At 40.6% G+C, this 72,089-nt stretch overlaps 1 protein-coding gene and 1 long non-coding RNA gene across 2 annotated transcripts; one reads left to right on the forward strand and one right to left on the reverse strand.

Annotated features, from left to right (window-relative positions):
• Positions 1-6,632: 6,632 nt before the first annotated feature.
• On the forward strand, positions 6,633-37,440 carry LOC127788625 (ricin B-like lectin EULS3). The gene is made up of 4 exons (XM_052317121.1): positions 6,633-7,404; positions 7,498-7,620; positions 36,528-36,756; positions 37,036-37,440. Coding segments are annotated over exons 1-4 (996 nt in total). The 5' UTR covers positions 6,633-6,762; the 3' UTR covers positions 37,038-37,440.
• A 23,656-nt stretch (positions 37,441-61,096) lies between these two features.
• On the reverse strand, positions 61,097-62,388 carry LOC127789148 (uncharacterized). The gene is made up of 3 exons (XR_008020507.1): positions 62,240-62,388; positions 61,969-62,053; positions 61,097-61,659 (listed from the first exon to the last, which is right to left on the reverse strand). It is a non-coding gene; the product is annotated as an uncharacterized LOC127789148 (long non-coding RNA).
• Positions 62,389-72,089: the final 9,701 nt, after the last annotated feature.

Here is a 72,089-nt window from a genome sequence, read left to right on the forward strand (position 1 = left end):
TATATCATTTGTAATTATGTGTGGGTAAGTTTATAAACAATTACCCCCAGATGTGTAACATTTATTAATATGTGTGAGTAATATAATCCAAAATAAATGCCACATCAGCTAAAATTTTATTGAAAAATATCTCATAACCCCTAAAAATGGAGGGAATTTTTTTCGCCAAAATAAGCGTGGGTATATCAATTTATCCACACATAACAAATGTGGATAATGTAACGAGTTTGTCTAATTTAATTACCCACACATATTGCCATTATGTGTGGGTAATTATCCACGTCTAATATGTGTGGGTAATTTATGTGTGGGTAAAACTCCCAAATTCTTGTAGTGTGAAGTCTTACTTCAGAATAAAACCTATTTGGGTTTTCGATTTCCATGTACTATAATCCCTCCATCAGTTATTATCCCGATCGAATGAAAGTTATAGACTGATCAAACTCACTAACTCAACAACTATGCCAAAATCAGTGTGGTGAGATTGAGATGACACATCAGAACTCTTTTCGACATTGGAACACTTTCCAATCAAATGTACCCTGGTAAGGGTTTCTACAATCAAGACCACCACTGATCGGATAGGATGTTCACCTCACGCTAAAGGTCGATGGATCCCATTAGGAATCACCTACCTCCATATGCTACTACACAGGGACCACACAGTGCATCTCCCACTCAGTAACCGGATGATTCTCAACAACGACAAATCTTTGGCACCGACACAGGAGACAACTGTATTGCCTTCAGTCAAAGGATCAGTAACACAATCAAAACATGAGATAGACCATAGATCCTTAGCCATGTGATCTATCACGTGCGTCGCATTTAGTAAATGGTCCACTAACACCTACCAATATGTATACTATATTCATCTAATGAATTATGGCATGCGACTCACCATCATTTATCATTAGCATCTCATACTAATCAAATGTAGTATCTTATGTGTTAGTTTGTACTCGACTAATCATAGTCCCCATTTGAGAAGTCTAAGAACTGTGAATTATCATTAAGATATCCTTATTACAAGTCTGTACTCGACTAATCATAGTCCCCATTTGAGAAGTCTAAGAACTGTGAATTATCATTAAGATATCCTTATTACAAAGGTCAATTGTCACATATTCTTAAACACTTAAGAATAAGACCTTCAATAGAAAATTTAAGAACTCATTCATATATAATGATTGGAAAGTTATGAATAAAGACATGACCTCAAAATATGAAAACACATTTTGTCATATATATATTGCAAGAAGTACATCATTAGTCACATAATTATAAATACCAGATGCCATCTAAATCTAGCATTAGGGCACCAACACTAACACCAGCTCCTCGGAAATGGTGGGCTCCCCAGGACTAGGGACCGAAACCTTGGTAGCAACAACAATAGGAAGGGGTTATACGATAGAAGAAGCCAACATTGGCATGGCTGGGGCCTTCCCAACTGCCTTATCAACTAGCACAGAGCCAGACGCAGTTTCATTCTCCTCATCGCGAAGTACCTTCAACTTTTTCTTAAGCTCTTTCTTACAAAACGTTAGCGTCATTTCTCCTACAGAAAAGGAATACACATGCATGAGAGCGAGCAAGGCGATAAGCTGTCCTCATGCTTGGAAAAAATCCCTATAGTGCCCCAACACAAGTCCACAGTAACAAAAAATGACCTAGACTCCAGGAATTACCAGGCCAAAATCATGGGCAAAAGAATGACGCAAATAGGAAGCTGTAATACTCTGCATTGCATGGTATTGAAAAATTAATAAATTTTGATTATTTTGAAAAGACCTTGGGTGGTCTGGAAAGCCTAATGGTCGATTTCGAGAATTTAATTAATAAAATTTGTTGAATCGACGACATGGAATGCCCTGGGACTTGGATGTCTAGGGAAAAGGGCATGAGATTGGTGAGCGTCTCGGTATGAGGTTAATGAAGCTAGAAGTAGTCCCATATGGAATAATTTTCGCAATAAATTCTGTATAATCTCGAATGAGTGCCAGTACCGAATGGTCGTAGGGGACCTCCGCGAAAGTGAAGGGACCCTAGGGGTGGTCCGATTTTATGAGGAAGGCAACCTTGAAGCGATTTCAAGAGAAATAAAGGTCTCGTGCAGGCGTAGGGATGAAATCGATATTCCTGAGTAAATATTGGTAATTAATTTTTCAAAAATCAAGATTTCAAGTGGTTTGATGATAATTAAAGTAAGTTTTGGGTGGTCCAAGAGCAAGTAACAAAAATTTTCAAGTGCAATTATTAAATTCCTCTAGTGGAATTAATGAGAGTTTGGAGGGTAAATGTGTAAATTATATATATATATATAAGTGTGTGTGTAAGCTTGCTGCCCAAGCTTGTAATAGTGGCCGCTTTAATTTGAATCTAAAAATGGAAGGAAGAGAGAGCTCATGAGGCAGGGAGCTTGGCCGAGAGAAGGCTCGGGAGAGAGCAAGGCAAGGTGAGCGATCGAGAGAGAAAGTCAATCAGCGGAGGTAGCGGCCGGTGGCAGCAGCCATGGCCGACGATGTGTGCTAGAGCAGAGGCGTCGATTGAGCAACAACGGCAATCGAGCAACGACTCTTGGTGGTTCTAGAGCCGCAGATGCAGTTGGAGTCGGTGGCGAATGACGGCAGAAGGCTGTTTTGGGCCGATAATGGGGCTGGTTGCAGTGATGGCAGGGGCGACGACTAGTTGCTCGAGGAGGCCGATTGTGGCTTCTCGTGGTTGAGGCTGCCGGTGGCGGTTGTTGCGAAGCTATTGGCGATGGCCGATGGTGGTGGAGCAGATAGCGGGGGTGGCCGGCAGAGGCTGATGCTGGTGTGCGCATATGGTATGTTGTGGTAGGGGTGTTCATGGTGCGGTTTGGCCGGTTTGAACCATTTTCAGCAAGCCAAACCGCTAGTGCGATTTTGTGATCAAACCAGACCGCGGTCTGGTTTGGTGTGGTTTACCGCAGTTTGAAAATAACTATTAACAACATATAATATAGTATAAAAATATTGGAAAGAATAATTATATATTATTATAAACTATTATAATCTGTTGGCAATTATAATAGTTATATATTATTATAAACTTGTTATATATTATTATAAAATTTTTATAATAATAAGGGTTGTAGGGGTTGTTGGGGTGATTTTTATAATAATATATTTTTTATATATTTTTTTTATATTTTCTTGGGCGGTTTGGTTTTAAACCAAACCGCCAACCATACAAACCGCAAACCGTGCGGTTTGTATAACCACCAAACCGTTTTGGACCGCAAAAAAAAGAAACCGACCGGTTCGGTTTGGTTTGGTTTGGTTTGGCCGGTTTCCGCAGTGCACCGATTTTTTTGAACACCCCTATGCTGTGGAGAAAAAGAAGTCGCGGTGAAGAAGAGTAGAGGAAGAAGAAGTGGAGAAGGAGAAGAATAAAAGAACAAAAATAGAAAAGAAAAGGGAAAAAAAGAAAAATCTAGAAAAATAGAAGAAAGTGTTGGAAAATTTTAGAAAAATTGGGGAAAGCTCTGGAAATCGATTTGGACCTTGAGAAACATGCCATAGGCTCGAAATTAGGATTTGGGGCATGAGATGACAGTCAAGGAGGCAACGCTGATATGGGCGATTGGCCAATTTTCTTTTCCAGATTGACTAGGGTAAATTATAATTTCTTTTCAAGTTATTTGCATTATGTGAGATGTTGTGGAATAGTGTAATGTGAAGTGATGGTTGGATTATGCTCGTGGTTGGGGTTGGTTGGGTGATTTTTACAGTGTGTGGTAAAAATATAAGCCCTGAATTAATGTTTGATGTGATTGGTTGTGTGGTTGCATCTAGGTTTGACTAGGGAGGTAGTGATCCTAGAAGAGTTCAGAGTTCAGCCAAGTATTCTCACCCGTGGCAGAGATAAAGCTTTGAGCCAAGTAAGGGATAACCCCAAGGGTGGTGGTCTTACATGCATTTGTAAGTGTTTTTCTTATGAATTGCACGTAGTGGTTAATACTTGCATGATATGAGTTCTAGTGTACTTATGACCATATAGAGAACTAGTGTTGTAGGAAGGGTTAGTTGATGCCTTAACCTATGGAGGTTATAAGGGAATGGAAGAATACCCATTTTGCATTGCATTTTGCATTATATGCTATCTCATGCTTCATTTACTTATGCATTGCACCCTTACTGAGTCTTTATGACTCATGAGGTTTTACCTCGTGATGTAGATGTGCAAGACTAGATGCTAGCAGGGATGGTGTCAGGAGGTTGATGTGGTGACTAGCGTTGTTGCCCGATTTTGTATGTGGTATCTCTTATATGTAATCATGTGGTGGTATGTGTATATATCATTGAGTGTAAATGTTGTCGAGCGCTAGTTGTATCTAGTTGTTGTAATCACCATAGTGTGATGGGTGATTGTGAGATGGTTTGATGTATATGGCCTTAGTTGGTGGAGTCAAGTTCGAATCAGGTAAAGATCGAAAATGTATGTTCCCATAAATCCCAATACTCAATGGATGTTTGATACGCTAGTTTTTGTGCTTGGGTCACCTTTGGCTTGTTGTGAGGCGAGCTGAAGAAAGGTGAAACTCACTCGGCTTTCGAGTCCCGTTTCGCTGTGTTTCCTTGTCTGTATTTGGGATCGATTTCTCGAGTGGAGTGAAGGGAATGACGAAACTTAGTCCCACATAGGGAGTTTCCTGTTGAAACATAGTCAAATCCTTTAGTTGTAGTTTTGTCGTGTGAGTAATTCGGTCGATTATTCACGAGTAGTGCCTCGTAAGTGGGAGCGGGTCGTTACAGAAGCAAAATCTCGACCAAAGGCCTCGAAGACACCAAGAGCTTGCAAAATCGTAGGAATTCGAAGATTGGAGGAAACAAGGAGTAGAAACTTTGGCTTGAAAAGGATCTTTATAAGGGTCGCTGAACAGCGCATCTGACGGTTGAGAGCCATCCGTCACTAATCCACTGCTATAAAGCCACCATTTGTCACATATCTAAGGGGCCGTCAGTTACCTACCTGCATCGTCCCACCTCCCAGACGTAGCGCCTTGAATCTCAAAATCATGCGTGCCATGAACCAGAGCGTGAAAAAGAGTTGCCTCGCTGTAGGAACCAAGCCGACTTTAAGTATCCTTAAGAACTACATCTGTCAAGGTAAAGTCGCATGTCAACTCGCCCATCTATCCCAGGCGGGTGCTAACGACAACCAGCTCTCAAAATTGGCTAAAACAGCGAAATTCATCTAGATTTCCCCCTCTTTAACTTGAATGCTCGCTTTTCGAGCATTTGACCTGGGGGGTTGTGGATTGTACCGGCCCAATCCGACTTATGGCCCACGACCCAATCTCGTCCATCGGCCTAATCTAACCTATGGCCCAAAACTTAGTCTTGTCTCTCGACCTAATCTCGGCCCTTAGCGCTTGGGCTGATCATGATCTCGATCTCGATCGCAGCCCTAGGCCTACGCGCTAGATCTTGGCTCTACATTAGCCTACAGTAACATCATCACAGTCGCATACTGGGTATTCTCACGCTCGCTCAAGATCCCATCTTCATTAATGACAGATCCCATCCTTATTAAATCCACATTAATGAGGGTCTCGTCGGCACCATACCACCCCTAGGGAGTCTCGATGGCGCCAGATATCCAGTCCTATCACCTGCAAACGCATAATGCATGCATATAAGAGGACCTCTCCTCCTCTTATATAAACTAATTTTCTTCAAAACCAAGGTATATTCTTCTTCTAACCTACTGATATTTTGCCATTTCATTCTCTTACTCACTTGAGTGTCGGAGTGCCTGTAGATGCCAATCACCCCTCGACGAATCGATCGCCAAAACTCGTCCCTTGTCACTGCAGGCTTGCCTCTGACCATTCCTTTGGTCATGAAAAAATAATATATATATATGTATATCTATCAAAGTAAAGAATAAGTGGACCTTCTTGTTATTACTAGCACTATAGGGATGCCTCACTTGTATATTGTTGGAATTAATTAATTTAAATGCCTTACTTACACATTCCTAATGAATTTTTAATCATATTTTTCATATCTAAACATTTTTCATAAAAAAAATGTAAACTAAAACACAAAAAAAAAAAAAAGTTACTAAGATACATGTTGCTATCACTCTCGACGTTGCTGGTGCATATATATCGCTACTAGGGCATATGTTGCTCTCTCTTAATTAAACTTGCCAGGTAGAGGGCTTATCATATCATTTTTAGTAGGATTATTCTCTCTCATAACCCCTCTAATTGCATCGGTAGTGTTAATTTTAATTTTCAATAAAACTATTTTAATTTATAATAATTTATTATTATATTATATAAATAACTTTCCAAATCAATGCTAATGACGGATTGACTTACTAAGCAACTTTACACAATCATCTTGAATTTGTAAAAAAAAAAAATATTATTGATCTATTATGGCATATATCTTGGACTACATAATAATGTTCTAATATTTAAAATGTCCTAAGCGTTGAGGTGCAATGAGGTACACTAAAATAATGAATATTTATGTTATTTATGTGTATTGTATAATTTAAAATATATATAAATAGCATGATTTTTAAAAACAAAAAAAAAATCTAGACTATGGATGACAACCAACGGAAGAGGGCCGCCGCGTCGTTAAAGGATGCGACGGGAAGGAGAGAAGACTTACTTTTTGAGTGTTGGCGTTTGGTTTGGTTTGGTTTGGGTTAGGAGAATTTCGTAGGGGAGTGCAGCCGTTGCAGAAAGAAACCTAATATTCAGTCAGATCAAAAATGGAATTCCCGTTCGGGCATCACGCTCACACGCGCCACCACAAGAGGGAGGAAGGGAGTGACTACCCGCCACCGAGCTTCGGAGATGGAAGCCCTCTTTATCCACCGCCATCAAGCGAACCGCCACCGCCGCCTCCTCCCTTCGGAGATGGAAGCCCTCTTTATCCACCGCCATCAAGCGAACCGCCACCGCCGCCTCCTCCCTTCGGAGCTGGGAACCTTCCTCCTCATCCACCGCAATCCTATTCATATTATGGTGCTAACAGCGAAGCGCCACTAGGTGGAGGAGGAGGAGGAGGAACTCATGTGCGTCATAGCTCCCATCACGTAGGGGGAGGAATCTTGGATCATCATTCGATGCATCCTCAACCGCCACCATCCCACAACTTCGATTTTCCAGAGCATCACGTTCACGGAGGAGGATATTCTCCCCCTCAACCACAACCACAACCACAACCGGCTGATTCTTATCACTATTCACCCCATCTGCCCTCTATCCACCACCACCACCGCCCCCACGGCTCTGAATTGGACGAAAAACCCACTGTTAGGGTCTTCACTAAGGCCCGGACTGATTACTCCCTCACCATCCGCGACGGAAAGGTCCTTCTTGCGCCTTCCGACCCATCCGATCCATTTCAGGTATGTCGGCTTTATTTCGTCCTGTCTTGGGCCTATTATTCCTTAATATGATGATGATAATAATGGTATGTGTTTTGGGCATTCCTATGTTAGCACTGGATCAAAGATGAAAAGTATAGCACCAGAGTCAAGGACGAAGAGGGCTTTCCTAGCTTTGCTCTGGTCAATAAAGCCACTGCTCAGGCCATCAAGCACTCCATAGGCGCCACTCATCCTGTATGTTCTTCCTCTTCCTTTTGTCACGTACCTAGACTGATCTATTGTAATAAGGGTGATATTGTAAGGATACTTTGGTAACAAGGAGGGTAGTTATGACTGTATCAACTTGTGACTCAGGGGTGCAATGTACACACGGGAATAACCGCTTTTGGTGCTGACTCCCTAGCTGTGGACCAATTTAAAAGCATGGCCCCAGCTCAATTGAAGGCATTGAATATCATTTGAATTGCCTATTCTCTCTGAATTTTCCTCTAATTTCTCTCTCTTCTCCCCCTCAATTCTCAATTTCCCTCCTCCTTCGACAATTCTTGCCTAATTCTCCTCTAAATAGACAAGAATTACCCCAAGTCAGATCCGTGGTTTGACAAATTGGTATCAGAGCACGCTCTTGGCTGACGGTTTACCAGTGATCCAATCGCGATGGTAGATGAAACACGCATGAAATAGATGGAGATGCAATTGCAGCAAGTGAGAGCCACAGTGATGGAGGTATAGAATAGAGCAGGCTCTATGTAAGAGGCGATCGGGGTGGTGGTTGACAAGAAACTAGAAGATGTTTTGGATCGATTGAGAGGGGACATGCGCAATCAATTCCGAGAGGAGATGTGAGATGATAGTAATATGGTACAAGACCAGATACATCAATTTATGCTAATATTCTGAATTCTCAAGTTAGGCTCAAGTAAGACTATCTCCTGACTTTTCCCCACGAGAGAGATCGGATTTGATACTCCTGGGTATTGGCACTAGTTAGAGGGTGGTCGGATCATTGAAATTGGGGGTTGATCTGATGACGATGGGTGATGATATAGTTGAAATGAGGCCTGAAGTCCTGGTGACTTCCAACCATTCGGGTTTCCCCGTGCCAAAGCTCGATTTACCAGTGTTTGATGAGATGAAACCTTGGTGGTGGATCCAGAGGTGCGAGAAGTTGTTTAACATACATTAGGTGGCGGATGATCAGAGAGTTACTCTGGTAGCTGCATATCTAAACCATGTGGGAGATGTATGGTACCAAGGGTGGTTAAGAATGAGAGGTAGCTGTAATTGGGAGGAATTCGCTGGAGGCTTGTGTGAAAGGTTTGGAAGAACGGAGGACTATAGATGTAGTAGAGGAGTTTAACAAATTAAGGCAGAGTGGGACTGTGCATGAGTATCAACTCAATTTTGAAGAGCTGAACTCACTGATGCTCATTTGAAACCCCTAAATGACCGAGGAGTACTTCGTGTCAAGTTTCATCAGTGGGCTGAGTGATGATCTTAGGCCCATGGTGAAGATGATGAGGCCTAGAACTAAGAGGCAGCGGAGGATGCCCTGCTGTAGGAGCTAATAGTGGAAGCATTGATGAGAAAACAAAGGATCCAAGGAAGGGGAGGCTACGACCTAATTTCATCAGGAGGAAGGGTGCAAGGGAAGGAGTTGAGTAGAACCGAGACAAGGCCCAAATATCAGGCAAATTCATTGCTCGTTCCATCAGTACAACATGGGGGGAGACTCATGGAGCACAGGAGGCAGGTAGGTTTGTGCTATCGGTGTGGGGAAAAATATTTCCCGGGACACTAATGCAAGAGACAACTACTCTTGCTGGAAGGGGGTGAGATGGAAGAAAATGTTGGGGAAGAGACAGTGGCTCTGGTGAATGAATTGGATGAAGAAGACAATGGTGCCATTTCGTTACATGCTATCAAAGGGGTGACCAACACTAAGATCATTAAGGTGGAAGTGACAGTTAACACTCTCATGGTGCTAATTGACAGTGGGAGCACCCACAATTTCATTGATAAAGGGATGGCTGAGAGGATGAATTGTGAGTTAGCCAATACTCAACCTCTATTAGTAACGGTAGCCAATGGAAGTAAGGTGTTGAGCCAATTAGCTTGTTTGGGGTTTTGTTGGATGATGCACGTCATGACCCTAGGAGCAATAGAAGGGCATTATTGTAATAGGGTATAATAGTTTATTAGGGATATTTTGCAATTTGGTAGGAGCACATGGGTGCTGTTAGAAACCAGTTAAGCAGTTAGCTTTGCCTATGAAAAGGCTAATTGGAAGAGGATGGATATCATGTGTAATGAAATGAAAATTCTATCTTCCAAATTCTCTCTATTCCTCTCTCGTTTCTTCTCTAACTCTCCCTCTCTTTTTTGCTAATTTCTCCCCTTCCTTCAATTCTAATTTCTTTGCCAATTCCTATCACAACCCTAACTAACCCTAGAGTTGTGACAAATGGTATCAGAACAGTCAATCCTTAGCTGTGGGTTTGATTCCAGTTAAAGGTCGGTGAATTCAACAGAGTAGGTGAATCGTAGGAAGCTACATTGTAGGAGCCAACGACTGCAATATAACTGACGATTAGTGGTCGCGATCAGATCTGGAGGTTGCTGATCTATAGTGACGGGCAACGATTTTTATGATCAGGTGGGAATTTTGGATCGCTGATGCAAAAGAAGTTATCAAGGTAGCCAGGTTGTAATCGAGAGAGCAAAGCAATTCTCGGTTTCAAATTAAGAGGCAAAGCATAGTAGGTAATTAATTTGACTCCGAATCGAAGACGTAGCGGAAGTGTAGTGGGATTCTTATGATCGTTGACCATCAGTTGTGTCTTGGCAAATTCAATCAGGTGAGCTTCGCTGTTATTCCGAGAAGAGTACAATGAAGCCGGTGGACCATTGGACGGTGACTGGAGTGGGTGACGCGGTTTAGTCGGATGACTGGAGTGGGTGACCAGAGGTTGATGTGAATGGCTAGGAGGTTGCGATCGGTGCAGGAGTTCCAAGTGATTGCGGTTGTGTGGCGGGTTTCTAGCGATCGTGGTTTGGTCGGGCAAGGAAGTGGGTGTTGCGGCCAAGTCACTTGCAGTAGGTTTCTGGCGATTGTGCAGCAGGTTCCTCATGGTGGTGCAGTGGGTGTTGTGGCTGTTGTCAAATTACGGTCGATGATTAGGTAGAACCAGGGGAAGGAAGCTTTGATGCGTCACTGGTTGGGCTATCATTGGCAAGAGGTTTGCGACTGGTAGTGATCGTGACTGGAGCGGACAGACAGTGAAGCTTTTGACCGGTGCGTTGTAGGTGCTGCGACTGACTTGCCATAAGTTGAAGCGGATTTGAGGCCAGGCGATTGTGAACTGGAAGGCGTAGTAGGTGAGTGACCCTCGACTAATAATTTCGGTAATTATTATTTGGAATTGAAGGGAGAAGCAGGGTTTGGTGATTTCTGATCACCTCATGCTCTGAATCGGAAGGAGTCACAGTGAGGTTATCCTCGTGGCTGTAACGGATCAGTGATAAGAATTTCCCTCTTAAATTTTGGAGGCGAGTAGGCCGGCGTTTTCGACAGTGATTCCAGCAAGTATTAGGTATTCTTGCAGCAAGCAAGACAGGATATTCGGTAGCCCTTAGGTGACTCTTGAAGGCCTATCAAAGTTGTTGTAACGTGCAATTTATTTTGGTCTTAAAATAGGATCGACTCCAAAGCATAATAGTGCCTACAATTTGCCACTTCTTGGATCAGTTCAGAGGTGATTGTTGTGAAGCAGATACAGAAAGGAAGTGTTGGATTAAGGATGTAGAGAGCTCCTGTTTATTGGTCTTCGGCTTATACTGCTCGTGAGAAGTCTGCCATGGGGAGCAGTGCACTCACGAGACCATTGGAGTCTCAATTGTAGTCAAAGGATGGTGCATTTTTAGTGGGATGTCCTGCTCATGAAGCCTTGGGAAGTAGTGTGCACATGAGATAGTCGGAGCCTCAATGGTCGCAAAAGAAGGCTGCATTTTCAGCTGGAAACAACAAGAATCATGAGCAGTTTAGCTAGAAAAATTAGGCATGGGGAAAGTTGGATAATGAGTCCAGTCAAGTTGACAAGGAGACAAGCAGTGGGATACATGGAGTGTGCAAGGAATTTGGTCGTATGTTGCACGAGCAGTTGTAGGAATTCGCAATGATAATGATTAAGAAGTATCACTATAGCTTTTCCGCTGAATTTTTTGATAATTATTGCGGAAGTCTTAACAAAGATGACTTCCTTAAAATGGAGCAGCCGAAAAAGGAGTACCCTGATTTAGGCAGTAGAATTGACAAGAAAGGTGGTTGTAACGACAATGCTAGCAGCAACAACAACAATTACGGGGGTTTGGTCTAGGGTGAGTGGGCAAAAGGAGAATTAAAGGAACACACCGATTCCTTTGGAAAATAAGTTCTTGATGGTGATGTTTTTGGGGTTTTGCAACAAGATTAGTCCAACTTTGAGGAAGAAGGAGAAGAGGAAGAAGAGTAGGTGGAAGAAGAGATTGAGGAAGAGGAATTGGAGGACGGTATTCAATCAGTTGACAGTCTCTCAAGCACTCCCATTGGTGCTGAGACTTTTGATGCTATTGATCTACGAAAACAACAGAGGAAGGAGTCCGAAAAGCCACTTTACCAAGTACTTGAGGAGAAGGACAAAAGGAGCAACCAGGCACCTTGCTTGGAACATCCCATACGGATGTTATTGGCTCGAGCACACAAGACAAGACAGTAGCTGCCAAAAACGTTGATTTGCTTAAAGAGAAGTTTGAATTTCTTCCTATAACTGGAAATGATATGGTTGCACGACTAACAACTCAATTGGAACCATTTTCAATGGCAATAGGGAAGAAGTGGATGGCTGGACTTGGTGTTGCAGCAAGTTAGAGTACTCTTACTGTTGAGGAAAAAGAAAAGAGAGAGCAAAAGAAGAGAGAAATACGAGATAAGAACGAGAAAAAGCGAAGAAGAAACTAGTTGGTGAAGATGGGTATTAGAATAGCTTGGTTGTAATAAGTTTCTTGGGGATAAGAAACCTTTCAAGGTGGGGAAATTGTCATGATCCTAGGAGCAATAGAGGGGCATTATTGTAATGGGGTATAATAGTTTGTTAGAGATATTTTGCAATTTGTTAAGAGCACATGGGTGCTGTTAGAAATCAGTTAAGCAGTTAGCTTTGCCTATAAAAAGGCCAACTGGAAGAGGATGGATATCATGTGTAATGAAATGAAAATTCTATCTTCCAAATTCTCTCTATTCCTCTCTCGTTTCTTCTCTAACTCTCCCTCCCTTTTTTGCTGATTTCTCCCCTTCATTTATTCAATTCTGATTTCTTCCCTATTTCCTGTCGCAACCCTAACTAACCCTAGAGTTGTGACAATGCAGGGGGAAGCCTTTGAGGCTGATTTGAGGTTTTTGAAACTTGGGGGATGTCAACTAGTTTTGGGAGTCGATTGGATCAAGGGGGTGAGCCCAATTAGCTTTGACTTTAACAAGATGGAGGTGAACCTGGAGAAGGAAGGGAGGAGGGTGACCCTCTAAGGAAATGTGGACATTGGGATTTGCAAGATGATTAGCAGAAAATGATTGCAGAAGCTGTTTAAATGCAAGTTGTCTCAAGTGGCTCAATTGTTTTCAATTGAGGCAAGGGAAGAGATGGAAGACCAAGAAGGGCAATGCATGATGATTGCCAGTAACTAGGCACCCTCTCTGTGGTAGGTACACGAATTGACTTTGTTAGATACATTGTTGAATGAATTCCAGGACTTGTTTGCAGACCCTATGGACTTACCACCCAAAAGACCCTTTGATCATTCCATACCCCTTTATTCCTAACTCAGAACTAGTGAACATCTGGTCCTATCAGTGTTCTAAAAGGCGCTAGGCGCTAGTCGGGCGCCAGGCTAGGGCCTAGCGCCTAGGGCGCCTAGGCGGAGCCTAGAAAATTTTGATTTTTTTTTAATCGAAGAAATTTGCAATAGAAACCTATATATATATAACCAATAATTTCACTTAATCTTCAAAATAACAATAACATATCATGCCATAACTGCAAAATAACTACAAAATAATCAAATTAAAACAATAAAAGAGCAAAATAATTTTGTTTTCATAACTTTTGTTTTATAATATAATGAAAACAAAATTATTTTGTGCAAAATAACCAATAGCCTCATATAATTTTTTGTTTTCAATCTTCTTCATCATGTAAAAACACATATATTATATATAATTAATAATAATTAAAACTAAATATATATCTAATATGTTAAGAATTGTCTAGAGTTAGTGATAGGTTAAATATGCAGTCTTGTATGTGGTTATGATTAGTTGATAGGCTGGGGGCTTTCTTGTAATAATTAGTTATTAATGAAGGGAAAAACTGGTAATATCATGTCTAGCCCTAAAAAATATCACCCTATTCTCTATAAATAGGGCAGGGGGGTTGAGGGATAGATCACCGCATGTTCTCTTCTGATTTCACGAGAGCTTTGAGAGTGAGAAAGCTGTGAGTTATAGTTTTGTACTCTTTTGGGAGGCTTGTATCGTGAGAGAGGGAAGAGATAAGTCTTGTACTGTTTTCATCAATAAAGAAGGCTGTGCTCGGTGGTGGTTTGAAGGCTGGATGTAGTGCCAATTCAATTGGCATGAACCAGGATAAATTCTGTCTTCTTATATGGTTTGAATATTTTCTTTCTTGTTTTGTTCTTGCACTTAAATTCTATTCTTTTATAGGCTGTTGTGTTGGTTGTGTGTTGTCGGCGAGTTAGGAGTGTTTGGAGGGTTGTTTGATCGGTTTCTTGGAGGGTTTAAAGGCTGCCAGTACTCCCAATTTATAACATAATATATAAATAGAACAGCAAAATAAAATAAAATAAAAAATGAAAAACAGAAACAATGTAACGGAGAGAAATAGAAACCAATAACCAGAGATTCAGAGAGAGAGAGAGAGAGAAAGAGGTTACGAAGGATATGGAGCTCGCTGGCGGCAGAGATGGAGCTTGATGGCGAGGATGTGGTGGTGGCGGTGACGTTTAGGCAGCGAGGAGGACGCGAATGGCATAGGCAGTGTTGATGAAGCTTGACGGCGATGATGGAGCTGGAGGCAGTGATGGCGGTGAGTACCAGCGAGTTGACGACGTTGAGACGACAACGTTGAGGCAGCGGCGACCTTGGGGTGAGAGGGGGAGAGGCTGAGAGACGAGATTAAGAAATAAAATACCCTAAAATTGGCTGATATATAAAGCAAAAAATTGGGCGGCCCAGGCGGTGCGGGTCGCCTAGGCGCTGCTTGGGGCGCTTAGGTGCCGCTGCGGCCGATTAATCGGGCTGGTGCCTAGGAGGCCCGACTAGGGCATACTCGGGGCGGCCAGTGGTCACCTAGAGCGATTTTTAGAACACTGGGTCGTATAGATACCCACCAAAACTCAAGTCAAAGATTGAGAAATTGGTGAGAGACATGTTAAATCACTCTATCATCCAACCTAGCAGAAGTCCCTTTGCCTCACCTGTCTTGTTAGTTAAAAAGAAGGATGGAACCTGGTGCTTTTGCATTAATTATTGCCAGCTTAACACCCTAACTATAAAAGACAAATTCCCCATTCTTATCATTGAGGACCTACTGGACGAACTAAAACATGCTATAGTGTTCTCCAAACTTGACCTAAGGTCCGGATATCATTAGATTCGGATGAACCCAGTTGATATACCAAAAACTGCTTTCAAAATCCACCATGGACATTACAAATTTATAGTAATGCCATTTGGATTAACCAATGACCCAACTACATTTCAAGGCCTAATGAACCATATCTTTGAACCCTTACCTCAGAAAATTTGTGTTGGCATTTTTTGATGATATCTTAATCTATAATCCTACATTTTCCTAACACATAGACCACCTTAGGACTTCATTTCAAGTTCTTAGATTCAATTAACTGTATATCAAGAAGTCCAAGTGTGCATTTTCCTAAAAGCAGGTGGAGTACTTGGGGCACATTATCTAGCTTGCTGGAGTTAGCACCGACCCCAAGAAGATAGCTGCCATGACTGCCTGGCCTAGACCTACCATTATTAGGGCTTTGAGAGGGTTTTTGGGCCTAACATGGTATTATAGACGCTTTGTTAAAAACTATGGGGTAATTAGCAAGCCCCTAACATAATTGCTCAAGAAAGATGGGTTTAAATGGGATGAGAGGGTTGAGGGGGCATTTGAACAGTTAAAGATGGCCATGAGCGAGATTCTTTTACTGGGGTTGCCTGACTTTAACAAGCCATTCACCTTAGAAACAAATGCCGGTAACACCGGAGTAGGGGTTGTCCTAACTTAAGATGGCCGGCCTTTGGCTTTCCTTAGTTAGGCCTTGGCACCAAGGACTTAGCATCTACGATAAGGAGCTCCTAACTGTACTTATGGTAGTGGATAAATGGAGGCATTACCTAGAGAGGGGGTAGTTTGTAATCAAAATTGATCATGAGAGTCTTAAGTTCCTCCTACAACAAAGGCTACACACCCATCTGTAGAGAAAGGGCATGGCAAAACTCATGGGGCTCAATTATGTGATTCAGTATAGAAAGGGGAAGGAGAATGTGGCAGTTGATGCCTTATCCTGATGCCATGAAGAGGGATCAAGTGCAGCCATTACTGCGTTGGTGCCTGATTGGTGCCAAGAAGTGGTAGTTAGTTATGAGAAGGGGGAATGGACAAGGGACCTATTGGAGCAATTGAGTAAATATGAAAATAGTAGGTCAGGGTATACTATACTTAATGGCTTACTGAGGTATCAAGGCCGATTAGTGGTTGGGGACTCTGAAAACCTAAAGGAGAAGATACTCCTAACATTGCACGAGTCCCCCATCGGTGGGCATACTGGAATTCAAAACACTTACATGAAGGTTAAGCAAGTGTTTTACTGGCCTAACTTGAAGAAGTTAGTGATAGAATTTGTCTTTAATTGTGATACATGCAAGCAATGCAAGCATGAATCAGTTGTAAGACTAGGCCTTTTACAGCCCTTGGGCATCCTAGATTAGGCATGGGCCAATATTACCATGGACTTCGTAGAAGGACTACCTAGATTAGAAGGGAGAAATTGTACATTAGTGGTGATGGACTGGCTTACAAAATTCAGTCATTTCTTGGGCTTGTCCTACCCATTCACTACTCAAGAAGTGGCCATTTTTTATGGATAATGTGGTCAAGTTATATGTGGTCCCTCAAACGATTCTCTGATAGAGACAAGGTGTTAACAAGTCTTTTTTGGCAAGAGTTACTGAGGTCTCTAGGATCTAAGCTATACATGTTTACAACATACCATCCAGAGACGGATGACCAATCTGAACAAGTAAACAATGCTTAGAGACATACTTGAGGTGTTTCTGCTTCCTACAGCCTAAAGGATGGGACAAGTGGCTAGCACCCTTGCCTGGTGTTTCTTTTAGATAGCATACTATCTTTCTTACTGCCTGCATATGTTCCTTGGTTGGGTTGTGCATAAACTCACTTACTAGGCTGATAGTAAAAGCAATGTCAGGTCTAGCATGTGAGAGATAAATCAATCGTCCAACTAATCTCTAGTACCTTCCCTTATCCACTGGTTGGCTACTAGGGCTTTCCCTTAATTTGATATTAGGCTTTACTTGTAATATCCAAAACTTTGGGTTACTTTTGAAATAAGTGTATGAGAAGAAATATGAAGTTTCAAAGGAATTGGTAGAAAATGACCGAATCAGTCAGAGGCAATACCCAAGAGCTTAGATACCTAAGGAAATAGGTATGACCCTAACAAACACCTTGAGATATGATTTATGACATTAAAATAAATCGGATTAGAAGCGGTTTTCAGTACAGCTTTGGATCAGGCTAAAAAATTGAATTGTCATAAGAGGCTTCCGAAAAGACAACGGAACCTTCAAAGAAGTCAAATAGTACATAAGGAACAATCCTTAAGTGATCTCGGAATGAAACAAGAGGGTTTCACAATCAAAGCGTAATTCCAGGCCAAAGTATAATTTTTGAAAATTCCTGTGGGAGGTCGAAACGACATTATTTCTAAAACTTCGGTGGTCAAATGAGAAGTTTAGAACATGAGGGTCTCAATAGAAGTTTTGGAAAACTCAGGGGTCTTGTGGAAAGGGTCAAAATGCATTTCAAAAGTTGAGAGGGGTGAAAGTGCAATTTCAGAAAAAGTTGGGCAACTATGGCCGATCAAGCTTTCGGCCACCCATTCCATCATTGCTTTTGGCCACGGGAAACTTGAGGAAAAGGGTTAAGGGACCTCTGGGCTTGGCCTAGATCGATCCATGGCTAACAAAACGGATCGAAATGGTCGGAATTTCGGCCAAAAGTGGCCGAAAGTTAGCCACTGTGATCGAGGTTTTGGGCCATTTTTCGGTGGGTTTGGATTGATCTAAGGCAAGAGAAGACATCAATGGCCTCGGATGAAGTAAGATTTGTCGTTTATAGGCTCGATTTTAAGTATAAAAAGAGATTGAAATGGTTGAAAATTTTCAAAGTTGGAGCTTGAAATTGAGCACGTTAGAAGGCAAATCGAGTATCAAGGATAAGGGGCTTTTGTTCTTGGGTTGGTGAGGATCAATTTTGGAAGAAATGGAGAGTTTTTGTGTAAGCTTAGTGAGGTTTCGAGGGGTCGTTGAAAACTGAGGCGGGTGGGTTCGGCTGAGGCTATAAACCCCCGATTGGGGTATCTCTAGGCATCCTTTCAAGTAGCCAAGCCAGCTATCGTGATTGACTAAGGGAGGAGATCAAGCTTGAAGCCAAATCTAGATTTTCCGATGTGCTGGGGTCGGAGAAGACAATCGGCGCATGAAGCTCACGCGCCAGTCATCACGAGTAGCCACTCACCTTGGCGTGTGCGGGCGTGTGGCCTATTAGGTAATTTTGAATTTTTTTTAATATTTTTCTAATTTTATTTTAGGAATTATTGTGGAAAAATATTTGGGAAAATATTTAAGTAGGTATTTATTTTGGAATATTAGTGAAGAAAAATGGAAATAAATTGAGGAAAAATAGGGTTTAATAGTTATTTGAATAAATATGATGAATAGGGTGCTTTGTGGCTCAAAATTGAGTGATTGCGCGACTTTTGAGGCTTAGCACGCAAATCGAGGTAGGGCACGCTTTTCGAGGTGTCTTGAACCTTAAGGTGAGTGATTTTTCCCAAAACCTTGTATATGATATGATTGCTTATATTATGCATAATACTCATGAAAGTTATGATCATTTTGTTATATTTGCTCATATACTATTGCATGGAATGTCGTAATTTTCACATGGCACGATATTATTGATATATTGATACTCGTGCATGGGATTGGGATGTCGCCCTGATAGTGTAGCTGTAATTCCCCAAGGGCAATTGAGGGAATAACGTTAGGATTATCTTGAAAGCATGTCGGGATTTTGCTTAGGGTTTCGTGTTGGACTGGTGGGCCAGGGAAGTTACACTAGGGTATATGTTCATTCACGTACTATATCATGCATTTATGTAACTGTCATTTTAACCCTCACTTAGAAGATTTATCTTCTAATGTTGGACGCATACATTCATGTAACTGTCATTTTAACCCTCACTTAGAAGATTCATCTTCTAATATTTGACGTATGTCCTTGGAATATTCCACATTCTAAGCGAGACGAGCAGCCGGAAGGGCAAAGGTGTGGTTGAAGCGTGATCGTGATAGAAGTTTTTGTGGGCCCTATGCAGGGCTAAGTACCAGTCATTTCAGTCATTTATGTTATGTGGTTTTAATGGTCATTGTAATGACGTGACGGGCAAATGACATGTATGAACCCGTGTATGTTATGGTTTTTAAGGTTCTGATCTCATTTCCACTAATGATTATGTATTTCATTTCCTTAGTCTAATTTTGGGAATGTTATTGCTATATGAATGTGTTGAGGATTTTAGCTTGATTCACATATAAAAAAAAAAAAAAATCCTAGCATATAATACAATGCCTTGAAGAGGCTGGGGCGTTACACTACTGGTATGCTTGCTCCTTTTCCTCCTAACAAACCTATTTCAGTTAACAAATCCAAGATATACTTGCATTGGGATAGAAAAATTCCTGCCTTAAGATTAACTTCTATTTCCAAAAAATATTTGAGAGCACCAAGGTCTTTAATCTTGAATTTTCGAGCCAAATTTTCCTTGACAACTTCTTGTTCTTCGCCATCATTCCCAGTAACAATTATGTCATCCATATACGCTAGGAAGGCAATCACCTTCTCTTCACTTGAGTGCTTAATAAATAGGGTATGATCATCTCTGCTTTGGTAATATCTCATAAATCTCATGGCCTTAGAAAGTCTGCCAAGCCAAGCTCATGGGGACTGCTTGAGGCCATAGAGGGCCTTCTTAAGCCCGCATGCCTTCCCTGAATCTTCTTTCTAGAATCCTGAAGGTAATTCCATGAATACTTCCTCCTCTAAATCTCCATATAGGAAGGCATTCTTCACATCTAGCTATTGTAATTGCCACCCAAATCAGGCTGCTAGTGATAGGAGTATTCTCACTATTGTCATTTTTGCCATAGGAGCAATGGTCTCAAGGTAGTCTACTTCATAGGATTGAATATAGCCCTTAGCCATCAGCCTAGTTTTATACCCTCCAAGGTTCCATCTGCATTGTATTTCAGGTTAAAAATCCACCTACAACCTACTAGAATGACCCCCTTTGGTCTAGGTACCAGCTCCCATGTTTGATTTTTATTTAACGCTCTCATCTCCTCCAACATAGCTTGCTTCTAGTTCTAATCTTTTAGAGTCTCATCTACTAACATAGGAATAACAATAGTATCCAAGGATGTTAGGAAGCTTTTGTGCTTTTGGGATAGATAGTGGTAAGAGATAAAATTAGCCAATGGATGTTGAGTACAACTTCTAACCATTTTTCTAACAACAATAAGGAGATCCAAATCATTAGGAATATAGGGTTAGATGAAACTGGAATTGAGGGTTGAATGAATTCGGTACCTAGAGTGAGGTATGATGTTAATGCAAGCTAAGGATCCAGAATGGGCTGAGGTCTTCTTTTGAATGCATAAGGAGAGCCCTTAAACCTGACTAGGATGGCAGTTACGGGGCTGCTTGATTAGATATGTCATTTTCATTGAAGGTTGGTGAGTGTAGTGAGGGAGTAGATGTGATAGGCTGATCAATCTCTGATAGCTTACTAGAGGTTGTTGGAACTGATTTTAGGTTAGGAAGAACATCACCAACACTTTGGTCACCATACTCTATATTTTGCCCCCGGGGACCAACACTAGAGGAGCCAAAGAAGGGTTTAGATTCAACAAAAGTGCTGGAATTGTGCTGATCTAGCCTTGATCCTAGAATATTCTAGGATCAGTGTTCTATGTAAATATCATGTAAATATAGAAAGATAATAATGGTAGGATGCTTACAATTATTTCTTTCCTTCTTTGCTAGTAATCCTCTCCTTAAAAGAGGATGTTGTACACAATTATTTTGTGTTAATGAAGAGATTTCTGGGTCTGATTTCTAAGTTGGTATCAGAGCCATAATCAAATCACAGCCATACACTCTGAAAAAAAACCCTAGGCTGCTCGGTCAGTCATCTGGAATCAAGCCGCCAGCGCCTCTCCGGTAGCAACCCTTAGTTGCCGCCAATCTCAGATCTGTCGGCCTCTCTCCATTGGCAACTCTCAGTCGCCATCCCCAAACAGCTCCAACGCCACCGACCGTGTTCCTAGATGCTGCTGGCCGCTCGCGATCCCTATGCTGTTGTTCGCGATCCCTGCTCACGATCCCTGCTCGCGATCCCTGTGCTCGTGATCCCTATGTCGCTGCCTCCCAGAGTCGCTGCTGCCTTGTCCCAGTGTCGTTGCCTCCCAGAGTTGCTGCTATCTCAACCTCCCATCACTACTGTCGCTGCCTTCCAAAAGTAGCAGCTGGCCTTACACCAGTGGCTTCTTTCCTGATCATATCAAGTAGTTTTAATCCTTCTCAGCCATGTTCGAAGTTACCTCTGAAATCTCTACCGTTGCTGTCCCAACAAAAATGCCAGCAACCCAACCAACCCATTCTGTCCAAACCCATTCTGAAATCTCTACCGTTGGTCTCAATCAGTCCGGATGTATACTCGTGGGCAAGGGAAAATTGGCTATCTTACCGGGGACAAGAAGGAACCTGCAACGGATGACCCATCCCATTTTATTTGGGATGTTGAAAACTCCATGGTAATGACATGGCTAGTCAATTCCATGGATGAAGATATCAGTTCCAATTATATATGCTATCCTATTGCAAAGGAATTGTGGGACAATGTCAATCAGATGTACTCTGACTTGGGGAATCAATCTCAGGTTTTTGAATTAACTCTGAAACTGGGAGAGATCCGACAAGGAGATAATTCTGTCACTAAGTACTTCCATTCTTTGAAGCGGTTGTGGCAAGATCTTGATCTCTTCAACACGTATGAGTGGAAATCTACAGATGATTGCAACCACCATAAGAAACTAGTTGAAGATAGACGCATTTACAAGTTTCTGGCTGGCCTTAATATCGAGTTTGATGAAGTGCGAGGAAGGATCATTGGCCGGTCTCCTCTTCCGCCTATTGGTGACGTATTTGCCGAAGTTAAAAGAGAGGAAAGTTGAAGGAGTGTCATGCTAGGAAAAAAGGCCACTGGTGAGTCACTTGAAAATTCTGCCCTAATTGCTGATTCTACTGTCTACAAGGCTGCAAATTACCAGTGCCAAAGCAATGAGCGACCTCGGGTCTGGTGTGACCATTGTAACAAGCCACGCCATACTCGTGAAACTTGTTGGAAAATTCATGGCAAACCTGCTAATTGGAAGAGCAGTAAGCAAGGAGACAAGAGCCAACGTGGGGTCCCTACTGCTAATGTGGTCAATACCAGTCCCTTCAACAAAGAGCAAATTGATCAACTTTTGTAGCTGTTAAAATCCAATTCTTCATCTGGTATTCCCAGTGTTTCCTTGGCACACACAGGTAGAAAACCTAACGTCATTTCTTGTCTTCATTTCTCTCCATGGGTTATAGATTCCGGAGCCTTTGATCATATGACTAGTTCTTCTCATTTTTTTAATACCTATACTCCTTGCTCTGGAAATGAAAAAATCAGAATTGCCGATGGTAGTTTTTCACCTATTGCTGGCAAAGGACTTATTAAACTAACTGCGAATATTCATCTCACTTCTGTCCTTTATGTTCCTAACTTAGCCTGCAATCTTTTGTCAGTTAGTAAACTATGTAAAGATTCTAATTGTCGTGCTACTTTCTTTGACTCTCATTGTGAATTTCAGGACCAGAGTTTGGGGACAATGATTGGGCGTGCTAGGATGATTGATGGTCTTTACTACTTTGATGAAATCTCTGTTGGTAATAAAAAAGCTCAGGGCTTTAGTTGTATTAGTTCAATTCTTGTTCTAGATACAATTATGCTATGGCATCTTAGACTAGGCCATCATAGTTTTGCCTATTTGAAACGTTTATTTCCTGAATTGTTTAAAGGAATGGATTATTCTCTTTTTCAATGTGAGTTGCATCTTGACAAAAAATCATCGTTCTACATATTTACCAAAACCCTACCAAGCATCCAAACCTTTTTATATAATTCATAGTGATGTTTGGGGTCCATCTAAAATTTCTACTCTCTCTGAAAAATGGTGATATGTTACCTTTATTGATGATCATACACGTCTGTGTTGGGTTTATTTGATGCACAAAAAATCTGAAGTGGAATACTTATTAAAAATTTTTTACACTATGGTTGAAAATCAATTTCAAACCAAAATTAGTATTTTACACTCTGATAATGGCACCGAGTATTTTAATGAGCACTTGGGGGATTTTTTGAAAGCTAAAGGTATTCACCATACATCTACTTGTTGAAATACTCCTCAATAGAATGGCATTGCTGAACGTAAAAATAGGCATTTACTTGAAGTCGCACGTGTCAAAATGTTTTCTATGCATATTCCAAAATATTTGTGAGGTGAAGCTGTTTTGATGGCCTCCTATTTGATAAACAGAATGCCCCACTAAAGTGTTAAAAGTACAAAACCCCTCTAGAGTGCCTAAAAGAAGTTTTTCCCAACACTCGGTTACATTCGGATCTTCCTATCAAAGTTTTTGGGTGTACTGTGTATGTTCATATCCCTAATCAATTTCGTTCCAAACTTGACCCTAGCGCTATCAAATGTGCTTTTTTGGGTTATGCCTCTCATAAAAAAGGCTATAAGTGTTATGATCCTAATACCAAAAAAATCCATATCAGTATGGATGTTTCGTTTTTCGAAAAACAACCCTATTTTACCCAAAATTCTCTTCAGGGGGAGACACATGAAGTTGACGATAATTTTTGCAATGTTTCTATCCCACTTCCAAATGCAATTTGCCCAACTCAAGAACCACATGTTTCTAATGATGGTCACTTAGGAGATTCTAGTTCTTTGGTGCCAAGTGAAGGGGTTTCTCATGCAGGGAGAAAAGTACTACAAATCGATCATCATGATTTGAATTCTTAGCTTCAGGTTTATACTAGATAGAGATTTCATCAAAGGAATAAAGACCCGAATGTCAACTCTACACAAAACCAGTCTGAAAACCCAAGCAATGGCACTGTAAGTTCAAGAAATCCTACTTCAACGTCTAGTTTGCTTCCTTCAATTGTACCCAATAGTTCCCCAGTTGATTCTTCAAATATTAACAATTGTTCTTCTACTATTCCTGATCTTGATATTCCTATAGCAATTAGGAAAGGTGTCAGAAGTTGCACACTACATCCTATTGCTAAATATCTCTCTTACCATAGATTATCAAAAAATCATAAAGCTTTCACATCTAGGATTTCATACTTGTTTGTTGCAAGGAATATACATGAAGCGTTGGATGATCCGAATTGGAAATTAGCAGTCATAGAAGAAATGAATGCTCTAAGGCGAAGTGACACTTGGGAGATAGTTTACCTATCCAAAGACAAGAAAATAGTAGGATGTAAGTGGATATTTACAATAAAGTGTAAGGCTGATGGGAGTGTTGATAGATACAAAGCCAGACTAGTGGCTAAAGGCTTCACCCAAACTTATGGGATTGACTATCAGGAGACCTTTGCTCCTGTTGCTAAAATAAACTCTATCAGAGTCCTGTTGTCTCTTGTAGTAAATTCAGATTGGCCTCTACACCAGCTTGATGTCAAAAATGCGTTTCTTAATGGTGATCTTGAAGAGGAGGTCTTCATGAGTTTGCCTCAAGGATTTGAAAAGAAATTTGGGAGCGACAAAGTATGTAGACTAAAGAAATCCCTGTACGGTCTCAAACAGTCACCGAGAGCATGGTTTGAATGCTTTGGAAAGGCAATTACCAGTTATGGCTTCCTTCAGAGTCAGACAGATCACACTATATTTTATAAACACTCAAAAGATGGCAAAGTTACAATTTTGATTGTTTATGTTGATGACATTATTTTAACTGGTGATGATGAAATAGAGTTAGCAACCCTCAAGAAGAAACTTGCGAAGGAATTCCAAATTAAAGACTTGGGAATTCTAAAATACTTTCTTGGAATGGAGTTTGCAAGATCCAAAGAAGGTATTTTTGTCAATCAGAGAAAATATGTACTTGATCTTCTTGGAGAGACAGGTTTACTCGGTTGCAAGATGTCAGAGACTCCCATTGAGTCTAATGTGAAACTACAGGCTGCTAAAGTTGAAGAAGTGAAGAGCAGGAACAATATCAAAGACTTGTGGGTAGGTTAATTTACTTGTCTCATACGCGGTCTGATATTGCTTTTGCAGTTAGTATGGCAAGTCAATTTATGCACTCACCAGGGCCAGAGCATTTCGAGGTGGTCTACAGAATTCTAAGATATCTAAAAGGGACACTTGGCAAAGGGCTAATGTTCAAGAAATATGGTCACCTGCAAGTTGAGATCTTCACTGATACAGATTGGGCAGGAAGTATTGATGATAGAAGATTTACTTCAGACTATTGTTCTTTTGTTGGGGGAAACTTAGTCACCTGGCGAAGTAAAAAACAAAATGTGGTGGCTGGAAGTAGTGCAAAAACAGAGTTTAGAGCTGTTGCCCATGGAATTTGTGAGGGAATGTGGATCAAACAAATTCTTGAAGAGCTGAAGTTTTCTCACTCTGTACCTATAAAAGTATATTGTGACAACAAGGCTGCTATTTCTATAGTTCATAATCCAGTATTACATGACTGTACAAAACATATAGAAGTGGACAAACATTTCATTAAGGAGAAGATCGATGCAGGAATAATATGCATGCCATACCTTCCAACAACAGAACAAATTGCTGATGTTCTAACTAAGGGTCTACACAAGAAGCAGTTTGATAAATTTATTGGCAAGCTGGCTATGGAAGACATCTACAAACCAGCTTGAGGGGGAGTGTTGGAATTGTGTTGATCTAACCTTGATCCTAGACTATTCTAGGATTAGTGTTCTATGTAAATATCATGTAAATATAGAAAGATAATAATGGTAGGATGCTTACAATTATTTCTTTCCTTCTTTGCTAGTAATCCTCTCCTTAAAAGAGGATGTTGTACACAATTATTTTGTGTCAATAAAGAGATTTCTGGGTCTGATTTCTAAGTAAAAGTTACATCATTTGACATAGAGAATTTTTTAATGGAAGGATGATAACATTTGTAGCCTTTTTGATTAGGGGAGTAACCAAGGAAGACACACTTAAGAGCTCTAGGGTTAAGTTTATCTCGGTGATGTTTGGGAATATGAAAAAAGGACGAACAACCAAACACTTCAAGAAGAAGAGTATGCAAACTCAGGTTTGGAAAGTAGGAGGATAAACATTGGAAAGGACTCTGATGATTCAAAATTATAGAGGGTACTTGGTTAATCAAGTAGGCTGCTGTTAGGACTGCCTCTCCCCATAAATGTTTAGGAACATGATGATGGTGAAGGGCTCTAGCAACATTGAGGAGATGCCTCATCTTTCATTTAGCTACTCTATTTTGTTGTAAAGTATCTATGCAGGAAGACTCATGGACAATTCCTTCTTGTTGGGAAAACTGATGCAAGTGATGATTGAAATAATCTCTTGCATTATCAGTACGAAAATTCTAGATAGGAGAACCAAATTGAGTGGAAATCATTCTATAGAAGTAGGGTAGAACAATACTAATAGCAGCTTTGTCTTTCAATAGAAAAATTCAAGTCATTCGAGTATAATCATCTATGAAAGAAATAAATCATCTAGCCCCAGAATAGTTAGATATCCTAGATGGTCCCCAAACGTCATAATGAATTAATGGAAATGGTCTAGAAGATAATTTATTGTTAATGGGATAAGACACTCGATGATGCTTTGAAATTACACACACATCACACTGAAATGTACGTGGATCTAGAGTCCTAAGTAAAGCAGGGAACATAGTCTTTAACAAGGGAAAATGAGGATGACCAAGCCAATAATGATGAAGCCAAATGTTGGCAAGGTCTAAAGTAGACTGAGATGAATAAGCAACCCTTAACTGACCCCCTTAATTGACCCTTTTAGGATAATCAGTTAAGATGGTTTAAAATTTTAGACGGTACTTGGTTAATCAAGTAGGCTCCTGTTAAGACTGCCTCTCCCCATAAATGTTTAGGAACATGATGATGATGGAGAAGGGCTCTAGCAACATTGACGAGATGCCTCATCTTCCATTCAGCTACTCCATTTTATTGTAGAGTATCCATGCTGGAAGACTCATGGACAATTCCTTCTTGTTGGGAAAACTGATGCAAGTGTTGATTGAAATAATCTCTTGCATTATCAGTACGAAATTTCTAGATAGGAGAGCCAAATTGATTGAAAATCATTCTATAGAAGTAGGGTAGAACAATACTAATAGCAGCTTTGTCTTTTAATAGAAAAATCCAAATCATTCGAGTACAATCATCTATGAAAGAAATAAATCATCTAGCCCCAGAACAGTTAGGTATCCTAGATGGTCCCCAAACGTCAGAATGAATTAATGAAAATGGTCTAGAAGATAATTTATTGCTAATGGGATAAGACACTCGATGATGCTTTGAAATTACACACACATCACATTGAAATGTACTTGGATCTAGAGTCTTAAGTAAAGCAGGGAACATAGTCTTTGACAAGGGAAAATGAGTATGACCAAGCTGATAATGATGAAGCCAAATGTTGGCAAGGTCTGAAGTAGACTGAGATGAACAAACAACCCTTAACTGACCCCTTTTAGGACAATCACTTTCCCTTTTCAAGTAATGTAGCTCGTTCTATTCCTTAGCAACACCAATCATCTTCGCCGTGTCCATTGCTTGAAATTCACACATATGAGGAGCAAAAATAATATGGCAATACAAATCTTTAGTGAGCTGATGGACAAAAACAAGGTTGATAAATAAATTAGGCCGTGTTCGAAAATTTGGCCTAGGCATTAGGCGGCCACTGGCCTCGGCGATTAAGGGCTGCTCGACACCCCTAGTCGCCAGGCCCAATTAATCGGGCCATGACGGTGCCTAGGCTGCCCAGGCGGCGCCAAACCGCCTGGGTTGTGCGCAGCTAGGGTCACCTAGGTTGTGCGCGTCCTGGGCAAACCTATTACCCCCTTCCCTTTTTGTCTCTGGTTGTTCATCGCGGGTCGTCTCTCTCTCTCTCTCTCGCTGCCCGATCTCGTCTCTTGGTCGTTCGTCGTCGCCGTCGATCTCGTCTGTTGGCCGTTCTCTCTCGTCACCGCCAATCTCATCTGTTGGCTATCATCTCTCGTCGCCGATCTCATCTTCCTCCGATATGTATCCATCTTCCTCCGATCTCATCGATCTCGTCTGTTGTGTTACTGCTTGTTGCTCGTTGTAGCAGCTTGCTGCTCGCTGTAGCAACTTGCTGGTTGCTCTTTGTTGCAGCAGCAAGCTTGCTGTTGATCTAGTCGTTGCCTAGGCGCCCTAGGCGCCAGGCGCCAGCCTGCCGCCCGACTAGCGTCTAACGCGTTTTTGAACACTGAAATTAGGTACATGAAGCACCTGTTTGATAGGAAGAATAGGGCTAAGACTAACCTTGTCCTGTCCTGTGATAGGAACCAAAGTTCCATTGGTTATGGTTATTTGTTTAGAAGTTTCTAGAGGCTTATAGGTTTAAAAAACATGTAGATCCGGGGTCATATGATCAATGGCTCTTGAATCTAGGATTCATATGTTATTCCTATCAGGTTTTGAGGTGGAAAAAGAAATAGAATGTAGACAAGTACCTTGTTGAGCTAGAGAGCAAGTTCTATCTTGAATTGTCCTTAGGAAAATTTTGAGCTTGTTGATCTCATTTGCATTCAACTAATTAAGATTAGATCCAGTAGAGGATTTTGTCTTATCAGTGGGGCCTCCTTCCTCCTGCTCCTTGTTCGAGAGATAGGCCTAGTTCTTTGAGGCTAAAATCTTGAAACCTCCTATCTTTCTTAGAATAGCCTCCTTCCCATGGAGTTTAAAGTATGTGTCTTGAGTGTGCCTAGGTTTCTTCCAATAAGTGCACCACAACCCTTTACGATTTTGATTTTATGGTTGCACTTCTGATTTCCCTATTCTAAATCTTGCTCTTTCTCCTTTATTGGAAGCATAGCTGAACCCTCTTAACAAGGTTCACTGAGCATAGCTACTCTTTGGTTCTCTTCACTTTGAACTATTGCAAAACACCTCATTAAGAGAAGACAGTTTCTCTCTGCTAAGTATTTGGACTCTAACCTGATCATATTCAGCATTGAGGTCTGTTAAAAACTCCACAATTCTATCTTGCTCAAGAATACGATTAAGAGTGGTAGCATCCTCACTACACACCATTTTGATGTCTTGGTAATGATCAAATTCAAGCCACAATCCATTCATCTTGTTATCATATTATGTTACAGTTAAAGTTCCTTGTCTAGTGCTACTAGTCTTGGTCTTAGAATAGGTTCGTTTAACTGTATCCCAAATCTCATTTGCTGAAGACAAAAACATATAATTTTTACTTACTTCAGGCTGCATAGCACTCCATAACCACGACATGATTAGGGAATCCTCAATATCCCACGTTGTGAAAGTGGAATCAGATGCCTTTGGAGTGGGTGCAGTTAAGTGGCCAGCCTTTGAGAAAGGTCCTCACTAGCTAGGCCCATTGGAAGTACTTCCTACCATTTAAATGGTACGAATGATGCATTTCAGGCAACTCTCTGGCTTCGGTTGGCTGATCAACAGCTTCGATTGGCTGATCAACTGCAGTTGTTTCTCCAGTTGTTATGGATGGAGCAACCTCAAAAATCTCAGACATATTCACCAGAACAATTGGCTAAATAGGGAGAGAGCAATGAAGGCTAAATTGATAGGAGGGAAGAAAGAACAAGAAAGTGCAATGAAGGCACACTAGGGTTTGGAAGCACGAATAAGGTATCAGTTGGCTCTAATACCATGTAAAGAATCGAATACACTCTTCATAAATTCATATGTACACGTACATGTCCTCTTATAGAGGAGAGGATACTACATAAGAAAGACTCCAATACATGAAAGGAAAGATCACATATATACAAACTTAGGAAAGTTTCCTAAGTTTGAATTAAGAAAGTATGCTATTCTAGATTTAGAAACTTCAAAAAACATAGGATCTAACCAGCATATAGTTAGTGAGCCTAATGAGGAACACCATTATTAGGTGTACCAATGCAAGGGTTTAAGCAATTTTCAAAAACGATTTTTCGAAAACAATAAAATAGTAGCGGGAACAAGAACGAAAACACCTTGCTAGACCCGTTTTCATTGTCTATATGCATATCAAAATCTAAACCATGCCATAGGGGGTTTAGTTATTTTACCTTTCAATTGTTGAAGGTTGAAATCCACCCGAGGTAGCAACGGTTGCTCCAAAAATAGCTCTCGAACATCTTTTGGTTAGACCAAATTCGTCCCTCGAAGCTACGAGGGGCCTATCGGGTCCACTTTCCTATGAGATAGTGAATCCCACTACTTTCTCTTTGTGCTAGACAGAAAGAGCAAGGGAGATAATGGCTAAAATGAAATGGGTTCTTAAGGAAGAAGAACTCTCAAGCTTGATAGTCTAAAGCTATATGTTTCAATAGCTAAGAGAGAATCAAAGGAGCAATGAATTGGGGAGCTAGGGTTTTTGGAGAGTGAAGAAAAGGTACTGGTCGTGAGAGAAAACAATCACAAAAGGGGCTCCAACCGTCAATCAACTTCAGCTCAGAAACCTAACATATATATACCCCCAAATAGGAAACCCCTAGGGCATACAAATTGGGAAAACGACAAAGAGACAGGAGGGGGACAAGGGAGAGAGAAGGAGATGCGTCAAGGACGCACGCCAACCTCCCTCGTCCGCCATTGCCACATGCCCTAGCTTTTTCGTTGCATAAAGCGACAAAACGTCGTGCAGATCGTGAGCTTCTGGAACAGAAACTGTCGACAGTTTGCAAGAAACTGTCGATAGTTTAGCTCGACATTTCAAAGGGAAACTGTTGACAGTTTCCCAACACTGTCGACAGTTTGATGCCCTTTATGCCAACTTTCTAGAAATTACATCTTGGCCTCGCCATTAACATTTAATGACACTTTCACCATCTCATGATGAAATCAAGGTCCCTGTTAACTCTTAACAGCATGTTCGTCAACTCTTAACGTCTACTCCTTATTATTAATCATTTAAAACCCAGTCCATTAACTCTTAACGGTAAACATCATTAACTCTTAATGACGGTTTCAGCCTTAATCACTTAGTCAACCATCACACTCGGATATGCGTGTGACCTTCTAGGTTCACTACTAAGTAGCAATCAGGACACGTCAACTCAACGTTTTGGTCTACAAGGAGAATCTCTCTATCTCCTCGATGTACCGTGAAAGACCCTGAGCGACAACTAGCATTATGTCAGGGTAATTTTATCAGTAATGAAGTCTTACTTCAATATAAAACCTATTTGGGCTTTCGATTCCCGTGTACTATAATCCCTCAATCATTTATCATCCCAATCGGGTGAGAGTTATGGATTGATCAAACTCACTAAGTTGATGACTATGCCAAAATCAATGTGGTGAGATTGAGATTACACATCGAAACTCTTTCTGACATTGGAACACGTTCCAATCAAGTGTACCCTGGCTAGGGGTTTCTACAATCAAGACCATCACTGATTGCATATGACGTTCACCTCATGCTGGAGGTCGATGGATCCCATTAGTAATCACCTGCCTCCATATGCCACTATACAGGGATCACACAGTGCATCTCCCACCTAGTAATCAGATGGTTCTTAGCAACGACAAATCCCCGACACCGACACACAAGACAATTGTGTTACCTCCGGTCTAAGGACCAATAATACAATCGAAGCCTGTGATAGACCATAGATCCTCTGAGCCATGAGATCTATCACGTGCGTCACATTCAGTAAGTGTTCCACTAACACCTACCCATATGTATACTATGTCTATCTCATGGATTATAGCATGCGACTTACTATCCTTTATCATTAGCATCTTATACTAATCAAAGGTAATATCCTATGTATCAGTCTGTACTTGACTAATCATAGTCCCTTTCTGAGAAGTCTAAGGATTAGGAATTATCATTAAGATATCCTTATTACAAAGATCAATTGTCACATATTCTTAACACTTAAGAATAAGACCTTTAACAAGAAATCTAAGGACTCATTCATATATAATGATTGGAGAGTTATGAATGAAGATATGAACTCAAAATATGAAAACACATTTTGTTATATATATATTGCAAGAATTACATCATTAGTCCCATAATTATAAATACCAGATGCCATCTAAATCTAACATTAGAGCACCAACACTAACAGAGCCATCCTTTCCTTCTTTATTTTGATAATCTTTCGGGAATCAACATTTGTACATGATCTCACCCCTTTTTTCCAAGCTATTGGAATATCCAAATCATGGTTTATGCATTTTCTGTCCCTGCAATCCTTGTCCTTTGTTCCTCCTCAATAGGCACTGTTATCATTTTAGCTCCTTTAGGTTCCAGTCTTCCATCCTCATCAGGTACCAAACCTTCCTTCGGAGGTAATGACTAGCCTTGCTTTGGGTCATAAGTCTTTCGAGAATAAACCAGAGGTGGTGGTTTTTGAGGAACTTGGACTAGTTGTTCTCCCCCTTGATTACTTACATAACTAGGAGTAGGAGTAATCAAGTTAACTGCTTTAGGACAGAATAAAAAATCCTTACCTTGCTCTGCACTAGAAGTCCCCCCCCCCCCCCCCCCCCCCCTTCCCTCCCTCCCTCCCTCTGCAGAGGTATGGTAGAATAAAAATAGTGATTCTCAAGAAATGAGACATCATAAGACAGAATAAATTTCCTAGTGTTAGGACAATAACACTTGTAGTCTTGTTGTGTTGGGGAGTATCCCACAAACACAACACTTCAAGGATTTGGGTTATTCTAATTTGGAGTGATAGTTATGCACAAACGTTGTACACCCAAAGGCCTTTGGAGACAATAAATTAAGCATCCGGGTAAGCAGAGGATAGAGAAGAGTACTCAGAGGAGTTTTGAATTTGAGAACTTGGGTAGGAAGTCTATTGATGAGATAGGCAACAGTAAGGATAGCTTCGCCTCAATAGGAAGTAGGGATTGAGCTAGTAAACATCAAGGATCTAGCAGTTTCAATTAGTTGTCTATTTTTTCTCCCAGCCACTTCATTCTGTTATGGGTTATAGGGACAAGTACTTTGGCGGACAATCCCATTCTCACTGAGATAGTTTCCAAACTCATTTGAGAAATATTCTCTTCCATTATCCGATCAAAGGATATGGATTGATGTTTGGAAAACATTGAGTATCATTTGATGGAATTTTTTGAACATTGCACACGCTTCAGATTTTTTCTTTAGTAAAAACACACAACAAACTTTGATATGATCATCTATAAAGGTGACAAACTAGTAAGTGTTAGTTAGGTTTGGAGTTCTTGTTGGTCCCTATACATCACTAAGTACTAAATAGAATGGTTTAGTGAGTTGATAAGAGTGAATAGGATGTGAAACTTTTGTTTGTTTGGAAAGAATACATTGCTCACAATTGAAAGACTCACTCTCTTTATTGATAACCAAATGAGGGTACAAGATTTTTAGGTATCTAAAACTTGAATGGCCTAAACATTTGTGCCACAACTGAATATTAGAATCTAAGACAGTAGAAAATGAGGATGTATTATGTAACTTAGATAAAGTGGGAGTACTAGCGACTCCATTAGCACAATACAGACCTTCTTTTCCTTTACCATTGCCAATCATTTTCCCTGAAGTTAGGTCCTGAAACACAATGAGTTGGAGAAAATATCACTTTATAGTTCATATCCTTTGTGATCTTGCTGATTGACAATAGATTGATTACATTTCAATTTAGGCACATATAAGACATATTTCAAATGTAAGCTAACTATATATATTGATCCCTCCCCTTTAGCATAAGAGATAGTACCATCTACCATAGTCATGGTTATAGTTTTATCACACCTTTTATAGTCTGATAATCCATGCAATGAACCGATCATATGGTTTGAGGCTCCTGTATCCACAATCCAATCATCTGTAGACAACATATTAGAGAAATAGCACTGATGGAAAATACCTTGTTTAGTATGTGAAACGGTTGGTTTTGGGGATTCAACCAAATCAGATGATTTAGTACTCCTTGTCTAGTTCAGTACTTGTTGTAGGAGCTCCAATTGATCCGTTGTTAAGGTAAAGTTAATCATTTTACCTTCTTCAGCATCTATTGTAGGTTGCTTGAATTTTCTTTTGACTTTTTCCTTTCCAATTTGTTAGTTTTCTATGAATTTTCCAGCAAGTGTATCTAGTGATATAATGCTTATGACAGTGATCACACCACTATTTCTCTTTCTGTGGGTCTCCACGTGTTAGTGTTGTCCTTAGTTTAGAAGTAGCAAGAGCTGAACCCTTAGTGTTATTTTCATATATAGGCAATGAGTTAAACATTACCTTCTTTTGGCTTTCCTCTCTTCTCACTTTTGCAAATGCTTCCCGGATGGATGGGAATGGCTTGGTTCCCAACAACCTCTCTCTCACTTCATCCAAGTCAGAATTAAGGCCATGAAGGAAATCAAATACTCGTTCTTTTTCCATCATCTTAGTGTATTTAACTCCATCTTCAGTACACTCCCAATTAATGTTACAAAACAAATCCATTTCCTGCCATAACTCAGACAACATATTATAGTAATTGGTTATTGAGTGATTACCTTGGTGAGTGGTTTGTATAGCTAATCTAACTTCAAAGCATTGAGTTGTGTTCTTCATATATGAGTAGAGACTTTGTACGATTTCCCATACTTCTTTGCTTGTCTTATAGAACAAATAGGTTCTCCCTATCTTTGGCTCCATGGAGTTGATGAGCCAGGCCATAACTATTGAATTTTCGGTGGCCCATACTTCATAATTAGTAGCTTCAGGATCTGGCATAGGAGTGCCACTAGTTAGATATCCCACTTTTCCCTTCTCTTTAGCAAGCAACAAAACTAATTGAGACCATTCCCAAAAATGAGCCCCATTCAATTTATGCTGGGTGATTTGAAGGGTATGGCTATCGAGGTAAATAAGAACAATTGAAGGTTGTGAGGTTTTGGTGGATGCAGGACAAGTAGTGGAGGCTTCACTGGTTGGTGGATTGCTAGTCATCTTGGAATGACTGTTTGAGGAAGAGGGATAAGGTATGCAGTCACTGGATCGGTGGCTCTAATACCACGAATAATTTAGATACTTAGATATAAATGATCTAAGTATGATCTAAGTGAAATAGAGGTGAGTAGAAATGAATTCGATCACATACCTTCGCGTTTGATCGTCTACTGAATATATATACAAGAGCACCCCTTAGCTTTCTCCTAGAATCTAGGAATTCAAAAAATAAATTTAAAAATATAGTACAACAACAGATAAGATAGGATTTAAATTTGAGAAGTAGTTTTTTCTCCTATTTTTTATGGAACAACTGTAACTTCTTATCTTCTAATTTCAACCTCTTCTTCTTATCAGTTTATCACATATTTAAACAACTGCTCTTATCATAATTTAATCCTGAATCCCAATCTGCTCTTATTCAGTCGGAATTTCTTCCCCAACAAAAATATTATGGTAATGTCCAATTATTCAAGAAAGGACAAAAATTAAGAATGAGGCTATACATGATAAGGTCAGAATGTCTCATGTGGAGGATAAGATCCATGGGATGCAATTAAGATTGTTTGGTTATGTGAAAAGACGACTAATAGATGATCTTATGAGGAGAGAGAATGGAATGGAAAAAATTTGTAGTAAAAGAGGTAGAAAAGGTTTGAGAAAAACCTAATGGAAAACTCTTGAACATGACATAGGCTATATGAGGTTAATAGAACATGTGGCCATGAATAGAGATGATTTGCAAGTTAAAATACGTATACTAACCCCACCTAGCAAGAGATTAAGGTTTGCTGTGTTATGATGTCTCGAGTCTCATTACTCCCACAATGGGATTGGATTTACTCTTTTGTTCTTTTTAAAGCATTTTCCTCTCTTATTCTTTTCAATGTTTCCACTTATCATGGAGGGGAAAGAATAGTCTCCAGTAGAGACTAAGATGTAAGAGAGAATACCAAACCCACCTATATTAGTAAAACATTTGAGGGTCTTTTTGATGAGAATTACAGTTGGAAAAAAGTCCATGTTGTCTTTATTTTATTTATTTATTTTTTATTGATCAGAAAGAAACGAATTAAGTCCTTTGTAATCTTGCCACAATGTACTTGCTGACTGAGCTGCATCACTGTAAGTGACACCAGTTATTTTCTATATATGATCAGTTCACTTTCTTGCTGGTCCAAGACCAATCAATTATATATTTTTGGGGAAAAGTAAAGCATGCCTTTCATGCTTTATGCTTTTATGCATGTGGAAGAGATCAAGTAGGTAGGGTTTTGAGGGCTTCTTAGCTGATATCTAGGAATCTGCTACATTTATTTTTCTATATAATATTTTCTTCACCTCGATTTCCTTTTTGACTAAATGCTTCAAGTCTTTTGCATTGATTGGGCACATTAAAATTTTTCTGCAGGTGCAGCTGATCCCATACAATTTAACTGTTCTCGACGAGTCAATACTATGGACCCAGAGCAAGGACTTGGGTGATGGTTACAGAGCAATAAGGATGGTTAATAACATTCGCCTCAATGTTGATGCCTTTCATGGTGATAAGAATCATGGAGGTGTTCACGATGGCACTACCATTGTTCTCTGGGAATGGAAGAAAGGAGACAATCAGCGATGGAAGATCATTCCATACTGTAAGTTGGTGAACATAATCATATATGTTTGATAAGTCTAAGCTTAGATACATATATTAAATGAAGGTGAAATGTGGCAAAATCCCTATATCTTCTTGCCTTGTAGAATTCTTTCTAACCTTATTAGGTTAAAAAAAAAAAGAGCAAAAAGTTTAGACATGAAGTAAGGTATTTAAATTCATTCTCTAGTTTGAGCTGGAACTCTTCTCTTATGCATCGTTGGCGTGCTTTAATTGGCTGTTGATGGGGAGTCATTTTTATTTTCGTTGTTATTTGCAGGAGGATATTATGGAGTGGTGTCCGACTGTGAATGGTGGGAGTGCCTTGTGCATGCATAATAATAGCGAAGAAGAGAGAGGATAGGCTGTACATTCGGATGTGAGTAGTTTGTGTTTGCCCATGCGATGCCCAGACGTCAATTGGTTGTATCATTTTTCTATATCTGGATGGATGGATCACACAAGAAGCTAATAGTACTGGCAGTGTGTTCTGTGTTTATCATCTCTCTCTTTATCTCTTTATCCGTGCTGTGTGAAGAGTGTGAAAGTAGTGGCTGTGGTTGTGGGTTGTGTTGTCAGGGAAGACAAGACTCTTGGTCTAGTACTGTTGTTGCATCGCATTGCATTTGCATGCAACTTAATTTAGAAATTTGATAATATTTGATATGCGCTCTTCTTCTGCTCACTTCGCTCGTCTGTCTTGCTTTATTCAAATCAAGCCAAAAGGAGTGCGTTTGTATTTGTTTCAATAGAGAGGAGAGGCAAGAACTTGAATATACATAATATGTCATGTGCATAGCTAGCATATCTGCGTGCATGTTGTACGAATGATGGATGTTGATGTTTCATTGTTGGAATTATCAAATCTTGTTAATTTTAGACAAACAAACACAACGTCTCTATATAGATTATTCATTTAGAAGCAGTAGTAGATTCAATCTGGGGTACATTACTTTGAATGGTTTCATGTCAAGATGAGTGGGTTAACACAACTCTTGGCTTGTTCATCATCATCTGTGTATTTAATCAAGTTAGTTATTTGCTTGTATGAATTCGACCTATTTAACTTGCTTAACCTGGGAGTATATTTTAATTATGAGAAAAGCCTTTCCTAGTACGTCTTGTAGTGAAATTGGGTCAATTTCACTCAATATTTGACCCACTCGGGTTGGGTATAAAATTGGCTTGTAGAAGGGCATTGTTGGCTATTGTACATGTTAGATTTTGATGATTGGCACCGGCCACTGGAATCAGCTTGGTCTTGTGACTCACATATTCAAAAATCAAAACGATCTAATGATTGGATTTCAATAGATTTGAAAATTATTTTTCTAAAGAAGAGTATTTGTTTTTGGAAAAGCATCACCGATTGCTATTTATGGTAAACTTTGATGATTGGAATAGCTTTAGACTTGTGATTCACAACCTCAAAACTAAAACAATGGTTGAATTTAATTAGATTTGAAAATTAATTTTTTAATAAAAAGACTATCCATTTTTAGAAAGACATTGTTGCCATCGCCTGTGGCAGATTCTGATGATCTAAACTAACTATTAGAATCAACTTGATTTTATGACCCACATACTCAAAAATCAAAATGATTTAACGATTGGATCCCATTAGATTTGAAAATTATTATTATTATTTTTTAAGAAAGCTACCCATTTCTTGAAGGGTGTCGCTAGCCATCATTAGAATCGACTTGATCTTGTGACCTACATACTTAAAAATCAAAACGATCCAACAATTGGATTTAACTAGATCTGAAAATTAATTTTTTGAAAAACGGTTACTTGATTCTTGAAGGGCATCGTTAGCCTTCGTCAATAACAGATTTTGATGAACATAACCAACCATTGGAATCGCTTTGTTCTTATGACTCAAAACACCCCAAAACCAAAACGATCCAACAATTGGATCTCACTATATTTGAAAATTAAAATCGGTGAACTTTAAGTGCTTACCTTAGATCAGAGAAACTTTGGTCATTGGCATTAAGGACAATAGTTAGTTGGCAGGAGGAGAGAAGAGTGACTGTCGGATGAGAGATGAGAATGCGAGCCAATGATCGGTGGCTATTAACCAAAGAAAAGTAGGAGATGGAGACATAGGAGAGAGCAAGAAAGAGAGAGAGAGTGAGAGAGAGAGACAACAACAAGTGACACAAAGAAAGAAAGGTGGCTACTAGCTAGGATCCCACATGCCCTTTTATACCACGTCCCGAGAAGGGCGGGTATCGGGTCGGGTTGACCCAATATCCTATAATTTCAATTGCAAGACGTATTGCGAAAGCCTTTTCTCTTTAATAATATATATATATATATGTAAGTATCCATATGAAAAAATTTGATAATTTTAGTGTTGAAAAATGTTTACACATTTTGATTGTCAAACTCCACTCTTTTTCTAGAAGAAAAATGTAACACCTGGCATTACCAGTGTTAAGAGAATGAGACGGGAAGTGAGAAACTTTCAAAAATGCCATTGAGAAGGTGATGAATCCTTGAGAATGAGGTTGCCCTATGAGAGGGGTATTTTGGTAATTTGGATAATGAAGTCCAATAAAAGGGTATTTTGGTAAATTAGAAATAATTCCTATGTGGAGTTAGGTGTGTAAGTGAATTAAATCCCAATTTTGTATTTATGTGGAGATATATGGGATTAATAATTTACAAAGGGTATTTTGGTAATTTGGAATGAAATTCCATAAAGGAATTAAATTGTGAAAAATAGGAAAAATGGAGAATATTCAATTATATGAGAAATAATTGAATTTCCCTAAATTCGATAGATTAATGTGGTGAAGCCACATGGATGGTGGAGATGGAAACTTGGGAGCCAAGTATGGGTTTAAAAGATGACACTTGGCAAAGTCTTGTTCAAGTATAAATTGAGAGATTTAATTAAATGCAAAAGGAAATGATATTAGTCTTTCAAACATTTAGTGAGAGAATAATTATGGTGAATTAAATAAATCTAAAAGAAAATGAAAAAATGGTCTCCCATTAATGCTTTGAAAATATGAGATTTATTTAAAGGAAAAAGAAATGATTTATGTCATTCATTCTTAACATGTGAAAATTGTCTCCATTTAGTAAATGTTGAGAAATTAATAAATCCAATGGTTGGGATTAATCTTTTAGTGGGATTGTGATCCAATGGTGGTGGATGGAAGCTTGTGGTTGGCATGGATTGCCAACTCATTAAGAGTGTGTTTTCTGTTAAGGGTGAAGATTAAATCTTTCAAATTGGATGGATGAGATGATGAGATTAAAGCCTCCAAAGCACATGGATTGTGCTTGTTATGGAAGGCTAGGATTTCCTCTCCAAAAGAGAAAAGAATGGAGGGTGGAGATGAAGTCTTGCATTTAAAATATCAAGACTAGGAAATTAATCCAAAAAGAAAAGAAAGGAAAGGGAAGAAGTATATAAGGGGAAGAGAGCTTTATGATCAAAATTTTCCCATTTCAAGAGAGTAAGGGTTGAAGTCTTCCAATGGAAAGAAAAAGAGAAAATGAAAGAAATGAAGAAGAAAGGGAAGAATGGAGAAGAAAAGAAGAAGAAATCAAGGTAAGTTTCATTCTTCTTCTCTTATTTTTAGTATGCTTGTATACAAAGTAAATTTCTTATTGGAATGCCATCTTAGATGGGAGAAGGTGATGATGGGAGCTTTCTTGAGATGAAGATTTAGAGATTTCAAGAATGAGGTAAGGGATGTTCCCATGGGAGGGTGGCCTTACAATGTATTGTAAGTATGGTTCATAAATGTGTATGTTGCATTTGGTATGTTCTATTGTGTTCATGAGACTTATGGCCATAGGGTAGTTTGGGAACATGGTTGAAATGGTGGGTTGATGCCTCTAACCTTGGTGGGTTGTGAGGGCAAAGAGACCTACCCACTTGCATGCATTTGGCATCATATAATCTTGTTATGTTCATATTTACTTTACATTGCACCCTTATTGAGCTTAATAGCTCATGAGGTTTTATCCTCACATATAGGTTGTCAAGGCAATGATGGATAGCATGGGAATGAAGATTCAAGCTCCTTCTATGGCTTATGGTAGCCTATTCCTTTGTTGTGTTGTTGTATGTTGTTATAAACACCATGAGAGGGAGTAAGGAATATTATTTTCTTTCTTTGTTGTGTAAGCATTTGTGGAAAAATAGTGGCTGTTTGATGTATGTTGTGGAAGCATCAAGAGTATTGTTTAAGCCTTGATTATGGAAAAATAGAGGCAAAAATTGAATGATTGTGAAGTATTTTTACTTAATTTAATTTCTGAAAAATATGGATTTAAAAGCCCAAAGGAAAAAAAAAAAAAAAAAGAAGAAGTGAAGATGGCAGTAGGTGGCAGCAACAACAGGCGTTGGGGGTGCACTGGGCTGCGTGGGCGCGAGTGGCCAGTGGCCAATGCGCGCTGCCAGCATGTAGCTAGCTGGGCACCGCGCGGGCCTCGGGGCCTGCTGCAGGCCCCGTTGGCCATTTTTTTTTTAATTTCCAGAAAATTGGGATTTTGGGGCATATTTTTAATTGATTTTGGGCCCTGGAAGAATTTTCAAAATAAAAGGATTTTTCAGGCATTTTTGGTGATAAATGCCGAATTTTAAAAAATGAAAATTTTTGAGTTTTTCCTCCAAATTTGGTAATCAATCAATGGATTTATTGAAATGGTGAATTTTTGGAGCCCGGTGGAATTCTTGAAAAGAAGAAGAATTAAAATAAGTGAGAAAATGGCAATAGGGCATCTTAATGAGATTTTCTTTTTACTCAAGTGCGGTGTGGTTAAACCCAATTTTACTAGTGAATCCTGGGGTTGAGGGAAGGGAAGGACGAGCCTAATTCCCATCTAGGGCGTTTTGTCTTGAAACATGGTCTGCCCTTCACTAATGGCCGGGCAGGTGGACGATTCGGGTAATTGTTCACGAGTGACACTCGTAAGTGGGAACATGGCGTCACAAAAAATGCCCAAACTCCCTCTGTGTTGTGGGTGAATCCTGAGAAAAGCAAATTAATCTGCACCTTTGATTGATTAAGAAGGTGGATCAAAATTTTGAAACTTCGGGAGTTATTGGGAACACCTAGGGTTGTTGCAATCAGCCCTAGAACTCTGGAAGTTGCCAAAACTTCCAAAAGTACCTAAGCCAAACTGCCACTGGAACGTCGGGGGATATTAAACCCCCTATGGCTAGCACGTTTCCCCTCAGGGATTACGAGAACTCCCAGGGATTTCTACACCATCTAAGCATGTGAACCCCCGAGGTTAGTTATTCCATGGGAGCTGTTATCCCAATTATTGTATCACCTAGAGTTATTTGATCCTTGACTCCTGGAGTTTGAAGCGTAGAAACAAAACCCTGCTCTGGCAAGTCGCTAGTGAGGCCCACCATCTCTCAGAGATCCCTTAGGTTACAGATCTCCAGGGGGGATTCCTCTAAGCATGTCTGATGATCATGAGACTAACATTATGGCCAACTGACACGTGTCCCCTTGCCTTATCCTCGACTTGTGCGCCTATAAATACCATTTTTCCTTTTCAAGTAAAGAGAGCAGACTTTGGACATTTGGACCTTAGTTATCTTGTCTTCATATCATTGTTTTGTATATCCAATAGAATTGTCACTGCTCACGGTTCTCTTGGAGATTATTTCTTCCGATTTTTGACTTCAACATCAGAGGGCATGCACAGGCAAGGAATCCTATGTGCCTTCTAACTTGCTCTTTAGATGTAGATTCACTCGATGAACAAGTTACGTGACCTTCATTGTGGTTCTAGCTTGGGGATCCCCTGCAGTTCCAGCTAGTGGATCCCTCCATAGTTCTAGTTAGTGGATCCTCCACAGTTCTAGCTTGGAGATCCCCTGTAATTCTAGCTCGTGGGTCCCCCACAGTTCCACAAACTAACTTGTGTATCCCCCACAGCTCAAAGGTTACCTCTCATCCCAACATATACCCTTGATAGTTGCTCGTTAGTTATGCTCTCTCCATAGAGATCTAAAGTGTTCCCACACTTCAAACTTTAATTGTTGTATTTTGGCAACAACAATTTGGCATAATTTGTGGGAAACTGGCTAAAAGCCAGAATCAATGGTGAGAACGACTAGATCTGCTTATGTTAGCAATCACCCAACAACCAGCAGAGGAGCACCAAAGCCCAAGTTGCCTCTCTTGGGGTGCCTAACAACATCATTCCCCCAAAGCATCACCCTATTAAAGCCCTTCCGAGGAACACTTCCCTAGAGAAGAAAACCCCATAATGAGGAGGGGTTCGCTTGAAAGAAGAACCGTGCCTGCGAGAAGAGAGACCATTATAGCTAGAAGCTAATCAGGACAGGAAAAGGCTCTCCAAGAGACACTCCATGTTCCATCTGTACGGGGAGCGGGAATTTGGATAGCCAAATGTATACTTTGGAGAATAGTTTCTAGGCAGCCCCAACCTTTCAATGCTTGTTGGAACAACGATCGTACTCTCCAAAGTAGACCCAATTTTCCTCTAGAGTGTCGAGAATAGGCTCTCATGGACACACTTCGACTTTAGGAAGTGCCCTACCTACTATTTTGTTAGTGTAATATGAAAATTTAAAGAAGAGTTACAATGAATTGAAGAAGAAAAATGACAAGAACGCTAAGGCAATACAAAACCTAACCATCCTATTGTACGAACTGTTGCCTCATGCTGAGCTACCTCAATCAGTTAGGCACCTGTCTACTAGAGGGAATCTACCCCAATCATTAGCAAAGGGGGAATGCCTGTGTCCTCAACATTTCCATTACTTGGAAATCTGCAACCCCTAAAAAGTCTAGCTAGGGAACCTTTAGTACTCCCCTCACGCACCTACTTCCCATGAAGCACCTGAAGAAAGGTGCAGACAAACAGGAAAAGGAATCACTCATGATGAGACCAATGAGAGCACCACATCAAGAAGAAATGAACAATCTAAACGGGCCCTTTATCTATAGTCCCCCATAATAGTAGCAAAGTAGAACCCAATGGCCCCCCCAAATATAAAAAGGATAGTAAAGGAAATCTTGGAGCAGAGATAAGTGTAATACTTGGTATTACATGGTGCTCGAAAAGAATAATTTTCAGTTATTTTGAAAGGACCTCGGCTGGTCTGGGAAGCCCGAAAGTCAGTTTTGAGAATTTAATTAATAAAATTTACCGAATCAATGGTAGGGAATGCCCCGGGACTTGGATGTCTAGGAGAGAAGGCATGAGCTTTGTGGGAGTCGCGAGATAAGGATAACGATGCTGCAAGCAGTTAGATCGAGAATAATTTCTGGAATAATTTTTATATAAGCCTAAATGGGTGCCAGTACTGAATGGTTGTAGTGGACCTCCGGGAAGCTGAGGGGACCCTAGGGGTGGTTCAGTTTTGCGAGTGAGAGAGAGCTCGTGAGAGCCATGGTCATGAGGGATAGAAGTTGAGAGGTGAAGAGAAATAAGAGATGGTGGTTGGCCATGGCTGGAAATGGCACCGATCGGCGTTAGTAGCTACGGTTTGAAGCAACGAAGGTCGACAATGGAGTCTGGAAGAGAAGCAATGATCAACGATGGCTCAGGTGCGGGCTGCAGCAGCTCATGGTGGAGGCCACAACGGTTGTTGGAGGCAGCGACTGTGATAGTGGAGGCTGGCATCAGCCATGGCAGCTGGTTGTGCGCAGGAGGGGTTCGGTCGTGGTGGCTCGCGCCGGAGGCGTCGATGGTCGGTGGCTCCACGCGCGGTGGTGCTGGGGTGACCAGCGGCGGGGTTGGTCGTGGTCGCAGCTGGCGGAGGCCAGGGGCGGGCGGCGTTGAGGAAGAAGAAGGAGCAAGTGCGCGTAGGGGAGAAGGCGCGGGAGGAAGAAGAAGATAGGAGGAAGAAGAAAAAGAAAAAGAAAAAGAAAAAGAAAAAGAAAAGAAAATAAAAATAAAGGAAATTTGAAAAATAGGAAAAAAAAGGGAGAAAAAAATGGGTAAAATGCCAGAAAAATTCTAAAAAGGTCGGGAAAATTTTAAAAATTAATTTGGAGCTCGAGAAGCGTGTTAGAAGCTCAAAAATGGGGTTTTGAGCGCAAGATGGCATCCTATGAGGCAAAGCTGGTGTGGGCATTTTTTCGGATTTCTCCTCTAGATGGCTAAGGTAAATTAATTTAATTATTTTCTAGTTATTTGCTTTATGTGAGATGTTGTGGAATGATTTAATGTGAAGTGATGGTTGGATTATGCCCGTGGTTGGGGTTCACTACAAGAAGAAGGGGTATTGCGGTGAAATTTTCTCGGCAGTTTAAACAACAGTCGAGAAAACACCACAATCCCGGGCGATTTTGTAAATTGTCGGGGATTTAACACAATCCCAAGCGGTTTCCAAAACCGCCGGTTATGGCATATAGATCTCCGGTGGTTTTTATAAACCGCCAGTGATGTTGACCCATCCTTGGCAATTTTGAAATTGCCGGTGATGTTTACCCATCCTTGGCAGTTTTGAAATTGTCGGGGATATGATTTATATAAACACCTCGAAAATTCCCCCCCCCCCCCGGCCTCGCCCAAATCTTTCCCTCACCCCTTTCTCTTCCGAAATCCCCCCTGCAAACCCTAACCCTCTCTCACTGTGTCTCGCTCGCTCTCGCTGCTGAGTCATTGCCTCCCTCACCCTTTGTAATGACCCGCTCCAACTTACGGGCCCCACCGGTAAATAATCGATCGGATTACTCACCAGACGAACCACAACTGAAAGGTTGGACTATGTTTCAACAGGAAATGCCCTAGGTGGGAATTATGCTTTGTCCTTCCCTTCGCTCCACTCAGGAATTGGTCCCGACTCAAATAAGAAAATACAGCGGACCGAGACCCGAAACCTGAGTGAGCTTCACCTTTCTTCGGCTCGCTTCATGGCATGCCAAAAGTGACCCAGGCACAACGCTAGCATAAAAAACACTTCGCTGAGTATTGGGGATTTATGAGAACATACCTTGCTGATCTCTACTCAGTTCGAAACTTGGTTTTACCAACTACGCCACATACAACAAGCAATCTCACAATCATCTATCACGCTATGATGATTACAACAAGTAAATACCAGTAGTGCTCAATAACGTTTACATTCAAACACACGAATACATATAAGAAAATACAGGAGAATACATATCCACACATCTCGGGCAAAGATGTTAGTTGCCACAATAGTCTCCCGGCACCATCCCTGCTTGCATTTGGGTTTGCATAATCTACAACACGAGGTAAAACCTCATGAGTTATAAATACTCAGTAAGGGTGCAATGCATGTAAATATGAATATAAAGATGTTTATGTATACCCAATGCATGTAAATGAGGCTAAGCCCACACATCCTCACAACCTACCAAGGTTTGAGGCATCAACCTATCAGCCCCCACAACACTAGTCCTCCTTATGGCCACAGGTCCACTAGTTCTTGCATCACGCAAGTGACAACCACTACATGCAAATGTTACATAAGAACATTATTGAACATATTTATCAACTTGCAAGGCCATCTCCACATGGGGCCATCCCTTACCTGGCTCGAAGCCTCATCTTTGCCTTGGCACGAATTCCAGCCTGAATCTCAAGTTCCTCTAGGATCACTGCCTTCCCAGTCGAATCTAGAGGCAAACAGACAAAACCCCACAATATCAAACATTAACGAATGCCTTTATTTTTGCATACACCGCAAAATCACCCATCAACACTATCTCCAAACTACACTAACCACGGCATACACCAGCCGTCAATAATTTCCAAACAACCCCGACCCAGGGTTTAATCCAACAATTAATTACTCTACAAAATTTAATATCTCACATAAAGGAAATATTCTGAAAAGAATTAATTAACTTACCTCAGTCAATCTGGAAAAGAAATTCGGCCAATCGCCCACACCGGCGTTGCCTCCTTAACTGACATATCATGCCCAAATCTCCGATTTCAAGCCTTTGGCACACTCCTCGAGCCCCAAATTAATTTCTAGAACTTTCCCTAATTTTTCTGAAATTTTTGCCTATTTTTCCTTATTTTCTCATTTTCTTTTCATTTCCTTTTTCTTTTATTTTCTTTTCCTTTTCCCCCTGCTTTCTTCTTCCTCGCGCGTTCGCTTTTCTTCTTCTTCTTCACGAGCTGTACCTGTGCGCGCGCTGCCCCAATGGATGGCCACTGCCGCCTGGTTTTAGCCCATCAGCCGCCGCTGCGACTAGCTCCACCACCATCGGTTGTTCTTGCTACTCCGCAACCACCGGCCCGCTGCCACCGTCTCAAGTAGCCCCACACTGCGAGCAGACGCATGCGTGCACAGTTGCCATGGCCGTTCCAGCCACCGATGCCGGCTAAGCTAGCCTCCCAAGCTGCCACTGCAACCGTCGATAGCTGCCCTTCATGCCACCGCGACACCGCAGCCCTCGTGCACAGCCTCCGACAGTCGCCTCCCTCACTACTGCTATTGTTTCCATGGCCGCCGCCGTCTCCTCCACCTGATGCTCTACAATCGGCCACCATCGCCACTCAACGGTCGGCCCTCTCCCTCAATATTGATCTCTCTTTCTCCCTCTGAATCACTCTCGGCTCTCCTTCACAATTGAAATTTAATTTCAAATTTACAGCAACCTACCTCCAGAGCGCGCGTACATATATATATATATAAACACACCTATAAATTACACACTAATCCCTCCAATTTGCAATAATTTCACTTGAGAAATTATTAATTACACTTGGGAACTTCATGATTGCACTTGGACCCTCCAAGACTTAAATTAATTACATTAAAGCCACACAACAACTTGGTTTCTCAAAATTAATTGCCGGCGATTACTCAATAAGGTCGATTTCATCCCTACACCTACGTGGGACCTCTATTCAACCCGAAAGTGCTTCAGGGTTACCTTACTCAGAAAACCAAACCACTCTTAGGGTCCCCTCAGCTTCTAGGAGGTCCCCTGCAACCATTCGGTACGGCACCCACTTGGGCTTATACAGAATTTATTCCAAAATTTATTCCCGTTCGGACTGCTTCTAACGCCATAAGCCTCGCTTCGAGACGCTCATCAATCTCATGCCCTCTTCCCTGGACATCCAAGTCCCGAGCCACTCCCTGCCGCCAATTTGATAATTTTATTAATTAATTTCTTGAAGCCGACTCTTGGGCTTCCCGGACCACCCAAAATCCTTCAAAAATAATCAAAATTTATTTAATTTCAATACCATGTAATACGGGTATTACACCCTTGTTCGCTCGCCTCGCCCTCGCTCGCTCACTCTCAATCGCTCTCGCTGCTCGCTTAGTCGCTCTCACTCTCAATCGCTCTCGCCTTCGCTCGCTCACTCTCAATAGCTCTCACCCCCGCTGCTCGCTCAGTCGCGCTCGCCCTTGCTACCTGACTATATGCACTGGTATAAAGCTCTTTAGCCTAAATTCATTTGCCCAATTTTGGCAGGCCCTGCACACTACATATATATCACAGTCTAATACGGTTAGAAATGCATCTTCTTGTTTATGTATGTAACACCAGAGATTTTTAGATTGAAATATGATGTAATACTCTGGTTTTTTTTAGCTTCTAATACTTAAGGAAATATGTCCTATCAAGGGATTATAGAAGCCTTGAGACAAAGGTTCAGTTTCTTAGCCAGTGGCAAAAATCGTAAATATTGAAGTTCGGGTAAAAGTGTAATTTACTTAAAATCTTGGGGTATTAGCGTAATTTATCCATTTTCTGGGGGCTTTATGTGCAATTAAAAATAGCATGGGGACCAAGTTGCAAGGGCCTAAGTGCAAACTATCCGAAAAGTTCGGGCTAAGGTGTAGTTTTTGAAACCTTAAAATATCTCATCAAAATATCTCAAACTAAGTGGTTAAGGTAACCAAATATAGCTAACTAGTTAAAGGTGTAATGATGGAAAATGTAGAAAATCAATTAACCATGTGGGAGTAATGATGGGAAATGTAGAAAAATGAGTTAAACCATGTGAGATGTAATGATGGAAGTGTTGAAAATGTAATTAGGCATGTGAGGCTCAAAATATCAAGGACACATGGAAAACTTCCATTGGTCATTAGAAAGATAAGATAAGATCACATGATGGTTCATAATGACCCCTCATTGAGGTGGCATCGCGTGATTGGCCAGGAAAAAGCTTACTTAGCCTCCAAGTTTACAAAAGTCTCCAAACCTTATCTTAAGGATATGTGGCAAGCATTTATTGGCCACACATGAAAGGTAATAATGAGGCCTTATGATGATAGGACATGTGGCAAAACATGATTGGTCAAAAATATCTATAAATAGGCCTTAAGGTAGTTCACAAGTTTTATAAGAATTTGGGCAAGGTTGAGAGAATCAGAAGAGGATTTTGTGATAGAGAGTGAGGGGAAAATTTTGAAGAAAGAAGGAGCAAATTTGGTGTAGAAACAAGAGCAAAACAACCTCGTCGAAAAAGTTGGATCCTTTCCAACCAAGTTAAGGTAAGTACACTATGAACTATCTATGATGTTTAGGTATGCTCATGAATCATGTTTATGTGGTCCCTCATGTTATGTTCCAAGCAAGTTTCATGTTCTCAAGCAAGTTACGGGATCGGGGTTTAGTAGCGCTATGCACGGAGGTTCTTACCCTTGAAAGTTGGTAGAACCTATCATGTCCCCTTATGTTATATGTTCATGTTGCAAGTTCATGTCATGTTTAAATACGTTTGATAGTTCTCTTGTATTTACTGAGATTTGTGTAATCTCACCCCTTATGTTTCTGTAATACCTGGTATTACATAGTATTGTAAATAAATGAGTTTTGACTATTTTGGCAAGGCCTCGGGTGGACCGGGAAGGCCAAAAGTCAATTTCGAGTAATTTATTAATAAATTTGCCGAATTGGCGGCTGGGAGTGCCTCGGGACTTGGATGTCCAGGGAAAAGGGTAAGAGATTGATGAGCGTCTTGAGATGAGATTAATGACGCTGGAAGCGGTCCGATCGAGAATAATTTTCGGAATAAATTCTGTATAAGCCTGAATGGGTGCCAATACCGAATGGTTGCAGGGGACCTCCTAGAAGCCGAGGGGACCCTAAGGGTGGTTCGATTTTCTGAGTAAAGCAACCCTTAAGTGTTTCGGGTTAAATAAAAGTCCCGTGCAGGCACAGGGGCAAGGTCGGTATTCCCGAGTAGCGATCGGTTATTAATTTTGATAGCTTGATGGAATAATTTAAAGTCTTGGGAGAGTCCAAGTGCTATTTATAAAAAAATTCCTAAGTGTAATTTTATATTCCTTAAAGAGGAATTATGATAAAATAGGGGGATTAAAAGCTTTATATATGTAATTATATATATAGGCGTGGATATATATGTATAGGCAGAGTCGCGGGCTGCTGCCATTTCAAAATTTGAAATCAAATAGGAGAGAAAGAGAGAGGGAGAGTGAGGGCCGAGAGCCTTCGTGAGATTGCTCGGGAGGGCAGCCGAGAGTGAGAGATAGAGAATTTGAGAGTGTGAGGGCCGATCGGTCATGGCAGCAGCTGCCATGGCCGATGATGGAAGCTGGTTGCAGCAGGCCAGGGGCGGTTCCGGGTAGAGCTTCAAGCAGCGCGAAGGCAGCTTAAAGTCGACAGCAACGGCAGCTAGAGCAAGGTCGATGCTAGGTGTGCTGGAGGTCGGCGATGGCAGCCATGGCAGCTCAAATTGTAACGACCCATTAGAGGGCCCAATATTTATTCAGGAATTATTTAATTAATTATTGAAACATTGATTAAGAGATTTTGCCAATTAATTATTTAATGTGGCAATTTAGAGATTTTAAAGGAAAAGAATAGCATTTATTTCTTTTTAATGTTGGAGTTAAAGGAATTTGCCAAGGTGGCAATTTAGATTCTTAATTGAGAGAATAGTATTTAAATAGCATTTAAATGACATTTATTTTGTAGAAATTAAATGCAAGGGCATGAAGGTAATTTTGGAGTTTTATTATTATTTGAGAGTTTTAATAATAATTTTTGTATTATTATTAATTAAGTGGGACTATGTATTTAAAGAAGAATGAGAATCCATGTATGAGATGGAATTGGATTAAGAGTCTCCTAGTCCCAATAGGAGAAGATTTTGAGAGTCTCAAAGTTCAATTGGGAGAGGGATTCCAAGTTATAAAAGGAAAGGGATCTAGGACTTTATGTCTATATATAGAGCCCATAGCTTAGCTTTTCTTCACATTATGTGAAGAACAGAAAGGCTAAGAGATAGCAGAGGCTTGCTAGAGTCTTCAGGATCGCTCCAGGGTTCGATCAAAGAGTTCTATCAGGCAAGTATTCTTCCTGTAATCCCTTCCATTACAGGTTTATATCAGTTTTTCAGATTATTCCAGTTCTTCATTGAGTTCTTAGATTTTATATCAGTAAGCAGAGACGTATATATATATATGCGTATAACAGTGAAGTTATGAGCAAGTTTCATTAATCCTTATCCATTTTGGATTGCAAGTTCTATTAATCCTTATCCATTTTGGATTGCAAGTTCTATTAATCCTTATCCATCTTGGATTGCAAGTTCCAGTAATCCTTATCCATTTTGGATTGCAAGTTTCATTAATCCTTATCCATTTTGGATTGCAAGTTCCAGTAATCCTTATCCATTTTGAATTGCAAGTTCCATTAATCCTTATCCATTTTGGATTGCAAGTTCCAGTAATCCTTATCCATTTTGGATTGCAAGTTCTATTACTCTAAGTTCTAATATCCGGATACCTTGTATCGTATCCGGATGTATCTAAAGTTCTTCAAGTATGATATCCGAATGGTTTGTTTATACATCCGAAAAGGTCAAGATAATATCCAGATGTCTCGCCTGATATCCGGATGCCTCCCTCAAAAGTTGAATTTTTCATTCGAATAGTCCCCAGTTATATCTGAATGCATCAGTGAGATATCCGGAGGACGAAAATCATATCCGGATGTCCTAGTTCATATCCGAATACTTCCCAGCATATCCGAATAGCTTCTTCTTTGAATGTCAGTGTATCCGGATGAGCCTTCTTCATATCTGGATGTCTTTCTTCTTATCCTGATATCCTTTCTGATATCCGGATGACTTTTCCAGAAATCTAATTTAGCTTCCAGTGAGTCCTAATTCAAGTTTAATTCAATCAATGTATTCAATACCTTCCAACATTGAATTCATAAGCCAGAACATGACAAGTTAATCATACCCATACCATAAATCATAATTCATAGAATCTTTGTATTCCAATATATAAATGAAGATCATATCATGTTCAGCATTATTTTATTTTGACATGATCAGCATTATTTTGTGAGATTATGTGCATACATTTTGGTATGAGCATTGAGCATGACTTTATATGGAGCACTACATATCGTGTGCCAGCATTTATGTGAGCATTGCATTGCATTATGCGCGCTAGGCGGCTTGTCCGCGGGGATCCCATCAGTTTCAGTTTCAACTCAGTTTATGAGTTGCTCGCCTGGTGGCAACCAGGGGGCTAGGAGCTTTGCCCACAGTATGTGCTTACAGTTTTTATGTATGCAGGTTTCAGTTCAGACAGGTATGTATTATCAGATTATGTGGGCCTATGAGCCAAAGTTGCATACCTGCATTTAGTTTACAGTTTATGTGCATTACATTTTTATGAATGCAATCAGATAGTGAATATACAGTACAAGTTCAGTAAGTTATTTATCAGTATCGATATTCTTCGATTCAGCTTCAGTATTCTTTCCAGCTTATTACTTGCTGAGCTTTTGTAGCTCACCTTGTACTCTTCACCCCTCCAGATTCTAGCAGGGGAGTACCAGATGTGGGGCCTAGCAGCAGTGTTCAGTAGTGTGTGTACGTGGAGCCGCTCAAGATAAAAGATGTCTGGGAGTTTGTTAGTTTATAGTGTTTGTCAGTTTAGATCTATTTTATATTTTAGTTGAGGGATTGTCCCTTACTCAAAGTTTATGGTTTTTAGTCTGTATTGACTCAGAGTTTTTATTCCAGTTGATTGAGATGTTCAGTCATGGTATCAGATTTCAGTTTATCAGCCAGTTTATTTTATTATCCCAGTAGCACCTCTTCTCAGTCAGTTCTAGGAGAGGGGGTGTTACAGTATTGGTATCAGAGCGGTGTTTTGAGAAGTCTCCCGTACACACATAGGATGTTGGGTAGAGTTAGGACTTATGTCCATTAGTTAGACATGTTGCCCCAATTAACAGTATTCTAACCCTAAGTGGTGATGAAGAAAGATGAGTAATAGAGGTGGATGACCCCGTACTCGCAGTCAGACTGCTTTTATGCAAGTTGAGATTCCAGTATCCACACCAGGCTCACCAGGAGAGTCTAGTCGCGATCTAGGACAGGGAATGGTCGAGATGCGAGGTATGTTAACAGGATTGATGAGGGTGATAGATACCCTAGTTACTAATTAGGTAAGGGAATCACAAGTTCCCCAAGAAATAGGAGGTAGTAGAGGCGATAAGCCAGTCGCTCCAGCAACTCTAGTTGTGGAGGCAGATATAAGGAGCTAGTTATTAAAGGATTTCATGGTCTTCTAACCATCAGCATTCCATGGAGGCACAAATGCAGCAGTAGTTGAGAATTGGATGCTATCGATTGTACAGACGATCGCCGAGTGCGACTTAGCACATTCTTGTTTAGAGGCGATGCCGAGAGATGGTGGAAGACCGCCCGCTAGAGGTTGGTAATCAAGAACCCACATGGGTCGAATTTTAGCAAGTGTTCAATGACGCTTATCATTCAGTATGGATCAAGGACCAAAAAGTTTTTATGTTTGTTGAGTTGGTGTAAGGTACCAAGACAGTGGCCCAATATGAGGCAGAGTTTACAGCCTTGACTAGATAGACCTCAGAGTTGGTGTCCACTAAAGCTAAAAAGGCTGCTAAATTTCAGAGAGGAATGTGTGCTGATATTATCCATGCTTTTGAAAGAGCTCAAAGTATGGATTATGCCATGGTAGTTTACCAAGCATATGCTATCAAGAGAAATGTTTAAGAATTGGGAGATCGAGGTACATGATAAGAAGTTATTTGGAGACTTAGAAATTCTTGATGTTATGAATTTTGATTTGATCCTTGGTATGGATTGATTGTCACGACATTATGCAAGAGTCGACTGTCGGTAAAAGATTATTGATTTTGAACTACCTCGACAGCCAGTTCAGATATATAAAGGAGTCAAGCCTATGGCTACGATTCCGGTGATCTCAGTGATGAAAGTAGAGAAGCTGATACGTGGTGGATGTGAAGTATACCTAGTTTTTGTTACCTCAGATGAGGGAAGCAAGAGGAAGTTATTTAAGGTGCCAGTAGTATAAGATTTCTTAGATGTTTCCTTAACGAATTACCAGGATTACCTCCCCATAAAGGAGTAAAGTTTACTATTGAGTTATTGCTTGGTACACAGCCTATCTCTAAGGCTCCATATCGAATGGCACCTAATGAGTTAAAGGAGTTGAAAGCCCAGTTAGAAGAATTAATAGAGAAGGGTTTCATTCGACCCAATTCATCCCCGTGGGGTGCACCAGTATTGTTTTTGAGGAAGAAAGATGGATCTTTAAGGTTGTGCTTAGATTATTGCCAGTTGAATCAGGTGACAGTGAAGAATAAGTATCCTTTACCTCGAGTGGATGATTTATTAGACCAATTGTGAGGAGCTAAGGTATTCTCAAAGATAGACTTAAGATTAGGTTATCACCAGGTGCAAGTCAGAGATGATGATATTCAGAAGACTGCCTTTAGGACTTCACTAAGGACACTATGAGATTATGGTGATGCCATTTGGGTTAACGAATGCCCCAGCTATTTTCATGGATTTGATGAATCGAGTTCTACGTGAGTACCCAGATTGCTTCATTATTGTCTTCATAGATGATATTCTAGTTACTCACCCAGTATAAAGGAGCATACAGAGCATCTTACTTTGGTACTATAGAGGCTCAGAGAAGAGCAATTGTACGTCAAGTTCAGCAAGTGTGAGTTTTGGCTCACTCAAATTGGATTTCTAGGCCATGTGGTGTCAGGAGATGGTATTTCAGTGGATCTAGACAAGACTAAAGCAGTTATGGATTGGCTGAGGCTGACGACAGTGACTGAGATATGTAGTTTTCTGGGACTTACAGGTTATTATAGGTGATTTATTGAGGGGTTTGTTCGTTTATCTTCCCTTATGACTAAGATAAAAAGGAAATGAGAGAAGTTGGAATGGAATGACGCGTGTGAAGGAATGACGCGTGTGAACGTGCTTTCAAAAAATTAAAGTAGAAGTTGACTACTACGCCAATTTTAGCCATACCAAGAAGTGGAGAGAAATATTCCATCTACAGTAATGATTCCATTAGGATTGGAATGCGTATTGATGTAATTGGGTTGAGTTAATGCTTATGCATCCAGATAATTGAAGAAACACGAGGTGAACTACCCTACTCATGATTTAGAGTTGACAGCGGCAATATTTGCATTAAAGATATGGAGACACTATTTATATGGTGAGAAGGTTGAGATTTATACAGATCATAAGAGTTTACATTATCTTCTATCCAAAAAAAGAATTGGACATGAGGCAAAGATGTTGGGTCGAGTTATTTAAAGACTTCGACTGTTAGATTCTATATCATCCAGGAAAGGCCAATGTGGTAGCCGATGCTTTGAGTCGGCAAGGAGTTTCTGTGGCTACGATGATGGTTCAAGAATAAAAGTTATTAGAGCAATTAAGTGTTTTATCTATTTCAGTTCCAGAGGATAGTACAGTGACGAGTTGTGCTTACATGAGAATACAACCCGAGTTATTTGATTTACTCAAGAACCAGCAATCAGAAGATGAGAAGTTGGCACGAATTTAAGCAGATATTGAGAAATTTTCTCCTTTTAGATATACTCTATGGAGTGATGGTATACTCTTATTTTAGGGACGTATTTGTATACCCGATGATGAAAATCTTAAGCAAGAGATTTTGAATGAAGCACACAAAAGTCGTTACATTATTCATCCATGTGTTGCGAAGATGAACCACGACCTAAAGTGACAGTATTGATGGAGTGGTATAAAGGAAGATGTAGCTAAATATGTTTGGCAGTGTTCAGTATGCCATCAAGTTAAAGTGGCCAGTAGGTTTATTACTTCCATTACTTATTCCAGAGTGGAAATGGGATAATGTTGCTATGGATTTTTGTGATGGGTTTACCCAGAATGACTAGGGGCTATGATGCTATATGGGTGATTGTTGATCGTTTGACTAAATTAACCCATTTTCTGCCTATTAAGAAGACTTATCCATTGAATAGATTTTCCAGAATTTATATTGAGGAGATCATGAAGTTACATGGTGTTCCATCCAGCATTGTATCAGATCAAGATCCTCATTTTAGTTCTCATTTTTGGGGAGCTTTTCATGAGGCATTGGGATCTCAGTTGAAGTTTATACAGCATTTCATTCGCAGACAAACAGTCAATCAGAGAGGGCTATCAGGACTCTTGAAGACATGTTGAAAACTTATGTTCTAGACTTGCAAGGTAGTTGGGATGAGTATCTACCTTTGGTAAAATTTGCCTATAATAATAGTTTCCATTCAAGTATTGGAATGTCACCTTATGAGGCATTGTATGGTCGACCATGTCGATCGCCGATTTGTTGGGAAGAAGTTGGAGATAGGGCTTTATTAGGTCCTGAGATCGTGGGACAGATAATAGAAAAGATTCGAGTGATCAAAGCAAGAATGAAGATAGCACAAGATAGACAGAAGAGCTATGCAGACAAGCGACAGCGAGATCTCGAGTTTGAGGTAGGTGACCATGTTTGGTTGAGAGTCATGCTTATTAAAGGTGTGTGAAGATTTGGCATAACAGGGAAGCTTAGTCCCCGTTACATTGGTCCGTTTGAGATTTTGAGACGGATAGGGACTTTGGCATATGAGTTAGCTTTGCCACCTTAGTTGTCCCATGTGCATAACGTGTTTCATGTTTTGATGTTGAGGAAGTATATGCCAGATCCTTAGCATGTGATTGATTTTTTAGACTCTTGAAGTTAGAGAAGATGTGTCTTATGAAGAGATGCCTATCAGTATTCTAGAGTGAAGAGAAAGGATTTTGTGGGATTGATCAATTCCTCTTGTAAAAGTGCAATGGCAACGTCACTTGTCAGAAGAGGTAACGTGAGAATTAGAAGAAGAGATAAGGAGCTTTACCCCTCATTGTTTGAGTAACCAGGTACGAATTTGGAGGACCAAATTCTTTTAAGGAGGGGAGAAATTGTAACGACCCATTAGAGGGCCCAATATTTATTCAGGAATTATTTAATTAATTATTGAAACATTGATTAAGAGATTTTGCCAATTAATTATTTAATGTGGCAATTTAGAGATTTTAAAGGAAAAGAATAGCATTTATTTCTTTTTAATGTTGGAGTTAAAGGAATTTGCCAAGGTGGCAATTTAGATTCTTAATTGAGAGAATAGTATTTAAATAGCATTTAAATGACATTTATTTTGTAGAAATTAAATGCAAGGGCATGAAGGTAATTTTGGAGTTTTATTATTATTTGAGAGTTTTAATAATAATTTTTGTATTATTATTAATTAAGTGGGACTATGTATTTAAAGAAGAATGAGAATCCATGTATGAGATGGAATTGGATTAAGAGTCTCCTAGTCCCAATAGGAGAAGATTTTGAGAGTCTCAAAGTTCAATTGGGAGAGGGATTCCAAGTTATAAAAGGAAAGGGATCTAGGACTTTATGTCTATATATAGAGCCCATAGCTTAGCTTTTCTTCACATTATGTGAAGAACAGAAAGGCTAAGAGATAGCAGAGGCTTGCTAGAGTCTTCAGGATCGCTCCAGGGTTCGATCAAAGAGTTCTATCAGGCAAGTATTCTTCCTGTAATCCCTTCCATTACAGGTTTATATCAGTTTTTCAGATTATTCCAGTTCTTCATTGAGTTCTTAGATTTTATATCAGTAAGCAGAGACGTATATATATATATGCGTATAACAGTGAAGTTATGAGCAAGTTTCATTAATCCTTATCCATTTTGGATTGCAAGTTCTATTAATCCTTATCCATTTTGGATTGCAAGTTCTATTAATCCTTATCCATCTTGGATTGCAAGTTCCAGTAATCCTTATCCATTTTGGATTGCAAGTTTCATTAATCCTTATCCATTTTGGATTGCAAGTTCCAGTAATCCTTATCCATTTTGAATTGCAAGTTCCATTAATCCTTATCCATTTTGGATTGCAAGTTCCAGTAATCCTTATCCATTTTGGATTGCAAGTTCTATTACTCTAAGTTCTAATATCCGGATACCTTGTATCGTATCCGGATGTATCTAAAGTTCTTCAAGTATGATATCCGAATGGTTTGTTTATACATCCGAAAAGGTCAAGATAATATCCAGATGTCTCGCCTGATATCCGGATGCCTCCCTCAAAAGTTGAATTTTTCATTCGAATAGTCCCCAGTTATATCTGAATGCATCAGTGAGATATCCGGAGGACGAAAATCATATCCGGATGTCCTAGTTCATATCCGAATACTTCCCAGCATATCCGAATAGCTTCTTCTTTGAATGTCAGTGTATCCGGATGAGCCTTCTTCATATCTGGATGTCTTTCTTCTTATCCTGATATCCTTTCTGATATCCGGATGACTTTTCCAGAAATCTAATTTAGCTTCCAGTGAGTCCTAATTCAAGTTTAATTCAATCAATGTATTCAATACCTTCCAACATTGAATTCATAAGCCAGAACATGACAAGTTAATCATACCCATACCATAAATCATAATTCATAGAATCTTTGTATTCCAATATATAAATGAAGATCATATCATGTTCAGCATTATTTTATTTTGACATGATCAGCATTATTTTGTGAGATTATGTGCATACATTTTGGTATGAGCATTGAGCATGACTTTATATGGAGCACTACATATCGTGTGCCAGCATTTATGTGAGCATTGCATTGCATTATGCGCGCTAGGCGGCTTGTCCGCGAGGATCCCATCAGTTTCAGTTTCAACTCAGTTTATGAGTTGCTCGCCTGGTGGCAACCAGGGGGCTAGGAGCTTTGCCCACAGTATGTGCTTACAGTTTTTATGTATGCAGGTTTCAGTTCAGACAGGTATGTATTATCAGATTATGTGGGCCTATGAGCCAAAGTTGCATACCTGCATTTAGTTTACAGTTTATGTGCATTACATTTTTATGAATGCAATCAGATAGTGAATATACAGTACAAGTTCAGTAAGTTATTTATCAGTATCGATATTCTTCGATTCAGCTTCAGTATTCTTTCCAGCTTATTACTTGCTGAGCTTTTGTAGCTCACCTTGTACTCTTCACCCCTCCAGATTCTAGCAGGGGAGTACCAGATGTGGGGCCTAGCAGCAGTGTTCAGTAGTGTGTGTACGTGGAGCCGCTCAAGATAAAAGATGTCTGGGAGTTTGTTAGTTTATAGTGTTTGTCAGTTTAGATCTATTTTATATTTTAGTTGAGGGATTGTCCCTTACTCAAAGTTTATGGTTTTTAGTCTGTACTGACTCAGAGTTTTTATTCCAGTTGATTGAGATGTTCAGTCATGGTATCAGATTTCAGTTTATCAGCCAGTTTATTTTATTATCCCAGTAGCACCTCTTCTCGGTCAGTTCTAGGAGAGGGGGTGTTACACAAATAGCGTGCTAGGCAGAGCTGGAGTGGCCGCGAGGCAGCTGGTGGCGGCCATGGAAGAGGCCGGCAAGCTCGTTAGAGACTGATGTGGCTGCTGGCTACGTCGAAGGTGACCCGGGGTGGCCGAGCTGCAAGCTCCCAGGAGCGGCCATAACGGATGCGCCGAAGCTGCAGCGCGCAGGGGGCGACTCTCAGTGGCTATGGCAGTGCGCGGTGGTGCTGGAACCGATGGCAACGAGTGTCGATGGCAGCTCTGGTGGGGGTGGCGATGGCGCTGGAAGACCAAGTGAAGGCCGACGGTGCGGCCGCGTGAGGGTGGTTGTGCATCTTGAGGAAGAAGAAGATTGAAGGCAGAAGATGAACAGTGTCGCGCGCGGGAGAAGACCAAGGAAGAAGAAGGGAAAAGAATAAAAGAAAAAGGAGAAAGGAAAAAGAAAAGGAAATGTAAGAAAATCTGGAAAAATAGGGAAAAATCCTGAAAAATTCCAAAAAATTGGGGAAAGGTCCTGGAAATTATATTGAGGCTCGTAGAGCATACCGGAAGCTCGAGAATGGGATTTTGAGCGCAAGTGGTAGCTCGAGAGGCAATGCCAGTGTGAGCGGTTGGCCGATTTTCGTTTCCAAATTGTCCGAGGTAAATTAATATTTCTTCCCAAATTATTTACATTAAGCGAGTTAATGTAGAATAATTAATTTTTGGATTAAACCCTGTGTTGGGGTTATTTGAAATCTTGTTGATGGATGATTTTGGCGATGTGCGACGTAGTTGAGGGCATTAGTTTAATGCCGGACGTTAATGAAGTTGGGGTTTTGTGTGTTTTGCATCTAGGTTTGACCGGGGAGGCGGTGATCTTAGAGGAACTAGAGGTTCGGGCTAGAATTCGGGCCGAGGCAGAGATGAGGCTTCGAGCTAGGTAAGGGACGGCCCCATGTGGAGGTGGCCTTGCAAATGGGTAAATATGTCTGATAATGTTTTTATGTTGCATTGGCATGTAGTGGTTATATCTTGTGTGATGCAAGAACTAGTGGACCTGTGGCCATATGGAGGACTAGTGTGGTGGGGGCTGATAGGTTGATGCCTCAAACCTTAGTGGGTTGTGAGGATGAGTGAACCTAGCCTCATTTGCATGCATTTGGCATACATAAACATGATTATATTCATATTTACATGCATTGCACCCTTACTGAGTCTTTATGACTCATGAGGTTTTACCTCATGTGTAGATGATGCAAGTCCGGATGCAAGCAGGGATGGCGCCGAGAGGCCGTTGTGGCAACTAGCTGTGTTGTCCGAGTTATGTATTTTATTATTGCTTGTATGTAGCTAGGTGGGCGTTATGTATGTATACTCTTGTGAGCAAATGTATGTGTTATTGAGCGTAGATGTAACTAATTGTTGTAAATCATCAGTGGGATAGATGATTGTGAGTCTGCGTGATTTATATGTGGCTTGAGTTGTTGAAACCAAGTTCGGACCGAGTAAAGATCAGCTAGGTATGTTCTCATAAATCCCCAATACTCAGCGAAGTGTTAATATGCTAGCTTTGTGCCTGGGTCATCTCTGGCTTGCTATGGGGTGAGCTGAAGAGAGGTGAAGCTCACTTGGGTTTCGGGTCTTGGTCCGCTGGATTTTTTCTTGTTTAAGTTCGGACCGATTCCTGAGTGGAGCGAAGGGAAGGACTGTAACGACCCGCTCCCACTTACGGGTGCCACTGGTAAATAATCGACCAGATTACTCACCTATCAAACCACAACTGAAGGGTTGGACTATGTTTCAAGAGAAACGCCCTAGGTGGGAACTAGGCTTCGTCCTTCCCTTCGCTCCACTCAGGAATCGGTCCTAACTCAATCAAGAAGACACAGCGGACTGAGACCCGAAACCCGAGTGAGCTTCACCTCTCTTCAGCTCGCCCCATAGCAAGCCAGAGGTGACCCAGGCACAAACTAGCATACAAACACTTCGCTGAGTATTGGGGATTTATGAGAACGTACCTTGCTGATCTTTACTTGGTCCGAAACTCATCTTGGCCAACTAAGCCATATCCAAAGAACCATCTCACAATCATTTATCACACTATGATGATTATAACAATTAAATACATCTAATGCTCAATATCGCTTACACTCAATTACATGAATACGTATAAAAGTTTACAAGGGAATACACAACAACACATCTCGGGAAACAAATTTAATTGCCACAACAGCCTCCCGACGCCATCCCTGCTTGCTCCTGGACTTGCAATATCTACGCATGAGGTAAAACCTCATGAGTCATAAAGACTCAATAAGGGTGCAATGCATGTAAATATGAATATAATCATGTTTATGTATGCCAAATGCATGCAAATGAGGCTAGGCTCACACATCCTCACAACCCACTAAGGTTTGAGGCATCAACCTATCAGCCCCCCACCACTAGTCCTCCTTATGGCCATAGGTCCACTAGAGCTTGCATCACACAAGATATAACCACTACATGCCAATGTAACATAAAAACATTATCAAGCATATTTACCAACTTGCAAGGCCACCTCCACATGGGGCCGTCCTTTACCTGGCTCGAAGCCTCTTCTCTGCCTCGGCACGAACTCCAATCTGAACCGCAAGTTCCTCTAGGATCACTGCCTTCCCGGTCGAACCTAGAGGCAAAACACACAAAACCCCAACTCCATTAACATCCGGCATTCAACCAATGCCCTCAACTACGCCGCACATCGCCAAAATCATCCATCAACAAGATTTCAAATAGCCCCAACACAGGGTTTAATCCAACTAATACTACATAATTCATTATCTCACATAATGAAATAATTAAATTAATTTACCTCAATTAATTCTGGAGCAGACATCGAGAAAATGCTCACCCGGCATTGCTTCCTAGGCTTCAAATCTCGCGCCCAAATCCCATTCTCGGCCTCCAGCACGCTCCTCGGGCCCCAAATTAATTTCCAGAACTTTCCTCAATCTTTCTGGAATTTTTCGGGATTTTTCCATATTTTCTCATTTTCTATTTTGTTTTATTTTTCTTTTTCTCTTTTTTTTTTCTTTTTTCTTTTATTCTTTTCCTTTTCTCCCCTGTTTCTTTCTCCCGCGCGCACTATTCCCCTTTCTTCTTCCTCGCGCGGCTCTTCTCTCTAGCTTCTTCTTCTTCCTTCGCGTGAGATGCCCCTAGCAAACCAGCACCGCCGGCCACCATTGGCCTGGCCTGACCGCCGCGCACCACCGCCTTCCACCCCCAGCCGCCGCGAGCAGCAACCCAGCGGCCTCCCGCAAGCATCGCAGCGCTGCAACTGCCATGGCCGACCCTGTTCATGCCTCCAACGCAGCTTCAGGCCACCGTCACGACCTCTGCGTGCCATCGCATGCTTGCTGCCAGCATCGGCCTCCTCAAGCGAGCAACCTCGACTCCCCGCGGGTGCTTCTGGCTTCGTTCGTGGCTGTCGCAGCTGCCATGGCCTTCCTCATCGAGCAGCCATGGCCGCTGCCTCTGGTCGGCCACCGCCTCTTGGCACTGCTATCGGCCTCATCCGGCCAGCCCTCGGCCATCCCATCTCTCGTGATCACGGGTACTGCTCGGGCTGCTGCTGTTTGCTCGGCCATGGCAACCATTGTGGCTGCTTCAAGCCACTGCCATGGCTGAGGCTGCGTGCTTTGGGCTGCTTTCGATCAGCCAGCCTCCTCTTCCCCTCGATTCTCGCCTCTGTCTCACGGCCTCTCTCAAGCTCGGATCGTTGCTCTCAGCTCCCTCGCAATCTCTCTTCATCCCTTGGACGCAAGCTCTCCCGAGCAATCTCCCTTCTCCCTCTCTGCTTCATTGCATTTTAAAATTTGAATTTTTGATGGCAGCGTTCGCGGTTCTCCTATATATATGCGCCTATATATATATACACATATATAAATTATTTAGCCTCTTAATCCCCCAATTTCTTAATTGTTTCACTTGGGATCTACTAATTACACTTGGGATTTTTAATAATAACACTTTGACCCTCCAAGTCTTAATTAAATTACCCTTAAGCCACCCCAAATCTCAATTTATTCGAAATTAATGACCGACCGCTTCTCGAGAATACCGACCTCGTCCCTGTGCCTGCACGGAACCTTTATTCGACCCGAAAACACTTAAGGGTTGCCTTACTCAGAAAATCGAACCACCCCTAGGGTTCCCTCAGCTTCCAGGAGGTCCCCTTCGATTATTCGGTAATGGCACCCACTCGGGCTTATACGAAATTTATTCCGAAAATTATTCCCAGTCGGACCGCTTTTAGTGCCATTATCTTCATCCCGAGATGCTCATCAATCTCTTGTCCTCTTTCCTGGACATCCAAGTCTCGAGGCATTTTCGGCCGCCAATTCGGCAAATTTCATTAATAAATTACTCGAATTTGACTTTTGGTCTTCCCGGACCACCCGAGGTCCTATCCAAAATAATTAACATTATTTATTTTTAATATCATGTAATACCGGGTATTACAAGGACGAAGCCTAGTTCCCACCTAGGGCATTTTGTAACGACCCATTAGAGGGCCCAGTATTTATTCAGGAATTATTTAATTAATTATTGAAGTATTGATTAAGAGATTTTGTCAATTAATTATTTAATGTGGTAATTTAGAGATTTTGAAGGAAAAGAATAGCATTTATCTCTTTTTAATGTTGGAGTTAAAGGAATTTGCCAATGTGGCAAACTAGTGATTTTTAATTGAGATAATAGTATTTAAATAGCATTTAAATGGCATTTATTTAGTGGATTAAATGCAAGGGCATGAAGGTAATTTTGGAGTTTTATTATTATTTGAGAGTTTTAATAATAATATTTGTATGATTATTAATTAAGTGGGACTATGTATTTAAAGAAGAATGAAAATCCATGTATGAGATGGAATTGGATTAAGAGTCTCCTAGTCCCAATAGGAGAAGGTTTTGAGAGTCTCCAAGTTCAATTGGGAGAGGGATTCCAAGTTATAAAAGGAAAGAGATCTAGGACTTTATGTCTATATATAGAGCCCATTAGCTTAGCTTTTCTTCAGGCCATGTGAAGAACCAAGAGGCCAAGAGATAGCAGAGGCTTGCTAGAGTCTTCAGGATCGCTCCAGGGTTCGATCAGAGAGTTCTATCAGGCAAGTATTCTTCCTGTAATCCCTTCCATTACAGGTTTATATCAGTTTTTCAGATTATTCCAGTTCTTCATTGAGTTCTTAGATTTTATATCAGTAAGCAGAGACGTATATATATATATGCGTATAACAGTGAAGTTATGAGCAAGTTTCATTAATCCTTATCCATTTTGGATTGCAAGTTCCAGTAATCCTAATCCATTTTGGATTGCAAGTTCTATTAATCCTCATCCATTTTGGATTACAAGTTCCAGTAATCCTAATCCATTTTGGATTGCAAGTTCTATTAATCCTCATCCATTTTGGATTGCAAGTTCCAATAATCCTTATCCATTTTGGATTGCAAGTTCCATTAATCCTCATCCATTTTGGATTGCAAGTTTCATTAATCCTTATCCATTTTGGATTGCAAGTTCCAGTAATCCTAATCCATTTTGGATTGCAAGTTCTATTAATCCTCATCCATTTTGGATTGTAAGTTCCAGTAATCCTAATCCATTTTGGATTACAAGTTCTATTAATCCTCATCCATTTTGGATTGCAAGTTCCAGTAATCCTTATCCATTTTGGATTGCAAGTTCCATTAATCCTCATCAATTTTGGATTGCAAGTTCCAGTAATCCTTATCCATTTTGGATTGCAAGTTCCAATAATCCTTATCCATTTTGGATTGCAAGTTCTATAAATCCTTATCCTTTTTGGATTGCAAGTTCTATTAATCCTCATCCATTTTTGATTGCAAGTTCCAGTAATCCTTATCCATTTTGGATTGCAAGTTCTATTAATCCTCATCCATTTTGGATTGCACGTTCTATTAATCCTCATCCATTTTGGATTGCAAGTTCCAGTAATCCTCATCCATTTTGGATTGCAAGTTTCAGTAATCCTTATCCATTTTGGATTGCAAGTTCCAATAATCCTTATCCATTTTGGATTGGAAGTTCTATAAATCCTTATCCTTTTTGGATTGCATGTTCTATTAATCCTCATCCATTTTTGATTGCAAGTTCCAGTAATCCTTATCCATTTTGAATTGCAAGTTCTATTAATCCTCATCCATTTTGGATTGCAAGTTCCAGTAATCCTTATCCATTTTGGATTGCAAGTTCTATTACTCTAAGTTCTAATATCCGGATACCTTGTATCGTATCCGGATGTATCTAAAGTTCTTCAAGTATGATATCCGAATGGTTTGTTTATACATCCGAAAAGGTCAAGATAATATCCAGATGTCTCGCCTGATATCCGGATGCCTCCCTCAAAAGTTGAATTTTTCATTCGAATAGTCCCCAGTTATATCTGAATGCATCAGTGAGATATCTGGAGGACCAAAATCATATCCGGATGTCCTAGTTCATATCCGAATACTTCCCAGCATATCCGAATAGCTTCTTCTTTGAATGTCAGTGTATCCGGATGAGCCTTCTTCATATCTGGATGTCTTTCTTCTTATCCTGATATCCTTTCTGATATCCGGATGACTTTTCCAGAAATCTAATTTAGCTTCCAGTGAGTCCTAATTCAAGTTTAATTCAATCAATGTATTCAATACCTTCCAACATTGAATTCATAAGCCAGAACATGACAAGTTAATCATACCCATACCATAAATCATAATTCATAGAATCTTTGTATTCCAATATATAGATGGAGATCATATCATGTTCAATATTATTTTATTTTGACATGATCAGCATTATTTTGTGAGATTATGTGCATACATTTTGGTATGAGCATTGAGCATGACTTTATATGGAGCACTACATATCGTGTGCCAGCATTTATGTGAGCATTGCATTGCATTATGCGCGCTAGGCGGCTTGTCCGCGGGGATCCCATTAGTTTTAATTTCAGCTCAGTTTATGAGTTGCTCGCCTGGTGGCAACCAGGGGGCTAGGGGCTTTGCCCACAGTATGTGCTTACAGTTTTTATGTATGCAGGTTTCAGTTCAGACAGGTATGTATTATCAGATTATGTGGGCCTATGAGCCAAAGTTGCATGCCTGCATTTAGTTTACAGTTTATGTGCATTACATTTTTATGAATGCAATCAGACAGTGATTATCCAGTACAAGTTCAGTCAGTTATTTATCAGTATCGATATTCTTTGATTCAGCTTCAGTATTCTTTCCAGCTTATTACTTGCTGAGCTATTGTAGCTCACCTTGTACTCTTCCCCCCTCCAGGTTATAGCAGGTGAGTACCAGATGTGGGGCCTAGCAGCAGTGGTTTATAGTGTGTGTACGTGGAGCCGCTCAAGATAAAAGATGTCTGGGAGTCTGTTGAGTTTTATAGTGTTTTCTCAGTTTAAATCTATTTTATATTTCAGTTGAGGGATTGTCCCTTAGACAGAGTTTATGGCTTTTAGTCTGTATTGACTCAGAGTTTTTATTCCAGTTGATTGAGATGTTCAGTTATGGTATCAGATTTCAGTTTATCAGTTAGTTTATCTTATTTTTCCCGTAGCACCTCTTCTCGGGCAGTTCTAGGAGAGGGGGTGTTACACGTTTCTTGTTGAAACATAGTCCAACCCTTCAGTTATGGTTTGTCGGGTGAGTAATCCGGTCGATTATTTACCGGTGGCGCCCGTAAGTGGGAGCGGGTCGTTACAGTTTTCCCCCCAGTTGATCATGAATGAAGAGATCAGGACATGGACGTGGAGCATGGTGACTTGTTGAAACAGAATTTTCAAGAATTTAAGTTTTAGTTTCCTTTTGAATCAAAGTTTTCAGGGTTGAACTTTGATATTTTTCTATATGTATGCCATAAAGCGTGTCTTGGAATTTTATTTGATTTAAAGAAGGTTTGAAATTGGTTTTAAGCTTCGAATTTCTCTATATGGATGTTATTGCTACCAAGCATATTCGCGAAGTCTTTCTGTCTTCTGTTGAAACCATGTTTTCCGTGTCAAACTTTATACATACACTAAACCTGCTTTGAATTTTATTATGTATTGAAACTTTACTTAAGTTTATAAAAGTCTTGTTTCTCAAGTTTTTCTGCGCTAAACCTCGAAATTCATATGAATATTATTATTATTAAGCATGTAAGTAAATTACGGGTGTCACATAGTGGTATAAGAGCAAAGTTTACTTTCCTGTAGACTCAATTGTTTTTAAAGAAAATTTTGTGCTTTTAGTAAAATATGTAAGGAAATTCTTTTAAGGAAACATGAAAATCCACCACGTCCCATTAAAGCTTCTAATCTCCATGTAAGTTATAAGAATTGCTACGCTTATTATTTATGGATACTATGCTCATGCAAGCCATATCCCCCTTAACTATGCAGTTATTCTCTCAAGCTATATTTTTGAGCATATGTTGTTATATGTATGCACATGTTGAAGCTCATGTTGGAATAAGTATGTGAGACATATGATTCTTATTTGCCATTAATTAGTATGCATTTTTCGCTAGTGATATTGCTCCAAACTCAAGAGTTCATGATTATAGGGGAAATACTTGTTTAGGAAGTGCTTATTAGAATGAAAGCAACTAGGAATCAAGTCCATCAAGAAGAGCTTGCATAATGGATCGTAATTAAACACAAATCTATTGTCGAGTTTATTGATATGTGTGATCGCGCAAAGGGCTTTATCACAAAGACCTGATATCTAAGGCGAGCTTGGGACTTAAGTGGTCCACGTGACCCCCCTTACCTGGAAGCTCTTTAGTTGCGTGTTATACATATTGGTAGATGAAACGATGGACTTACAAATCATAGTTAACACGTAGTTCCATAATAGTACTCCTTATCCTTAGGGACCCTACATTCAAGAATTAATTATTCTTTTTCACATAAGGTTATGGAAACCTGTGCAAGAAGTGCCAATAGTAGGGGCATGCAGCCGCAAAATGAGGCTAGCGAAACCAACAACCTCAACGGGCAGTTTATGTAGTTCATTGATGCCATTCGTAACATGACGCCACTTGCCACACCACCCCCAAGAAAACCCAAGAAACAAGGCTACCTTGGTAGAGTAGTTTTGGAAGCTTCAGCCTCCAACTTTTGAGGGTGGGTTGGACCCTCTGGTAGCTGAAGATTGGATAGCAGCAATTGAACAGATCTTTAACCTCATAGATTGTCCAGACCCTAGGAAGGTAACTTGCATTACGTATATGTTACAACATGGAGCAAGGCATTGGTGGCATTCTACTGCCAGATCCAGGCCCCAAGGATATGTGTAACGACTCGCTCCCACTTACGGGCGCCACCGGTAAATAATCAACTGGATTACTCACCCGACAAATCACAACTGAAGGGTTGGACTATGTTTCAATAGGAAACGCCCTAGGTGGGAACTAGGCTTCGTCCTTCCCTTCCCTCCACTCAGGAATCGGTCCCAACTCAAATAAGAAAAATCCAGCGGACCAAGACCCGAAACTCGAGTGAGCTTCACCTCTCTTCAGCTCACCCCATAGCAAGCCAGAGGTGACCCAGGCATAAAGCTAGCATACAAACACTTCGCTGAGTATTGGAGATTTATGAGAACATACCTTGCTGATCTTGACTCGGTCCGAAACTTGGCTTTACCGACTATGCCACATTCAACAAGCAATCTCACAATCATCTATCATACTATGATGATTACAACAATTAAATACATTTAAGCTCAATCACACAAACATTTACTCACAAGGGTATACATACACCACGCCCCCTGGCTACATACAAGCAATATTAAAAATACATAACTCGGGCAACACAGCTAGTTGCCACAACGGCCTCCCGGCACCATCCCTGCTTGCATCCGGACTTGCATCATCTACACATGAGGTAAAACCTCATGAGTCATAAAGACTCAGTAAGGGTGCAATGCATGTAAATATGAATATAATCATGTTTATGTATGCCAAATGCATGCAAATGAGGCTAGGCCCACTTATCCTCACAACCCACTAAGGTTTGAGGCATCAACCTATCAGCCCCTACCACACTAGTCCTTCATATGGCCATAGGTCCACTAGAGCTTGCATCACACAAGATATAACCACTACATGCCCATGCAACATAAAAACATTATCAAACATATTTACCAACTTGCAAGGCCACCTCCACATGGGGCCGTCCCTTACCTGGCTCGAAACCTCATCTCTGCCTCGGTGAGAACGCCAGCCCGAACTCCGAGCTCCTCTAGGATCACTGCCTTCCCGGTCAAACCTAGAGGCAAACACACATAAAATCCCAACTCCATTAACATCAGGCATTAAACCAATGCCCTCAACTTCGACACACACCATCAGAACCATACATCAACAAACTCAATAAAATAATACCAACCACGGCACAGACCAGCCATCAATAATTTTCCAAACAACCCCGACATAGGGTTTAATCCAACAATTAATTATTCTACATTAAGTCGCTTAATGTAAATAATTTGGGAATGAAATATTAATTTACCTCGACTCATCTAGGGAGAAACGTAGCCAAACGCCCATACCGGCCTTGCTTTTTATACCACTCTCTTGCGCCTAAATCTCCATTTCGAGCTTCCGGCACGTTCCATGAGTCCCAAAATAATTTCTAGAAACTTCTCCAATTTTTCTAGAATTTTCCATATTTTCTATTTTCCTTTTTCTTTTTATTTTTTTTCTTTCTTTCCTTTCTTCCTTCCCGCGCGTGCTGGCCCTGTTCATCGTCTTCTACACCATGTCTCGAGCGCGCACAGCGCCTGAGCGCGTCGCTTGCCACCGCCGCTTGCTCCACCAGCTTGCCCTCGCCATCAGCCTCTCGCCGCCGAGCCATCGCTGGCCGCACCGAACTGCCCCTGACCGCAGCGAGCCTGCTGCGCGTCGGCCTCCCCTGCCTGTCGCTGCCATGGCCGCTCGGTGAAGCTCCTGGCCGCCTTGCTGTGGCCACCCACTGGCTCGCCGAACGCCTCTTGCCGCCACTGCTCCAGCTTGTATCACCTTCGGCCATCGCGACCATGGCCGCCTGCCTTAAGGTTGCTGCTGTTGGAAATGTATGCCCTAAAGACACGTTTTGTTTAATTTATGGTAATGATGTTTCTTCTATTCAGTTTATGGCACATATATTATTTGCATTTAATTGTTGGAAAAGTGTCCATGCTATTAAGTAAGTGATTCATGTGATTGGTCGTTCTTCACAGTTAGGCATGAATCATGGGTACTTAATAAGCAAGAAAATATTACTCTTGATCTTTTGATAGAACTGGGCATTCTATCATGATAAGATCATTGTGCAATAGATCCTAATGGAGGATGGCTTGCCTTAGCCAGTAAACAGTCCGTTTACTCTAATTATAAACAGTCCGTTTACTCTAATGACAAAGTACTAATTATCATGGAGCTAGTCTATCACTGCTACTACGTGGACGAGTACTCTAATACTTGAGTATTAGTTGGTGGTCTAGTGAACCTAGAGCTATATTCTTAGATTCACTGTAGGTGAGGTCTATCAAAGATCAATAACCTTTTGAGTTGGGAGTATGGTTTCTAATTAGCTAAGACAGACTAATATAAGATAGTTTCTGTGATTCACCCCCTTGTGATTGTCCAAGAATAATCAAATAATCCAGGGCCCTGGGAACGTGACTTAAGAGTGTGTGCTTCTGGGTAGCTCCCAGTGATAAGCAAGTACATTCGAGTAGTCACGGATTATTGGACTAGTGATCTAAGGATGGTAGAAATCATTTAGAGAGGTGTTAGTACATTATTCCTTTCTAAATGATGGGTGTTACGCAGAGGGGTATTTTCGTCATTACACTAGTAGGTCAAAGACATTGCATATGCAAAATTATTCGTGGGGTCAGTGTTACCATATGGTGATAGTTGGAACACTTAGAATGACAAAATATAGCTACTAGGTAGTAGGGATATTTTGGTCATTTTAGTAGCCGTGAATAATTTGTCTTTTGGTCCCCGGGGTAGCTCGATATAACTCATGTATTATTTAATACATTTGGCTTGTTGGATGAATTATATTGAGAGAGAATTATTTTATTCAGAATGGTCCATAATTAATTGGGCTAGAATAAAATAATAGTTCATTAGCTTTTAATTAATTAATTGGGCTAACCCAATTAGAAAATTAATTAAATGGACTTGGCCTATTAGGGTTTGGCCCACTAGGGTTTTAACCCTCGGGTTCTCCCTATATATATTCTCTCATTTAGTTGTTTTTCATCCAAGGTCGTTTTTACCCTTCTTCACCGAAAGAGAGGCCACGAGTTCGAGTCATACTTCGGAAGACCGAAAGAGAGCTTTCAAGTTCTGATGCGAAGGAGCCGAAGGATTGCAGGACAGCCGTCGTCTCCACCACGTGAAGAAGCTCCCGCGCATCCTGCTCCCATCGCTCCATTCCGTCCGGTAATCCGCCGAAAAAGTAAGTCTCCTAGATTCTAATCAATACGAGGAACAGTTTTGATTAAAAATCGCTTCCGTTGCATGCTATGTTTCCTCGTTTATGATCCTTCAGCTGCTTCCATCATCGGCAGCTTCAAGCCGCTGCCTTCATCTTCTATCATCGGCCATGGCAGCTGCAGCCATGGCTGATCGGCCTCATCACCCTCATTCTCTCTCTCGCATTGCTCTCC

The sequence above is a fragment of the Diospyros lotus genome, chromosome 13, assembly GCF_014633365.1.
Source record: "Diospyros lotus cultivar Yz01 chromosome 13, ASM1463336v1, whole genome shotgun sequence".
Taxonomy (NCBI): domain Eukaryota; kingdom Viridiplantae; phylum Streptophyta; class Magnoliopsida; order Ericales; family Ebenaceae; genus Diospyros; species Diospyros lotus.

Excerpts from the sequence above, each read along its gene's own strand:
- LOC127788625 (XM_052317121.1), top strand. The coding sequence starts at position 6,763 with ATGGAATTCCCGTTCGGGCATCACGCTCACACGCGCCACCACAAGAGG. Across the intron at positions 7,405-7,497 it reads ACCCATCCGATCCATTTCAG|CACTGGATCAAAGATGAAAA; the intron begins GTATGTCGGCTT and ends TTCCTATGTTAG. Across the intron at positions 7,621-36,527 it reads CCATAGGCGCCACTCATCCT|GTGCAGCTGATCCCATACAA; the intron begins GTATGTTCTTCC and ends ATTTTTCTGCAG.